We start from the raw sequence: 72,089 nt of genomic DNA, 5'->3' as shown, positions 1-72,089 counted from the left end.
GAAAGAGGAGTTTGTTGTACAAACGTAACGTGAAGAATAAGAGAGGGCATTTTAAAAAATGTTCAGCTTCTTTCACTAATAAAATGGTAGGAATATTCTCTTAGCGAAAAGTTTCCCATTTTCGTAACGTACGAATGAAGGTGAATGCCATTTCAACTTCCAATTAAATATGAGTAGCTTGCAGCACATTGTTTGAGATTTAAACTGGTGAAACCTCCTGTTAATTGTCTCTTCACTATATCAACTGTTAATCATCATCAAATACACTATCTGACTATGTAAATGACTGTGTTGAGTCCAAATCGATTACGGCGCAATTTAGTTTTCGTTCCGTAATCTGTCCGACATAATACTGTAGAGATAAAGCGGAATTGATACCGATGCCTGATGACATTTACAACAAAGTTGAAATGCAATCACTATGATTATACCGGAACGAGGTGTGATGAGATTTTAATTGGTGCTCGTGTCTAACTACTCTTTTATTTTCATATCGTTGGTCCAGTTGAAATCATAGAAGAAGGATGGAGAGAAAATCCAAGAGAGAAGAACAAAGAGAGAAGAGCAAAGAGGAAATAGACAATAGTAGCCAATCTGGTTTAACCATATTTAGTGAAACACTGTTATCACCAAACAGGTCAACAGTGCACTGAGATAAAAAAAAAAAAATTTAAAAAAATAAAAATAATTAAGCAAATGCTTTCAAAGAATCATCAATTCATCGATGCTATTGCCGCGGGCTGCAATAGCCATGGCATTATAAGTAATTTAAAATAGAGGGATAAAAAGATAGATAGATACAGATCGGTATATAGATAGATACATAAAAATACAGAGAGGGAGTTACACAAACACGCATATATATATATATATATATATATATATATATATATATATATATATATATATATATACTAGCATTCAGCCCGGCGTTGCTCGGGTGTTTGGATGTGTATGTTGAACAAAAAAAAAAAAGTGGTAGTAGGAAGGCAGGCTCGAACCCGTACCGCAAAGGAGGAAAGAACGGGGTAAAACCTAACGTTTATGCTGTTACGACCACCGCCAACCCGGAAGTGACATTTTTTAAAATTAAGGCTAGACAATCTAAAGGAGAGGATAACTTTCAAAAATATCGGCCAAAAAAGTGACCCTCCCCCCCTGTAGAACAGTGCCTAGTTGAAGGGGAACATATTAATGTTTTTAGCCAATTTTTCGATATTTGTCGTATGAAAGGTCGGACTTTAAAACGATACTGATCTTGATAAAATCCGTCGCCGCTATTGAAAGTTTAAGGCAGACATGCAAACAGACATACATACATACATTTATATATTTGTAACTAAAAATTTTCGATCCAAACTGATGAAAAAGCTTGCCTTATCTCTGAATACCCTTTATACAAAATTTCAAATATTTAGACCAGAAATTGTCTGAGTAATTTAGAAGAGACCGCAGAGGTCAATTTTTTTTTAACTTTGACCCCTATTATGACCTCTTAAAATTTATTGTTTTGGGTTCAAATCAAGTTATTAAGTTAGATCCATGTCCAAGGGCCCTATATCTAAAATTTCAAGTGCATAGACCCAAAATTGTCGGAGGAGTTTGGTAGAGTTTTCAAAGGTCAAATCGTTGAACTTTGCCTCCTTAATCGCCAAATTTCTGGCCAAAAACCGATCACATCGATTTTTCCAAATCTCAGTACCCTGTATATCAAATTTCGAGTCTGTAGACTAACAATTGACAGAGTTATTGCGTAGTGAAATCTACACAGATACACAGATACACAGATACGTTCACTTTTATATATATATATATATATATATATATATATATATATATATATATATATATATATATATATAGTAATGTTTTGGATTACTGATGAGGGTAGATATTTGTTTGCTTCCCACCTCAGCAAAGTGTGACACAAGGCCGGAAGGTGTGAAAAGGCAAACTCCTCTAAAGGAGCGGCACTCTTGCATTTACAAAAATTGTCTGGGCGTCCTCGACGGCATTCTCCGGTTAGAGTGCCTAAGCAATAAACTTAGCTTACCCAAAAGCCGGCTGGCAAGGCCTGGTGGGGTGGACCTCCTGAGTGATACCCAGACGGTGTACCTCAGTCCGACAAGTACTAGGTCAGTTCCCGGCTCCGTACCTGTCGGGCTGAGTGTCAAGAATGGATCCTTAACGAGTACTCTACCCAGTCTAAGCAGCAAAGAGACTCATCCCTAGTCATTACTGTTACCCCACTGAGTCTGACGATCTTACTTATAACTTACAGTTAGAACAATCAACCTGTTAGAAGCTTTCAAATTTATTATAAAAATATCGAATTTTGGATTCAGTTCGCTTTCAACCTCTGTCTTGAAATGACTGAATCGTGACTGCAGTGATTCTTCGCCGCCATCTTTGTTACTAAGACTTACTCAACACTCGACCTAACTGCATTGATTCTTCGCCGCCATCTTAGTTACTAAGAATTACTCAATACTTGAAATCGTTAGTACATTGATTCTTCACCGCCATCTTCGTTACTAAGAATTACTCAATACACGAGATCGTGACTGCATTGATTCTTCGCCGATTGGATCTACTACCGCTATTTTTGTTCAACATAATGTCTCAACACTTAACATTTATATACATATATATATATATATATATATATATATACATATATATATATATATATATATATATATATATATATAATTTTAAGGTGAGTAGAACAACAGCCTAAAGAGAAGAGTTTATTTTAATGTATTAGTAAATGCATTAATACAATTAAAAGAAAACAGTATTCGTTGTAATGTAGATATATAATAAGCTCGATAGGCATAGATATTCGAGAGCTATTCTAATATTGTCAACATTTAATACTATCAATCATTTTGATATATATATATATATATATATATATATATATATATATATATATGAGCAAACAGTTGATAAAATATCTTAAAAAACACTTTGAAATGAGTTAAAAACATATTTAATCTGAAAAGGAAACACTAGATAAATGGATAGTCCTTAATCCGGGATTAAGGACTATCCATTTATCCGCAGATTAAGTACTATCCATTTATCTAATGTTTCCTTTTCAGATTAAATATGTTTTTAACTCATTTCAAAGTGTTTTTTAACATATTTTATTAACTGTCTGCTCATATTATAAGCTCTATTTCCTATTTCGTTTTATCGACCTTTTATATCTGGCTGAGATAATTTTATAAATATTAATTCTTTAATATTTATAATTTACTTTAATTTTACCATCTTGGATCATTTTGGTAAATTCAATTGTAATTTTCATTATATATATATATATATATATATATATATTTATATATATACATATTTATATATATAAATATATATATATATATATTTATATATATACATATTTATATATATATATATATATATATATATATATATATATATATATATATATACCAAGTTACAGGTATGCAGGAGATAAAACCCATGAATTAAAACGAGGTTATTAACAGTGCTCAATAAAAAGAGCAAAATGTAATATTTTTTATTAATATAAACAAATATTACATAGTCGCTACACTGAATATGCTAATGTTTCAGAGCAATTGATTTATTTAAAAAGAAAGTTCGTCGTCAGGTGTTGAAAATAAAGTTTATCTGCAATTCAAAGCATCTGGTTCTTAAATGAAAGAAGTGAAACATATAAAAATAAAATATTAAATCGTTAACTTGAAGCGGAAGGGGTGATATTAAGTGATACTTTAGATTTAAAAATAGAAGGCTATGTGGGAAAAGGGGATGTTAAAGCTTAATAAGAAAAAAGAAAAGGGTAGAAAGAGATAATAACGAAAAAGGAAGTTTAGCAAAACAGAAGAAAAAGGCGAAAAGAAGAAAGAAAAAAGAAAAGAAAAAGAGAAAACGAAAACAGATAAGAACCGAAAGACGAAAGGGGCCAGTATAGTTACATTACTTTACTATAAGAAAGGGGAGGAGTGAAAACAATATGCCAAGTTTACAAGCGTTTAAAATAACATGTCACCTAAAGATGACGTAAAGGAAGCCGATAATGACAAGTTAGTAAAAAGGGTTTGCATTAAGGCTTCCACACAAAAATTTATATGCATGTCACAAACCTAACAGGGCAAATACACATATATATGCGCACGCGAACACAAACACACACACACACACACACAGTTAAAAGGAGCAACTAAAATAAAATATAAAAGATAAGGAATAAAATTGTATGGGAACTTCATTACATCATCATACATCGAAGAGAAATGAAATAATTGATCAACACTCTTTAAGCCATGTCATTTCAAAGCTAAATGCGTCATATCAGAAGAGAATAAAAAGCCGGCATTATAAAAAGTGAAAGTCAAAAGGTAACACCGATGATAGGGATAAGCATTTACCTTCGAAATGCCATGGTCTAAAAAGAGGTTTCTTTCTCTATTTCCTTTTTCTGTAATTTTTCTTTACCTAATCATGTAAAAAAAAGTCTATATAACGTTACTCCTCATCTTTTTTTTATTTCATATATATATATATATATATATATATAGTGGAAATGGTAATTAATAAAAACTGAAGAAAGTGCTCAATATTGTTGTAGAGCAAATATGCGTTTTATTTTTATTACCGTATCTTTCTGTTAAGTTACATTATTGTTTCAGCTACTCCGCCGTTTTTTTGCCGTCTGTAGCTTCCTCAGACTTTTACAGAAATGTTTCTGTAAAAGTCTGAGGAAGCTACAGACGGCCAAAAAAACGGGCGAGTAGCTGAAACAATAATGTAATTTAACAGAAAGATACGGTAATAAAAATAAAATACATATATATATATATATAAGCAATCAGTAAAAATTAAGTTAAGAAAAGGAAAAGTTCTGTTTTTCAGTTATCAATTAATCTCACTTTTACCGGCAATGGGAGTAGTTACGCCGATTAAATTTTCTTAAGAGAAAAAATCTTTAACAGATTTAAATAATATTTACTCCTTGACTGAAATACCTGTTATATAAATTTCCCGAGAGTCGTCTGCAATTAAGAAAATGCCATCCGAGGCTTTTAGAGTGATAAAAGATGATCAATATGATGAAGTACCGACAGTTTCTCTTTTTATTTATGCATTCACTTTCTTTTGTCGAATAAAAATAACGTAACGGAGCTCATAACTGGAGACTTCTTATCCTTTCTTTGGAAGGAATCTTCTGTTCAGCTTTTGGCAGACAAAACAAGATCCCCAGATGAATGAAGGTAATGTCTTCCTGTTTTGCAAGATATAATTCCCCAGATGTTTTGTTCCTTTTGAAGTAAGGAAAATGTTTGTTGATAAATTGTCATATGCCCCGTTTGTGGTACTATTGTTGAAGGTAAATATATCTTTTTATAATGTGTTAAAAATGTACACACACACGCAACGATCATTACATAGACGACTATATTAGGGTGGTGTAAAAACAATATCGTTTTCTCACATATATTACTTTTATATAAGATTCCTGAATTAATCAATTGATATATATATATATATATATATATATATATATATATATAGTCATATTATATATCATTTTAAAACGCATTTTTTGTTCTGTCGAATCGTGTTATCTGTTACTGTTATCAATCTCTTCATTCATTTTTTGCAGGCTTTTCGACAGCATGGACAAAATTCAAAGCCGAACGATTTTCTTGTTACAATTCAAACTAGGCCGAAAAGCTGCCGAGACAGTTCGCAATATCAATGATGCGTTTGGTCCAAGAACCACTAACGAACGTGTGGCACAACGGTGGTTCAAGAAATTTCGCAATTGTGACGAGAGCCTCGAAGATGAAGATGCTCGTGTCCGGCCGACTGCGGTTTAAAACGAAAATTTGAAAGCTTTAATTGAAGCCAATATTCACAAAATCACGCGAGAAGTTTTTTGTTGAACTCGATGTCGACCAATCAACAGGTGTTCGACATTTAAAACAAATAGTGAAGTCAAAAAAGTTGGATAAATAGGTACCGCATGAATTGAATGATAATCAAAAAAGTCGTCGTTTGGAGGTGTCTTCTACGTTCCTTATGAGCTACAAAAACGACCCATTTCTCGAGCGGATTGTGACCGGTGATGAGAAATGGATTCTCTACAACAACCCGTGACGTTCGACACAGTGGTTGGATGGCGGAGAAGCTCCACATTACTTCCCGAGGCCAAAATTCACAAAAAAAAGGTTATGTTGACTTTTTTGTGGTCTGCGGCCGGTCTCATCCATCACAGCTTCTTGAATCCGGTCGAAAAGATTACGGCGGAATGCACCAGAAGCTCCAACGTATGTGCCCGAAATTGGTCAATATGGAGAGACTAATTCTCGTCTATGACAACGCTCGCCCGCATGTTGCTAAACTGACCCTGCAGAAGCTGAACGAATTGGGCTACGAGACTCTGCCTTATTCACCGTATTCACCGGATCTCTCGCTCTGATTATCACTTTTTGAAGCATCTCGACAACTTCCTGCGCGAAAAATCCCTCAAAAGCTGAAATGATGCCGAATCGGCATTCAATAATTTCATCGATTCAGAAGTTCTGATTTCTATGCTAATGGGATGGATAAACTTGTTTCTCGTTGACAAAAATGTATCGATTCTAATGGTTCTTATTTTGATGAATAAAGTTTTTTTTTATGAAAGACTTATGATCTTTTGAAGTTGAACGTCAAAAAACGACATTATTTTTGCACCAACCTAATATAACATATACACGGTTGGGTCCCCTCGTTTACACATACCTGTTTTATATACACTCGCGATACACCACTCCAAATTATAAGAACCCGGCAATATAACAGAAATACGTATATATAAATTTTCAAGTTCAATATATACACAACAGGTCACTGCCTTTTACAGTCATAGAAAAGAAATATAATGGCTTTGTGTTTAGTTTCATTTATCAAATTATTACTTCTCATCCCAAGGGAATCTTCAGTTAAAATTTTTGTTCACACTGTTTGACAGTTCTGTCCGTTGATAAACAGCTCATTACTTATTTATATTTCCCTATATTTATTTCCGTTTTTTGTTTTTTGTTTTTTGTAAACATTCATTTATATTATTTGTTTTCTTTTTATTCTTGTTGACAAATCACGTTGTCCATTTAGAATTGGGCTTTCTTTGTTTTAAAGTTTCGTTTAACTATTTTCGCCAATATCCTTTGCAACAATCTTTTACGTTATTTTATAGACTTTTTATATCATTTAAAAATCTATCGTTTTCTTTTATTTTCATTGTTCTGATTCTTCATTTTAATTGAGTCTGTATTTGCAGAAAGATTGAATTCTCTTTGCAGTTTTAGTATTCATTTTATTTTCAAAGTTTACTAATACTTACTAGTTTATATCTGATGACGAAGTACACTCTTAAACAATGAGTTGGAACAGATTCATTGAGGACATTGCCAAGGCTGCTGCAAAGAAGCTGGACTCTCTCTCTCTCTCTCTCTCTCTCTCTCTCTCTCTCTCTCTCTCTCTCTCTCTCTCTCTCTCTACCGTACTAGAAAGTTACTTACGCTTAAGAGTATCCTGTATCTCTACAACGCCACCATTCGCCCATGTATGGAATATGGTTGCCAACCTAATAGGTCCCGCACTATCAGCTAGACTTCAACCTCTGTCCCATCGACGAAATGTTGCATCTCTCTACCTGTTTTACAAGTATTTTAATGATAGGAGCTCCGACGAACTAGAAGCCCTTGTCTTCCCTCGATATAGATACCTTCGACAAATCCAACAAGTACCAAAATCCCACCCCTACACAGTAGGAATCCCTAGATGTAAGAAACCCTTCTACGGTAATAGTTTATTCTCTAGGACTGCTAGACTTTGGAATTCCCTTTCGGGTTCCTGCTTTCCAAACTGTACTGATATGCAGAAGTTCAAGTGTAATGTAAACATACATCTTGCTACTCAACTCCCTACATAGTATCCCTGTATAGTGCCCCTGAAAAGTATGTCCCAGATAGTAGCCACCTTCATCAAAATGGCACTGTGCCTTGTTTGGGGTGAGAATGCAAAAAAAATCAGTAACACGAAGGTGACGGTGGTTAACGACACAGGCTGATAACCTAGACATGTCATGTTCGAATCCAGTTCGTTCGACAGAAACACTTTTATTTAAGGGTGTTGGCAACATTAACGAGGCCTCTCCCGTCAATACCCGATATCCTTTCAGAAAGAATTCTACACGGAAAGATATCAGGAAATAAATGTCTACAAAACTATAAGGATACTCAAACAAGAACAACACGGACATGATAGTGATGAATTGGTTAATGGAGCGAAGTGGCAACCTGGGTGTACCAAAAGTCAGTTTCATTATGTGATTTTGTGGGACGTTTTTGAAGATTTGCAAAACTATACATTTTTGGAAACGTTATTTTCTAATGAATCAGAAAATCAATGTTTGCATGTTAAGTTTTTACCCATATTTTTTAATTCAATTTTCACCCCAAACAAGGCACAGTGCCACTTTGAAGCAGGAGGCTACTATCAGGGACTTAATTAGCGGGGTCATTATGAAGGGAGATGAGTAGAAAGATGTTTGTTAACATTACACTTGAACTTCTGCATATCATTGCAGTTGGGAAAGCAGAATCCCGGAAGGGAGTTCCAAAGACCCGCAGTTCTGGGGAAGAAACTATTGGAGTAAAAGGCTTTCTTGCACCTAGGGATCTCTACTGTAAAGGGATGAGACTTAGTAGCTTGTCGGGTTTGTCGGGGGTAGTTACGTCGGGGAGGTACAAGTGTTTGCAGTTCGTCAGAGTATTCACCATTAAAGTATTTGTAGAACAGGCAGAGGGATGCAACATCTCGTCGATGGGACAGAGGCTGAAGCCTAGATGAGTGTTCAGGACCTATCATGTTGGCGACTCTCTTTTGAACCCTGTCCAGGAGCGAGAGACAAGCAGCAGATGCACCAGCCCAGATGTGACAACAGTACTCCATATATGGTTGATTAATTAATTTCAATGGGATGTTACAAAAGATGGAACGATAACTTTGACCATTAGATTCCTTGACGCTGAAAATGTAGGTTTAATCAGTGTTCCAGCTTATGTAGAGACCGAGATATTACAAAACGTACATTTTACGGCCGTCATTTTGTAAATTCCAAGATGGGCGCCATATACATATTTGGCAAATGCAAACATTGATTTTCTGATTCCTTAGACAATAACCTTTCCAAAAATTTATTGTTTTGCAAATCTTCAAAAAATTCCTGCAAATGTTAAAATCGAGACATAAGAAACCTGACTACAAGTTTAAATCCAGTTTGTTTCACATAAACACTTTCAGTTATAACAATCTTCGTATAGCCTATTCTGTGAATATGTTTAGGTTTTATGCGTGAGTGCACAAACCCCCTAATAAAATATTAATAAACACAAAAGCACAGAACGATTAAACAACACTTTTTCTAACAAAACAACGAAAAGGTTTATTTGGAAATAAGAAGGATTGTGTTCGATGTAAAAGAAAGAAAACACAGAAAGCTCTCAGAAGTTCTCGTGTCAGGAAGCAGAAACTTGAAGTGTCCCACGGTTGTCCAGTGGAGGTCTTCAGTGAAGTAGTCGCAGCCTGTGCTGGGGGGATTCAGTGGACAGAAAGTGAGAGGAGAAAGGTCTGTCTTCTTTGGTGGTCTGAGCTCCTGTGATTGCTGATGGCTAGTTTCTAACATGGGTAATTAGTTCCTTAAGGGACATATAGGATTAATACGCCCTACTAACAGACTGGTCAGTGTGTGGCCGCATCAGTCAGCAAGGGGGCATTAATCCACAAGAAAAAATAGTTTGTAAGAGTGACAGCTACATATTTGATTGTTGTCATCGAGCACGAAATGTTAAGAACATGAAACGAACGATAGTAATAACACAAGCAATGTCCACTTATTATCTATATATTAATAGGATAGAGTGTGTGTTATTTTGTGTGTGACGTTTGCATCCGAGTGACTCTCGTTTAATTGTTATGGACTTCCATTATTTGTAATAAATAATTTTGCCAAGAATTCTTCATGAGTTTGGATTTCGGTTTCGATTATAGCTGATGGCATTTAAGTCATCTATTTGTTTTTCTAAATAATTTTACCAGGAATTCTTCAAACGTTTTGGTTTCGGTTTCGATGATAGCTGATGCCACTACAGTACTACAGTAATCTATTTTTTTATAAATAATTTTATCAGGAATTCTTCATAAGTTTTGGATTCGGTTTCAATTATAGCTGAAGGAACTCAAGTTATATATAAATCTGAAACCACCGTCAATAATTTTCCCCACTCCCTATCTATGCCTAAATCAAAACGTAGATACCATGAACAAAGCTTCTTTCTTAGAACTGCACGCCTGTGAAACTCTGTTCCGCTTGCCTGTTTCCCTCCCGACTTCAACCTGAATGTCTTAAGTCCAACACAAACAAATTCCTGATGAACCGACCCCCCCCCAAGTAATGACACCTCACAATTTCTCCAATAGTATTGCTACACTATCCCTTTGATTACTGTACACACAATAACCCTTATCCCTGAGTGGCCATTGGGCCTTGATAAGTGGTGAACTCCATGTAAATATATATATATATATATATACTTAATTTACTCACATAAAATTAGTATACGAAAGTATAAATTTATGCGTAAAACTTTAAGTATTTACTTCAAAAGTGCTCAATACGTAGGTAGAGCTAGTTAGTAAGTTATAAAATATATATGGCGATTTAGCTACACTGGATATTCCGCGTTTCATCCACTCTAGGACTCTTCAGGCTTATGCGTCCTAGAGTGGATGAAACGCAGAATATTCAGTGTAGCTTAATCGCCATATATATTTTATAACTTACTATATATATATATATATATATATATATATATATATATATATATATATATATATATATGTATGTATATATATATATATATATATATATATATATATATATATATATATGGCAAGTGCTCGTCTGAACTCCTATCTATCGTCAGTGCTCACACGAGCACTTGCCATGAAAATAACGATGAAGCATAGACAGGTTAGCAACATCACTTCTTTCGAAAAGAGGTTGCAGGGAAAAGATACGAAGTCTATACGAAGTCTATTTTGAACTCTGAATTTTCTTGTGTTTAATAGATTTATTTATAAAAGTTTAAACAATCTAGCATGATATAGATAATATTGTATATACTTCACGTTTTATCAACTGAAACATTGTGAGCTATATCGGCAATTTGGTTTCTCCAATTTTCTCGTATTTAGAAATGTTTCTGGAATTTTCTTGTACGTTTATGTTTATATACTCTATATTTTCTATCATAGGTTGCTGTAGAAATGCTATATATTTGGAATAGTCTTCATTTTGAGGAAGAGAGAGAGAAAGAGAGAGAGAGCGGGTGGAAGCTTCACTGTTACTATTTACGGACAACTTGAACAACAGAATCTTAATTCTAAAGTGAAAAAGATATGGTGTAATTAATCCACTAAATGCAAAAGTTAATTAATTCAATTAAATTATTACTATATTACTAATGGAAATTCCACATGGGAACTCTTTCATATGTCAAATATTGATGTTGGCATTCTGTGTTTGTTCAGCGTAAAAAAAAAGTTACTTTAGAGAGCTGAATTCACCCACATTAAAATCCGAACGCTGTGTTCGTTGGGAACGTAGTAAATATGGACGTTCGTTTTAAATTATGCAATAGAACAATTATGATGATGACTAAGTGACTAACGATATTCGATGTGCCATGTTCAAATCAGTGAGGTGCAGAGAACCTTTTAAGGGCCCGTGATCAAGTGCAAAAAAAAATGTCTCGTGGGATACAGGCCTATAATACATTCCTCTGAAAAGGGTACTTTTAAAACAGGAATAAAACGGTCAGGTGCTTGGGCACCCCTAGTAACTCCCTCTGTGCGCTCTGTCCCTCCTCTAAATACACGATACGTTTCTAGAAAGAATTTTGCCTAGAAGGTATTGGAGAAACCAACGCTAACAATACAATCATTGGCTTCATACAAAATAAATGCAATAGTATTGTTGATTGGATTCTAACATCCTACCAAGATAGCTTTTGTATGTCTTTTTAATATTATGTTGATGAGAAGGTTTTTGCGTAATTTTTAATTTTGATTTCAAATGCTGTATTTGCAAATAAGTTTTCGTTATAATACCTTTACTTTATATATAACTTTAAAGAGCGTTTTTCGTTCTAGCTAATCGTTTAAATTACAATCGTTTTAAAACAATTATGTCTTCTTTTAAGAATGTTGAATGCAAGATGGAAAAAAAGCAAATTCGCATAATTTTCTTATTTTAATTCAAGCTAGGCCAAAAAGCTGCTGAAACAGTTCATGCTATCAATGGAGCTTTTGGTCAAGGAACCACTACGGAATGCACAACACAATGGTGGTTTAACAAATTTCGTGGCGGCGACGAGAGTCGAAGATGATGAGTGTTGTAGTCGGCCACCGGATGTTGGCAACGATCAATTAAGATCCTTAGTTGAAGTCTATCCACGCACAACTGGTCGAGACTTGCTTCTGAATTAGACGAAATGTATACGACGATTTCCAACCACTTGAGAGAGGTTGGAAAGATTTTTTTAAAAAACTTGATAAATTGGTGCCTCACGAATTGGATGACCGCCAAAAGAAACGCTGTTATGATGTTTCACCTTTCTCTCTTTTACGCAACTAGAGTGACCGATTTCTGGACCATGTTGTGACTTGCGAGTAAAAGTGGGTTCTTTACGATAACCGACGACGCTCAGCTCCGTGGTTAGACGCCGACGAAGCTCCACGACACTTCCTGAAGTCAGAGTTGCACCAAAAGAAGGTCATAATGACTGTTTGGTGGTCTGCGACTGATCTCATCCGTTACAGTTTTTTTTAATGCAGGCAAAACCATTACGACGGAGGAATACTGTCAACCAATGAATGAAATGCATCAGAAACTTCGACAACAACACCCACTATTAGTCAACAGAAAAGTCCCAATTCTCCTTCACGACAATGCCCGACTGCACGTTGCTAAATTGACCTTGCAGAAGTTTAACGAATTGGACTACGAAACTCTGTCTCATCTGCTATACTCATCAAACCTCTCGCCCACCGACTACCACTTTTTCAAGCATCTCGACAACTTTCTGCGTGAGAAATTCTTCAAAAAGCTTAGCGATATAAAAAACTCCTTCAGCGACTTCATAGCTTCCAAAACACAAGTTGTTTTTGTTTTGTTTTGTTTTTTTAGTTTTTTGTTTTGTTTTTTATGTTATTGGCATAAATACACTTGTTTCGCGTGGGTAAACGTTAGTTGATTCTGATGGTGCCTACTTCGAGCAATAACTTTTTGTTTGAGCCGAGATATTTTCATCCTAATTTAAAAGTCAAAACCGCAATAACTTTCTTGTCAACCGATCAGTTATTTCCTAACTTAAACAGGATGCAAAAAAAAAGTCAACTTTTAAATCCAAAGAAGTCAACTTTTAAATTCCGTTAGCGGAGAAAACGTTTTCATTTTATTTTCTGTCCAAGGGAGATAACTCTTTCCTTTTATTTTCAATCCAAGAAAGACAACCTTTGTAATAAAAAAAGTATTATCTTATTTTTTAGCCATAAAACATCTTTCAAATCCATGTGTTTCTGTTAGTTTTTTTTAGTTTTTTTATAACGGGGTTTTCACATACCAAGTTCCGGAGGCCACTCGAGGATAAGGTTAAAGTATGCATTATAGTCATTGGGATAGTAGTGTAGTAATCGTTTGTAGTGCAAGTTTTTTTATAATCAGATTATTTACGAAGGCAATTCAATAAGAACTTGTTTACGTTGGATATGAAGACAATATGGTAGTCAGCTGGAAAGCAACCAGTAGAACAAAGTTCCACTGACGAAAAGTTCTAGGAAAGAAGCTTTGTTAGTGGAATCCAGGTTTAGGTTTACACACGGATAAGAGAGTGGGAGAATTTATTGATATTGTTTTTGGCAAGACGAGTATTTTTTCTTTCTTTTTTTTCTTTTTTGTTTTTGTTTTGTTTTGTGAAAGATTGGGGGGGGTCATAGGTCACAGTCGAACTTCTCTTTTAGCGTAGGTAAAAAATAAATGTTTGTTTATTTTCTATGATAAAAAAATTTGAAAAAACCAAAGGAATGGAGTGATCTAAATATATACAACAAATGTCGTTTTTTTTTTTTTTGCTTTTTTTTTGCTTTTTTTTTGCTTTTTTTTAATGAAAACATTCTTGTTTTACTTTAAATGAAATACTTCATCGTTATTAAACGTGTCACGTATGTTTAATCTGAACGTGCTTATTCCGAGTGATTGCCTCTAATTTATTTTATGTTGTTGCCTCTAATTTATTTTATGTTGTTGCCTCTTATTTATTTTATGTTGTTGTCTCTAATTTATTTTATGTTGTTGCCTCTAATTTATTTTATGTTGTTGTCTCTAATTTATTTTATGTTGTTGTCTCTAATTTATTTAATGTTGTTGCCTCTAATTTATTTTATGTTGTTGTCTCTTATTTATTTAATGTTGTTGCCTCTAATTTATTTAATGTTGTTGCCTCTAATTTATTTTATGTTGTTGTCTCTAATTTATTTAATGTTGTTGTCTCTAATTTATTTAATGTTGTTGCCTCTAATTTATTTAATGTTGTTGCCTCTAATTTATTTTATGTTGTTGTCTCTAATTTATTTAATGTTGTTGCCTCTAATTTATTTAATGTTGTTGTCTCTAATTTATTTAATGTTGTTGTCTCTAATTTATTTTATGTTGTTGTCTCTAATTTATTTAATGTTGTTGTCTCTAATTTATTTAATGTTGTTGCCTCTAATTTATTTAATGTTGTTGCCTCTAATTTATTTAATGTTGTTGCCTCTAATTTATTTTATGTTGTTGTCTCTAATTTATTTAATGTTGTTGTCTCTAATTTATTGAATGTTGTTGCCTCTAATTTATTTAATGTTGTTGCCTCTAATTTATTTTATGTTGTTGCCTCTAATTTATTTTATGTTGTTGTCTCTAATTTATTTTATGTTGTTGTCTCTAATTTATTTAATGTTGTTGCCTCTAATTTATTTTATGTTGTTGTCTCTTATTTATTTAATGTTGTTGCCTCTAATTTATTTAATGTTGTTGCCTCTAATTTATTTTATGTTGTTGTCTCTAATTTATTTTATGTTGTTGTCTCTAATTTATTTAATGTTGTTGCCTCTAATTTATTTTATGTTGTTGTCTCTAATTTATTTAATGTTGTTGCCTCTAATTTATTTAATGTTGTTGCCTCTAATTTATTTTATGTTGTTGCCTCTAATTTATTTTATGTTGTTGTCTCTTATTTATTTTATGTTGTTGTCTCTTATTTATTTTATGTTGTTGTCTCTTATTTATTTTATGTTGTTGTCTCTTATTTATTTTATGTTGTTGTCTCTTATTATTTTATGTTGTTGCCTCTAATTTATTTTATGTTGTTGTCTCTAATTTATTTTATGTTATTGTCTCTAATTTATTTTATGTTGTTGTCTCTAATTTATTTTATGTTGTTGTCTCTAATTTATTTTATGTTGTTGTCTCTTAAGTATTTTATGTTGTTGCCTCTAATTTTTTTTGTTGTTGTCTTTTATTTATTTTATGTTGTTGCCTCTAATTTATTTTATGTTGTTGTCTCTAATTTATTTTATGTTGTTGTCTCTAATTTATTTTATGTTGTTGTCTCTTATTTATTTTATGTTGTTGCCTCTTAATTATTTGATGTGGTTGTCTCTTATTTATTTTAGTTTGTTGCCTCTAATTTATTTTATGTTGTTGTCTCTAATTTATTTTATGTTGTTGTCTCTAATTTATTTTATGTTGTTGCCTCTTAATTATTTTATGTTGTTGTCTCTTATTTATTTTAGTTTGTTGCCTCTAATTTATTTTATGTTGTTGTCTCTAATTTATTTTATGTTATTGTCTCTAATTTATTTTATGTTGTTGTCTCTGATTTATTTTATGTTGTTGTCTCTAATTTATTTTATGTTGTTGTCTCTTATTTATTTTATGTTGTTGTCTCTTAAGTATTTTATGTTGTTGCCTCTAATTTTTTTTTATGTTGTTGTCTCTAATTTATTTTGTTGTTCTCTCAAATTTATTTTATGTTATTCTCTCTAATTTATTTTATGTTGTTGTCTCTAATTTATTTTATGTTGTTGCCCCTTATTTATTTTATGTTGTTGCCTCTTATTTATTTTATGTTGTTGTCCTAATTTATTTTATGTTGTTGTCTCTAATTTATTTTATGTTGTTGTCCTAATTTATTTTATGTTGTTGTCTCTAATTTATTTTATGTTGTTGTCTCTAATTTATTTTATGTTATTGTCTCTAATTAATTTTATGTTATTGTCTCTTAATTATTGTATGTTGTTGTCTCTTAATTATTTTATGTTGTTGCCTTTAATGTATTTTATGTTGTTGTCTCTTAATTATTTTATGTTGTTGCCTCTAATTTATTTTATGTTGTTGTCTCTAATGTATTTTATGTTGTTGTCTCTTATTTATTTTATGTTGTTGTCTCTAATTTATTTTATGTTATTGTCTCTTAATTATTTTATGTTGTTGCCTCTAATTAATTTTATGTTGTTGCCTCTAATTTATTTTATGTTGTTGCCTCTTATTTATTTTATGTTGTTGTCTCTAGTTTATTTTATGTTTTTTCTCTTATTTATTTTATGTTGTTGTCTCTTAATTATTTTATGTTGTTGCCTCTTATAAATTTTATGTTGTTGTCTCTTATTTATTTTATGTTGTTGTCTCTTATTTATTTTATGTTATTTTCTCTAATTTATTTTATGTTGTTGTCTCTTAATTATTTTATGTTGTTGTCTCTAATTTATTTTATGTTGTTTTCACTAATTTATTTTATGTTGTTGTCTCTTATTTATTTTATGTTGTTGTCTCTTAATTATTTTATGTTGTTGTCTCTAATTAATTTTATGTTGTTGTCTCTAATTTATTTTATGTTATTGTCTCTCATTTATTTTAAGTTATTGTCTCTTATTTATTTTATGTTGTTGTCTCTAATTTATTTTATGTTGTTTTCTCTTATTTATTTTATGTTGTTGTCTCTATTTATTTTATGTTATTGCCTCTAAGTTATTTTATGTTGTTGTCTCTATTTATTTTATGTTATTGCCTCTAATTTTTTTTATGTTGTTGTCTCTAATTTATTTTATGTTGTTGTCTCTATATTTATTTTATGTTGTTGTCTTTTATTTATTTTATGTTATTGCCTCTAAGTTATTTTATGTTGTTGTCTCTAATTTATTTTATGTTATTGCCTCTAAGTTATTTTATGTTGTTGTCTCTATTTATTTTATGTTATTGTCTCTAATTTTTTTTATGTTGTTGTCTCTAATTTATTTTATGTTGTTGTCTCTATATTTATTTTATGTTGTTGTCTTCAATTTATTTGATGTTGTTGTCTCTTATTTATTTTATGTTGTTTTCTCTTATTTATTTTATGTTATTGTCTCTAATTTATTTTATGTTGTTGTCTCTTATTTATTTTATGTTGTTGTCTCTAATTTATTTTATGTTGTTGTCTCTAATTTATTTTATGTTGTTGTCTCTAATTTATTTTATGTTGTTGTCTCTTATTTATTTTATGTTGTTGTCTCTAATTTATTTAATGTTGTTGTCTCTAATTTATTTTATGTTGTTGTCTCTTATTTATTTTATGTTGTTGTCTCTAATTTATTTTATGTTATTGTCTCTTATTTATTTTATGTTGTTGTCTCTTATTTATTTTATGTTATTGTCTCTTATTTATTTTATGTTGTTGTCTCTAATTTATTTTATGTTGTTTTCTCTTATTTATTTTATGTTGTTGTCTCTAATTTATTTTATGTTGTTTTCTCTTATTTATTTTATGTTATTGTCTCTTATTTATTTTATGTTATTGTCTCTTATTTATTTTATGTTGTTGTCTCTAATTTATTTTATGTTGTTGTCTCTAATTTATTTTATGTTGTTGTTTCTAATTTATTTTATGTTGTTGTCTCTAATTTATTTTATGTTATTGTTTCTTAATTATTTTATGTTGTTGTCTCTAATTTATTTTATGTTATTGTCTCTTATTTATTTTATGTTGTTGTCTCTTATTTATTTTATGTTGTTTTCTCTTATTTATTTTATGTTATTGTCTCTAATTTATTTTATGTTGTTGTCTCCTATTTATTTTATGTTGTTGTCTCTTATTTATTTTATGTTGTTGTCTCTAATTTATTTTATGTTGTTGTCTCTAATTTATTTTATGTTGTTGTCTCTTATTTATTTAATGTTGTTGCCTCTAATTTATTTAATGTTGTTGCCTCTAATTTATTTTATGTTGTTGTCTCTAATTTATTTTATGTTGTTGTCTCTAATTTATTTAATGTTGTTGCCTCTAATTTATTTTATGTTGTTGTCTCAAATTTATTTAATGTTGTTGCCTCTAATTTATTTAATGTTGTTGCCTCTAATTTATTTTATGTTGTTGCCTCTAATTTATTTTATGTTGTTGTCTCTTATTGATTTTATGTTGTTGTCTCTTATTTATTTTATGTTGTTGTCTCTTATTTATTTTATGTTGTTGTCTCTTATTTATTTTATGTTGTTGTCTCTTATTATTTTATGTTGTTGCCTCTAATTTATTTTATGTTGTTGTCTCTAATTTATTTTATGTTATTGTCTCTAATTTATTTTATGTTGTTGTCTCTAATTTATTTTATGTTGTTGTCTCTAATTTATTTTATGTTGTTGTCTCTTAAGTATTTTATGTTGTTGCCTCTAATTTTTTTTGTTGTTGTCTTTTATTTATTTTATGTTGTTGCCTCTAATTTATTTTATGTTGTTGTCTCTAATTTATTTTATGTTGTTGTCTCTAATTTATTTTATGTTGTTGTCTCTTATTTATTTTATGTTGTTGCCTCTTAATTATTTGATGTGGTTGTCTCTTATTTATTTTTGTTTGTTGCCTCTAATTTATTTTATGTTGTTGTCTCTAATTTATTTTATGTTGTTGTCTCTAATTTATTTTATGTTGTTGCCTCTTAATTATTTTATGTTGTTGTCTCTTATTTATTTTAGTTTGTTGCCTCTAATTTATTTTATGTTGTTGTCTCTAATTTATTTTATGTTATTGTCTCTAATTTATTTTATGTTGTTGTCTCTGATTTATTTTATGTTGTTGTCTCTAATTTATTTTATGTTGTTGTCTCTTATTTATTTTATGTTGTTGTCTCTTAAGTATTTTATGTTGTTGCCTCTAATTTTTTTTTATGTTGTTGTCTCTAATTTATTTTGTTGTTCTCTCAAATTTATTTTATGTTATTCTCTCTAATTTATTTTATGTTGTTGTCTCTAATTTATTTTATGTTGTTGCCCCTTATTTATTTTATGTTGTTGCCTCTTATTTATTTTATGTTGTTGTCCTAATTTATTTTATGTTGTTGTCTCTAATTTATTTTATGTTGTTGTCCTAATTTATTTTATGTTGTTGTCTCTAATTTATTTTATGTTGTTGTCTCTAATTTATTTTATGTTGTTGTCTCTAATTTATTTTATGTTATTGTCTCTAATTAATTTTATGTTATTGTCTCTTAATTATTGTATGTTGTTGTCTCTTAATTATTTTATGTTGTTGCCTTTAATGTATTTTATGTTGTTGTCTCTTAATTATTTTATGTTGTTGCCTCTAATTTATTTTATGTTGTTGTCTCTAATGTATTTTATGTTGTTGTCTCTTATTTATTTTATGTTGTTGTCTCTAATTTATTTTATGTTATTGTCTCTTAATTATTTTATGTTGTTGCCTCTAATTAATTTTATGTTGTTGCCTCTAATTTATTTTATGTTGTTGCCTCTTATTTATTTTATGTTGTTGTCTCTAGTTTATTTTATGTTTTTTCTCTTATTTATTTTATGTTGTTGTCTCTTAATTATTTTATGTTGTTGCCTCTTATTAATTTTATGTTGTTGTCTCTTATTTATTTTATGTTGTTGTCTCTTATTTATTTTATGTTATTTTCTCTAATTTATTTTATGTTGTTGTCTCTTAATTATTTTATGTAGTTGTCTCTAATTTATTTTATGTTGTTTTCACTAATTTATTTTATGTTGTTGTCTCTTATTTATTTTATGTTGTTTTCTCTTAATTATTTTATGTTGTTGTCTCTAATTTATTTTATGTTGTTGTCTGTAATTTATTTTATGTTATTGTCTCTCATTTATTTTAAGTTATTGTCTCTTATTTATTTTATGTTGTTGTCTCTAATTTATTTTATGTTGTTGTCTCTTATTTATTTTATGTTGTTGTCTCTATTTATTTTATGTTATTGCCTCTAAGTTATTTTATGTTGTTGTCTCTATTTATTTTATGTTATTGCCTCTAATTTTTTTTATGTTGTTGTCTCTAATTTATTTTATGTTGTTGTCTCTATATTTATTTTATGTTGTTGTCTTTTATTTATTTTATGTTATTGCCTCTAAGTTATTTTATGTTGTTGTCTCTAATTTATTTTATGTTATTGCCTCTAAGTTATTTTATGTTGTTGTCTCTATTTATTTTATGTTATTGTCTCTAATTTTTTTTATGTTGTTGTCTCTAATTTATTTTATGTTGTTGTCTCTATATTTATTTTATGTTGTTGTCTTCAATTTATTTGATGTTGTTGTCTCTTATTTATTTTATGTTGTTTTCTCTTATTTATTTTATGTTATTGTCTCTAATTTATTTTATGTTGTTGTCTCTTATTTATTTTATGTTGTTGTCTCTAATTTATTTTATGTTGTTGTCTCTAATTTATTTTATGTTGTTGTCTCTAATTTATTTTATGTTGTTGTCTCTTATTTATTTTATGTTGTTGTCTCTAATTTATTTAATGTTGTTGTCTCTAATTTATTTTATGTTGTTGTCTCTTATTTATTTTATGTTGTTGTCTCTAATTTATTTTATGTTATTGTCTCTTATTTATTTTATGTTGTTGTCTCTTATTTATTTTATGTTATTGTCTCTTATTTATTTTATGTTGTTGTCTCTAATTTATTTTATGTTGTTTTCTCTTATTTATTTTATGTTGTTGTCTCTAATTTATTTAATGTTGGTTTCTCTTATTTATTTTATGTTATTGTCTCTTATTTATTTTATGTTATTGTCTCTTATTTATTTTATGTTGTTGTCTCTAATTTATTTTATGTTGTTGTCTCTAATTTATTTTATGTTGTTGTCTCTAATTTATTTTATGTTGTTGTCTCTAATTTATTTTATGTTATTGTTTCTTAATTATTTTATGTTGTTGTCTCTAATTTATTTTATGTTATTGTCTCTTATTTATTTTATGTTGTTGTCTCTTATTTATTTTATGTTGTTTTCTCTTATTTATTTTATGTTATTGTCTCTAATTTATTTTATGTTGTTGTCTCCTATTCATTTTATGTTGTTGTCTCTTATTTATTTTATGTTGTTGTCTCTAATTTATTTTATGTTGTTGTCTCTAATTTATTTTATGTTGTTGTCTGTAATTTATTTTATGTTGTTGTCTCTTATTTATTTTATGTTGTTGTCTCTAATTTATTTTATGTTGTTGTCTCTAATTTTTTTATGTTGTTGTCTCTAATTTATTTTATGTTGTTGTCTCTAATTTATTTTATGTTATTGTCTCTTAATTATTTTATGTTGTTGTCTCTAATTTATTTTATGTTGTTGTCTCTAATTTATTTTATGTTGTTGTCTCTTATTTATTTTATGTTGTTGTCTCTAATTTATTTTATGTTGTTGTCTCTAATTTATTTTATGTTATTATCTCCTATTTATTTTATGTGGTTGTCTCTAATTTATTTTATGTTGTTGTCTCTTATTTATTTTATGTTATTATCTCCTATTTATTTTATGTGGTTGTCTCTAATTTATTTTATGTTATTGTCTCTAATTTATTTTATGTTGTTGTCTCTAATTTATTTTATGTTATTGTCTCTAATTTATTTTTTGTTATTATCTCCTATTTATTTTATGTTGTTGTCTCTAATTTATTTTATGTTGTTTTCTCTAATTTTTTTATGTAATTATCTCCTATTTATTTTATGTGGTTGTCTCTAATTAATTTTATGTTATTATCTCTAATTTATTTTATGTTATTTTCTCTAATTTATTTTATGTTGTTGTCTCTAATTTTGTTTATGTTGTTGTCTCTAATTTATTTTATGTTATTGTCTCTAATTATTTTTATGTTGTTGTCTCTTATTTATTTTATGTTGTTTTCTCTTAAGTATTTTATGTTGTTGCCTCTTAATTATTTTATGTTGTTGTCTCTTATTTATTTTAGTTTGTTGTCTCTAATTTTTTTTATGTTGTTGTCTCTAATTTATTTTATGTTATTGTCTCTAATTTATTTTATGTTGTTGTCTCTAATTTATTTTATGTTGTTGTCTCTAATTTATTTTATGTTGTTGTCTCTTATTTATTTTATGTTGTTGTCTCTTAATTATTTTATGTTGTTGCCTCTAATTTATTTGCTTTTGCTGCCTCTAATTTATTTTATGTTGTTGCCTCTTAATTATTTTATGTTGTTGCCTCTAATTTATTTTATGTTGTTGTCTCAATTTAATTTATGTTGTTGCCCCTTATTTATTTTATGTTGTTGCCTCTTATTTATTTTATGTTGTTGTCCTAAATTATTTTATGTTGTTGTCTCTAATTTATTTTATGTTGTTGCCCTAATTTATTTTATGTTGTTGTCTCTAATTTATTTTATGTTGTTGTCTCTAATTTATTTTATGTTGTTGTCTCTTTTTTATTTTATGTTATTGTCTCTAATTAATTTTATATTATTGTCTCTTAATTATTGTATGTTGTTGTCTCTTAATTATTTTATGTTGTCGCCTCTAATTTATTTTATGTTGTTGTCTCTAATTTATTTTATGTTATTGTCTCTTATTTATTTTATGTTGTTGCCTCTAATTTATTTTATGTTGTTGCCTCTTAATTATTTTATGTTGTTGCCTCTAATTTATTTTATGTTGTTGTCTCTAATTTATTTTATGTTGTTGCCCCTTATTTATTTTATGTTGTTGCCTCTTATTTATTTTATGTTGTTGTCCTAATTTATTTTATGTTGTTGTCTCTAATTTATTTTATGTTGTTGCCCTAATTTATTTTATGTTGTTGTCTCTAATTTATTTTATGTTGTTGTCTCTAATTTATTTTATGTTGTTGTCTCTTATTTATTTTATGTTATTGTCTCTAATTAATTTTATATTATTGTCTCTTAATTATTGTATGTTGTTGTCTCTTAATTATTTTATGTTGTCGCCTCTAATTTATTTTATGTTGTTGTCTCTAATTTATTTTATGTTATTGTCTCTTAATTATTTTATGTTGTTGCCTCTAATTTATTTTATGTTGTTGCCTCTAATTTATTTTATGTTATTGTCTCTTAATTATTTTATGTTGTCGCCTCTAATTTATTTTATGTTATTGTCTCTTAATTATTTTATGTTGTTGCCTCTAATTTATTTTATGTTGTTGCCTCTAATTTATTTTATGTTATTGTCTCTTAATTATTTTATGTTGTTGCCTCTTATTAATTTTATGTTGTTGTCTCTAATTTATTTTATGTTATTGTCTCTTATTTATTTAATGTTGTTGCCTCTAATTTATTTTATGTTGTTGCCTCTTAATTATTTTATGTTGTTGCCTCTAATTTATTTTATGTTGTTGTCTCTAATTTATTTTATGTTGTTGCCCCTTATTTATTTTATGTTGTTGCCTCTTATTTATTTTATGTTGTTGTCCTAATTTATTTTATGTTGTTGTCTCTAATTTATTTTATGTTGTTGCCCTAATTTATTTTATGTTGTTGTCTCTAATTTATTTTATGTTGTTGCCTCTTATTAATTTTATGTTGTTGCCTCTAATTTATTTTATGTTATTGCCTCTAATTTATTTTATGTTGTTGTCTCTAATTTATTTTATGTTATTGTCTCTTAATTATTTTATGTTGTTGCCTCTAATTAATTTTATGTTGTTGCCTCTAATTTATTTTATGTTGTTGCCTCTTATTAATTTTATGTTGTTGTCTCTAATTTATTTTGTGTTGTTGCCTCTAATTTATTTTATGTTGTTGCCTCTTAATTATTTTATGGTGTTGCCTCTAATTTATTTTATGTTGTTGTCTCTAATTTATTTTATGTTGTTGCCCCTTATTTATTTTATGTTGTTGCCTCTTATTTATTTTATGTTGTTGTCCTAATTTATTTTATGTTGTTGTCTCTAATTTATTTTATGTTGTTGCCCTAATTTATTTTATGTTGTTGTCTCTAATTTATTTTATGTTGTTGTCTCTAATTTATTTTATGTTGTTGTCTCTTATTTATTTTATGTTATTGTCTCTAATTAATTTTATATTATTGTCTCTTAATTATTGTATGTTGTTGTCTCTTAATTATTTTATGTTGTCGCCTCTAATTTATTTTATGTTGTTGTCTCTAATTTATTTTATGTTATTGTCTCTTATTTATTTTATGTTGTTGCCTCTAATTTATTTTATGTTGTTGCCTCTTAATTATTTTATGTTGTTGCCTCTAATTTACTTTATGTTGTTGTCTCTAATTTATTTTATGTTGTTGCCCCTTATTTATTTTATGTTGTTGCCTCTTATTTATTTTATTTTGTTGTCCTAATTTATTTTATGTTGTTGTCTCTAATTTATTTTATGTTGTTGCCCTAATTTATTTTATGTTGTTGTCTCTAATTTATTTTATGTTGTTGTCTCTAATTTATTTTATGTTGTTGTCTCTTATTTATTTTATGTTATTGTCTCTAATTAATTTTATATTATTGTCTCTTAATTATTGTATGTTGTTGTCTCTTAATTATTTTATGTTGTCGCCTCTAATTTATTTTATGTTGTTGTCTCTAATTTATTTTATGTTATTGTCTCTTAATTATTTTATGTTGTTGCCTCTAATTAATTTTATGTTGTTGCCTCTAATTTATTTTATGTTGTTGCCTCTTATTAATTTTATGTTGTTGTCTCTAATTTATTTTATGTTGTTGTCTCTTATTTATTTTATGTTATTTTCTCTAATTTGTTTTATGTTGTTGTCTCTTAATTATTTTATGTTGTCTCTTATTTATTTTATGTTGTTGTCTCTAATTTATTTTATGTTATTGTCTCTAATTTATTTTAAGTTATTGTCTCTTATTTATTTTATGTTGTTGTCTGTTATTTATTTTATGTTGTTGCCTCTAATTTATTTTATGTTGTTGTCACTAATTTATTTTATGTTGTTGTCTCTAATTTATTTTATGTTGTTGTCTCTAATTTATTTTATGTTATTGTCTCTTATTTATTTTATGTTGTTGTCTGTTATTTATTTTATGTTGTTGTCTCTAATTTATTTTAAGTTATTGTCTCTTATTTATTTTATGTTGTTGTCTGTTATTTATTTTATGTTGTTGCCTCTAATTTATTTTATGTTGTTGTCTCTAATTTATTTTATGTTATTGTCTCTAATTTATTTTATGTTGTTGCCTCTAATTTATTTTATGTTATTGTCTCTAATTTATTTTATGTTATTTTCTCTTATTTATTTTATGTTGTTGTCTCTTAATTATTTTATGTTGTCGTCTCTAATTTATTTTATGTTGTTGTCTCTAATTTATTTTATGTTATTGTCTCTTATTTATTTTATGTTGTTGTCTCTTATTTTTTTATGTTGTTGTCTCTAATTTATTTTATGTTATTGTCTCTAATTTATTTTATGTTATTGTCTCTAATTTATTTTATGTTGTTGTCTCTTATTTTTTTATGTTGTTGTCTCTAATTTATTTTATTTTATTGTCTCTAATTTATTTTATGTTATTGTCTCTAATTTATTTTATGTTGTTGTCTCTTATTTTTTTATGTTGTTGTCTCTAATTTATTTTATGTTATTGTCTCTAATTTATTTTATGTTATTGTCTCGAATTTATTTTATGTTGTTGTCTCTAATTTATTTTATGTTATTGTCTCTAATTTATTTTATGTTTTTGACTCTAATTTTTTTATGTTGTTGTCTCTAATTTATTTTATGTTGTTGTCTCTTATTTATTTTATGTTGTTGTCTCTAATTTATTTTATGTTGTTGTCTCTAATTTATTTTCTGTTGTTGTCTCTTAATTATTTTATGTTGTTGTCTCTTTTTTTTATGTTGTTGTCTTTTATTTATTTTATGTTGTTGTCTTTAATTTATTTTATGTTATTGCCTCTAAGTTATTGTATGTTGTGGTCTCTCTTTATTTTATGTTATTGTCTCTAATTTATTTTATGTTGTTGTCTCTAATTTATTTTATGTTGTTGCCTCTAATTTATTTTATGTGGTTGTCTCTAATTTATTTTATGTTGTTGTCTCTTTTTTATTTTATGTTGTTGTCTCTTATTTATTTTATGTTGTTGTCTTTAATTTATTTTATGTTGTTGTCTCTAATTTATTTTATGTTGTTGTCTCTAATTTATTTTATGTTGTTGTCTCTTAATTATTTTATGTTGTTGTCTCTTATTTATTTTATGTGGTTGTCTCTAATTTATTTGATGTTGTTGTCTCTAATTTATTTTATGTTGTTGTCTCTTATTTATTTTATGTTGTTGTCTCTTATTTATTTGATGTGGTTGTCTTTAATTTATTTTATGTTGTTGTCTCTAATTTTTTTCATGTTGTTGTCTCTAATTTATTTTATGTTGTTGTCTCTTATTTATTTTATGTTGTTGTCCTTTGTTTATTTTATGTTGTTGTCTCTTATTTATTTTATGTTGTTGTCTCTAATTTATTTTCTGTTGTTGTCTCTAATTTATTTTATGTTGTTGTCTCTAATTTATGTATGTTGTTGTCTCTTAATTATTTTATGTTGTTTTCTCTAATTTATTTTATGTTGTTGTCTCAAATTTATTTTATGTTATTGTCTCTAATTTGTTTTATGTTGTTGTCTCTAATTAATTTTATGTTGTTGTCCCTAATTTATTTTATGTTATTGTCTTTAATTTATTTTATGTTGTTGTCTCTTAATTATTTTATGTTGTAGTCTCTAATTTATTTTTTGTTATTGTCTCTAATTTATTTTATGTTGTTGTCTCTAATTTGTTTGATGTTGGTGTCTCTAAATTATTTTATGTTATTGTCTCTAATTTATTTTGTGTTGTTGTCTCTTATTTATTTTATGTTTTTGTCCTTCATTTATTTTATGTTGTTGTCTCTTAAATATTTTATGTTGTTGTATTCAATTTTTTTATGTTGTTGTCTCTAATTTATTTAATGTTGTTGTCTCTTATTTATTTTATGTTGTTTCTCTAATTTATTTTATTTTGTTGTCTCTAATTTATTGTATATTGTTGTCTCTAATTTATTTTATGTTGTTGTCTCCTATTTATTTTATGTTGTTGTCTCTGATTTATTTTATGTTGTTGCCTCTAATTTATTTTATGTTGTTGTCTCTTTATTATTTTATGTTGGTATCTCTAATTTATTTTATGTTATTCTCTCTTAATAATTTTATGTTTTTGTCTCTTATGTATTTTATGTTATTGTCTCTTATTTATTTTATGTTATTGTCTCTAATTTATTTTATGTTATTGTCTCTAATTTATTTTATGTTGTTGTCTCTAATTTATTTTATGTTATTCTCTCTTAATAAATTTATGTTTTTGTCTCTTATGTATTTTATGTTGTTGTCTCTTAATTTTTTTATGTTGTTGTCTCTAATTTATTTTATGTTGTTGTCTCTTAATTATTTTATGTTGTTGTCTCTAATTTATTTTATGTTGTTGTCTCTTAATTATTTTATGTTGTTGTCTCTTATTTACTTTATGTTGTTTTCTTTTTATTATGTTATGTTGTTGCCTCTAATTTATTTTATGTTGTTGTCTCTTGATAATTTTATGTTGTTGTCTCTAATTTATTTTATGTTGTTGCCTCCTATTTATTTTATGTTGTTGTCTCTAATTTTTTTATGTTGTTGTCTCTAATTTATTTTATGTTGTTTTCTCTTATTTATTTTATGTTGTTGTCCCTAATTTATTTTATGTTGTTGTCTCTAATTTATTTTATGTTGTTGTCTCGACTTTATTTTATGTTGTTGTCTCTTATTTATTTTATGTTGTTGCCTCTAATTTATTTTATGTTGTTGTTTCTAATTTTTTTTATGTTGTTGTCTTTAATTTATTTTATGTTGTTGTCTCTTATTTATTTTATGTTGTTGTCTCTAATTTATTTTATGTTGTTGTCTCTAATTTATTTTATGTTGTTGTCTCTAATTTTTTTTATTTTGTTGTTTCTAATTTTTTTATGTTGTTGTCTTTTATTTATTCTATGATGTTGTCCCTAATTTATTTTATGTTATTGTCTCTAATTTATTTTATGTTGTTGTCTCTAATTTATTTTATGTTGTTGTCTCTTTTTTATTTTATGTTGTTGTCTCTTATTTATTTTATGTTGTTGTCTCTAATTTATTTTATGTTGTTGTCTCTAATTTGTTTCATGTTGTTGTCTCTAATTTATTTTATGTTGTTGTCTCTAATTTATTTTATGTTGTTGTCTCTAATGTATTTAATTTGTTGTCTCTTCATAATTTAATGTTGTTGTCTCTTATTTATTTTATGTTGTTGTCTCTAATTTATTTTATGTTGTTGTCTCTAATTTATTTTATGTTATTGTCTCTTAGTTGTTTTTTTTGTTGTTGTCTCTAATTTATTTTATGTTGTTGTCTCTTATTTATTTTATGTTGTTGTCTCTAATTTATTTTATGTTATTGTCTCTTAGTTGTTTTTTTGTTGTTGTCTCTAATTTATTTTATGTTGTTGTCTCTAATTTAATTTATGTTATTGTCTTTAATTTATTTTATGTTGTTGTTTCTAATTTATTTTATGTTGTTTTCTCTTAATAATTCAATGTTGTTGTCTCTTATTTATTTTATGTTGTTGTCTCTTAAATATTTTATGTTGTTGTCTCTAATTTATTTTATGTTGTTGTCTCTAATTTATTTTATGTTGTTGTCCCTAATTTATTTTATGTTGTTGTCCCTAATTTATTCAATGTTATTGTCTCTAATTTATTTTATGTTGTTGTCTCTTATTTATTTTATGTTGTTGCCTCTAATTTTTTTTTGTTGTTGTCTCTAATTTATTTTATGTTATTGTCGCTAATTTATTTTATGTTGTTGTCTCTTAATTATTTTATGTTGTTGTCTCTTAATTATTTTATGTTGTTGTCTCTAATTTTTTTATGTTTTGGTCTCTAATTTATTTTATGTTTTCGTCTCTTTATTATTGTATGTTGTTGTCTCTAATGTATTTTATGTTGTTGTCTCTTAATTTTTTATGTTAATGTCTCTAATTTATTTTATGTTGTTGTCTCTGTATTATTTTGTGTTGTTGCCTCTAATTTTTTTTATGTTGTTGTCTCTTAATTATTTTATGTTGTTGTCTCTTATGTATTTTATGTTGTTGTCTCTTAATTATTTTATATTGTTGTCTCTAATTTATATTTTGTTGTTGTTTCTTATTATTTTATGTTGTTGTCTCTTATTTATTTAATGTTATTGTCTCCTGTTTATTTTATGTTGTTGTCTCTTATTTATTTTATGTTGTTGTCTCTAATTTATTTTATGGTGTTGTCTCTAATTTTTTTATGTTGTTGTCTCTAATTTTTTTATGTTGTTGCCTCTTATTTATTTTATGTTGTTGTCTCTAATTTATTTTATGTTGTTGTCTCTAATTTTTTATGTTGTTGTCTCTAATTTATTTTATGTTATTGTCTCAAATTTGTTTTATGTTGTTGTCTCTTAATTATGTTATGTTGTTGTCTCTTATTTATTTTATGTTGTTGTCTCTAATTTTTTTATGTTGTTGTCTCTAATTTATTTTATGTTATTGTCTCAAATGTTTTTTTGTTGTTGTCTCTTAATTATTGTATGTTGTTGTCTCTTATTTATTTTATGTTGGTGTCTGTAATTTATTTTATGTTGTTGTCTCTAATTTATTTTATGTTGTTGTCTTTTATTTATTTTATGTTGTTGTCTCTAATTTGTTTTATGTTGTTGTCTTTTATTTATTTTATGTTGTTGTCTCTAATTTATTTTATGTTGTTGTCTTTTATTTATTTTATGTCGTTGTCTCTGATTTATTTTATGTTGTTGTCTCTAATTTATTTTATGTTTTTGTCTCTTAATTTTTTTATGTTGTTGTCTCTTATTTATTTCATGTTGTTGTCTCTTATTTATTTTATGTTGTTGTCTCTAATTTATTGTATGTTTTTGTCTCTTAATTTTTTTATGTTGTTGTCTCTTATTTATTTCATGTTGTTGTCTCTAATTTATTTTATGTTGTTGCCTCTAATTTTTTTATGTTGTTGTCTCTAATTTATTTTATGTTGTTGTCTCTTAATTATTTTATGTTGTTGTCTCTAATTAATTTTATGTGATTGTCTCTTAATTATTTTATGTTGTTGTCTCTTATTTATTTGATGTGGTTGTCTCTTAATTATTTTATGTTGTTTTCTCTAATTTATTTTATATTGTTGTCTCTTAGTTATTTTATGTTGTTGTCTCTAATTTATTTTATGTTGTTGTCTCTTAATTATTTTATGTTTTTGTCTCTAATGTATTGTATGTTGTTGGCTTCTTATTATTTTATGTTGTTGTCTCTTATTTATTTTATGTTGTTGTCTCTTAATTATTTTATGTTGTTGCCTCTAATTTATTTTATATTGTTGTCTCTTAATAATTTTATGTTGTTGTCTCTTATTTATTTTATGTTATTGTCTCTAAATTATTTTATGTTGTTGTCTCTAATTTATTTTATGTGGTTGTCTCCTATTTATTTTATGTTGTTGTCTCTAATTTATTTTATGTTGTTGTCTCTAATTTATTCTTTGTTATTGTCTCAAATTTATTTTATGTTGTTGTCTCTAATTTGTTTTATGTTGTTGTCTCTAATTTATTTTATGTTGTTGTCTCTTAATTATTTTATGTTGTTGCCTCTAATTTATTTTATGTTATTGTCTCTAATTCATTTTATGTTGTTGTCTCTTATTTATTTTATGTTGTTGTCTCTTAATTATTTTATGTTGTTGCCTCTAATTTATTTTATGTTATTGTCTCTAATTTATTTTATGTTGTTGTCTCTTATTTATTTTATGTTGTTGTCTCTTAATTATTTTATGTTGTTGCCTCTAATTTATTTTATGTTATTGTCTCTAATTTATTTTATGTTGTTGTCTCTAATTTATATTATGTTATTGTCTCTAATTTATATTATGTTGTTTTCTCTAATTTGTTTTATGTTGTTGTCTCTAATTTATATTATGTTGTTGTCTCTTATTTATTTTATGTTGTTGTCTCTAATTTATTTTATGTTGTTGTCTCTTATTTATTTTATGTTGTTGTCTCTTAATTATTTTATGTTGTTGCCTCTAATTTATTTTATGTTATTGTCTCTAATTCATTTTATGTTGTTGTCTCTTATTTATTTTATGTTGTTGTCTCTTAATTATTTTATGTTGTTGCCTCTAATTTATTTTATGTTATTGTCTCTTATTTATTTTATGTTGTTGTCTCTAATTTATATTATGTTATTGTCTCTTAATTATTGTATGTTGTTGTCTCTAATTTATTTTATGTTGTTGCCTCTAATTTTTTTATGTTGTTGTCTCTAATTTATATTATGTTATTGTCTCTTAATTATTGTATGTTGTTGTCTCTAATTTATTTTATGTTGTTGCCTCTAATTTTTTTATGTTGTTGTCTCTAATTTATTTTATGTTGTTGTCTCTTAATTATTTTATGTTGTTGTCTCTAATTAATTTTATGTTATTGTCTCTTAATTATTTTATGTTGTTGTCTCTAATTTATTTTATGTGGTTGTCTCTTAATTATTTTATGTTGTTTTCTCTAATTTATTTTATGTTGTTGTCTCTTAGTTATTTTATGTTGTTGTCTCTAATTTATTTTATGTTGTTGTCTCTTGATTATTTTATGTTGTTGTCTCTAATGTATTGTATGTTGTTGGCTTCTTATTATTTTATGTTGTTGTCTCTTATTTATTTTATGTTGTTGTCTCTTAATTATTTTATGTTGTTGCCTCTAATTTATTTTATGTTGTTGTCTCTTAATAATTTTATGTTGTTGTCTCTTATTTATTTTATGTTTTTGTCTCTAAATTATTTTATGTTGTTGTCTCTAATTTATTTTATGTGGTTGTCTCTAATTTATTTTATGTTGTTGTCTCTTAGTTATTTTATGTTGTTGTCTCTAATTTATTTTATGTTGTTGTCTCTTGATTATTTTATGTTGTTGTCTCTAATGTATTGCATGTTGTTGGCTTCTTATTATTTTATGTTGTTGTCTCTTATTTATTTTATGTTGTTGTCTCTTAATTATTTTATGTTGTTGCCTCTAATTTATTTTATGTTGTTGTCTCTTAATAATTTTATGTTGTTGTCTCTTATTTATTTTATGTTATTGTCTCTAAATTATTTTATGTTGTTGTCTCTAATTTATTTAATGTGGTTGTCTCTAATTTATTTTATGTTGTTGTCTCTAATTTATTTTATGTTGTTGTCTCTAATTTATTCTTTGTTATTGTCTCTAATTTATTTTATGTTGTTGTCTCTAATTTGTTTTATGTTGTTGTCTCTAATTTATTTTATGTTGTTGTCTCTTAATTATTTTATGTTGTTGCCTCTAATTTATTTTATGTTATTGTCTCTAATTTATTTTATGTTGTTGTCTCTTATTTATTTTATGTTGTTGTCTCTTAATTATTTTATGTTGTGGCCTTCAATGTATTTTATGTTATTGTCTCTAATTTATTTTATGTTGTTGTCTCTTATTTGTATTATGTTGTTGTCTCTTAATTATTTTATGTTGTTGCCTCTAATTTATTTTATGTTGTTGTCTCTTATTTGTTTTATGGTTTTGTCTCTTATTTTTTTTATGTTGTTGTCTCTAATTTATTTTATGTTGTTGTCTCTAATTTATTTTATGGTTTTGTCTCTTATTTATTTTATGTTGTTGTCTCTAATTTATTTTATGTTATTGTCTCTAATTTTTTTTATGTTGTTGTCTCTTTTTTATTTTATGTTGTTGCCTCTAATTTTTTTTATGTTGTTGTCTCTTATTTATTTTATGTTGTTGCCTCTTGTTTATTTTATGTTATTGTCTCTAATTTATTTTATGTTGTTGTCTCTAATTTATTTTATGTGGTTGTCTCTAATTTATTTTATGTTGTTGTCTCTAATTTATTTTATTTTATTGTCTCTAATTTATTTTATGTTGTTGTCTCTTATTTATTTTATGTTGTTGTCTCTAATTTATTTTATGTTATGGTCTCTAATTTATTTTATGTTGTTGTCTCTAATTTATTTTATTTTATTGTCTCTAATTTATTTTATGTTGTTGTCTCTAATTTATTTTATGTTATTGTCTCTAATTTATTTTATGTTGTTTCCTCTTATTTATGTTATGTGGTTGATAAATAAAGTGAACAATAAAGTTTCAGATGTAATTTTGATCCAACTTCAAAACATTGTTCAAGCATCGATGCATATTTATATATTTACAAAATTACAATCTATGAACGTTGGTCATTATTGAAGAGACTTGCCAAAACGGTTTGTTTTTTGTTTTGTTTTTTTTTTTTGTTGTTTTTATTTTTTTGTTTAAATGGACAAATCCACTCCAACATTTCCTACACTGATGCCATTGCTCTTGTTAATGAATGCACACATAAACTTAAAGTTTTTGTCGATCTTCTAATAAAGCATGCAAAGGAGATAGGATTAGAAATAAACCTAAAGAAAACAGAGCGTATGTTCACAGCTAAATCACAGTGTAACCAGGGCCACCGAGAGTAAGAAGAAGGCCTGTTAACTGAAAAATTACTGCAGGCAATGCAGGTAAGATTTGTCAGACAGTCAGACTTTCAGTACTATATGAGGGTCATTTGTAAAAGAGCAATAAAACATTTTTAAAAAGAAAAAGGAACACAGTTGGATTAATATTTAAACTGAACTTTATTCAATATAAAATATAAATATTATCTATATAAAATTAAGTAATTTTAAAGCAATATACAATTTAATACTGATAAAACTGAATTATGAATTTAGGGAACAAACAATTAAAGAAACATTAAACACAAATATGTTTTGGCCTTCGGAACAAGATCACAGTGTAGTATCTGTTTTGATGTTACAATTTACCTTTTCTGTCCTCGGTCGGTGAAGGAGAAATCTTTCATGACTGAGAGTATTTTTGTTTCTATCCAGAGTGCCCCTTATTGGGAGGCTGGATTTTGCGCACAAGATTATATGTTGAAATATTTAAATAACTATTACTTTAAATACAGAAATTATATTTAAAGTTTTTGTCTTCTATGTCCATTTTTCCCCCATGTTTTTCATCAAAATGTGTAGCGTATTAGTTGTCTCACAGGCCATCATCTGTCATCGCTCACTGGCAGTAACCTGCGGTGTTCCCTGGAGACCAAGTGACAACAAATCTCCCCAGATTTCCAGTGTTCTCCACTTCTTGACCACTTGTGCAGATGATTGCATGTTATCGCAGCAGCCGTTGTCACTGATTTCTCATTGGCATCGGCCATTGGCGTTTCCTGGGGTTTGGGTGACAAAATATCTTCCCAAGGTACCAGATTTGAACTGCACACTTCTAGTGGAGATTTGGTTAGTACTCTCCCACCTCGGTCTTTCCATCCTCCCTGACCCTTCACAACAAGTTGGTGTGGTGCCAGTCGATGTCATCTACACCAGTTTTTTTATTATTATTACTATTATTATGATGATAATAAGAGTGCTTGTGCAGTGTATGCACGTGTATTTTAAATAGGATGTTCAAGTTAAATTAAATTTGGGGTTTGTATTACTATACACAACAATTCGAAAAAGGTGTCAAAAATCAACTATATATATCAAATAAATGTTATCAAAAGCAAGATAAGTTACTCTTCTACCTATCTGGAAAGGTTTTTAGTGGTTTTACTCACTTTAAAACATGTAATCGCTTCAAAAATCGTACAGTGTTTATCGATATATTTTAAAAACAAAAATGTTGGTATGCTCGCTATTGAACTCGGTAAGTTTGAGAAAATGAGTTCAAACAAAAAAATTATACAAAATACTGTTAGAAACTCACCGAATATATGTCCGCTATGGTAACATATATTGTGTGAGTTTCTAACAGTATTTTGTATAATTTTTTTGTTTAAACTCGTTTTCCCAAATAAGCATGCCGCCATTTGCATTTTTCAAATACATCAGTAAACACTGTATGGTTTTCGAGCCGAATAAACACTTTACATTAAATAAAAACACTAAAAATTTATCCAGTTTGGTAGAAAAATAACTTATCTTGCCTTTGATAACATTTATTTGTTATTCATTTGTTTTTTGACAACTTTCTCGAATCTATGTATATAGTAAAACAAACACGTCATGTAAATTATTTACAGTTAAAATGTTATAAAAGAAGTTTTAAATATAGAAATAGATTACGCCCGGTGATAAAATATTGAAAATTCACCGATCGTAAAAAAAATACCAAAAAAACTGCCGTGAAAAATGCTGACTTTAAAATATTTGGAAATGCTCAGTGAAAAGTTTTATTTATTATTAAAAGAACGGACTGGAAAATATTATATAAAAATTGTTTGTTTTGCAGTAAAAAAAAATAAATAAATAAAATGAAATATTCGACTTTCTCCGATAAAAATTAAAGTTCAAAAACGAGTTCACTTACTATAGTTTGTTAGATTAAAATTATCCTAATGTGCAGTTATAATAATTATTATCCAAATGGAGAATTGTTCTTTCTCTTTGGAACATACATAGACGATCGTTAACACAGCCATATTTTTTATGCCTGTTAGTGTGACCGCGTGGTTGAATGTTGGAAACTATCTGTACCTACAAATTGATCAGGAAGTGACGTTACGCTGTCATGTTCACTGGCCTACTCTCTCGGTGGTGGTAGTTTAACCTAAACATGACTATCTACTTTAAACCCATCAAACAGGTCACCAATTCATTTATTTAGGGCATAAACTGACTTTCTCCAGAGACGGTACTGAAACACAGAATCGGGTTGGGTTGGGTGGCTTTCCAAAAACACTGCACAATTATAAATAAAAAAAGGTGCCGACAACTGTTAAAGTAAAAGTTTATTTAACATATGTCCGTCCAGTAGTTTTATACGGCCTTGATTGTAAGCCAATCGTATTGAAGTGTTTCAAAATCATGAAATGCGTTTCATTACGGGACATCGTCTGATCGAAAAAAAATATATTCACCCTCCGCCAAACTATTCCCCACATCTCTGCTTGATAAAATCAAAAGTAAAACGCTTTAATTTTTTGGCCATGTCAAACGATCAACCACTGGCCTATCAATGTTATGCTTTGAAGGTATGTTAGAAGGCAAAAAAAAAATATCAGAGGAAAGCCAAGGAGAAGGTGGAGAGAAAATATTTTTGTTTGGACATCTCTTAACAGTTGGGCGTCCATCAACCAACTTTCCTTGGATCGGAAGGAACGGCACGTGGATTCGCAATCCTTACCAATCCGAAGATGCGTCTCATGGTGGTCGTCATTGTAGCATTAAATTTAATGCTAATTCACACAAAAAGTAAAATGGATTTCCACCTTATTAAGAAATTATTATTAACAATTTGAAAAACATAAATAAAAATGTATTTTTAACATACGTGTTTACTTGAATGCTTCAGGCTACTGTTCTCGTGTTAGTCATTTTAACCCGAAAGGCACCCTTGGGGGGGGGCAATAACAGTTTTCCGGAAAATCAGTTCTGTTACTTTTTGTGTTTAATGTTTGTGCAAAATTTTAAAAAATACTAAGGCGTAGTTATTGAAAAAAGTGCGGACAGACAAACAGACGAACGGACAAGGGTGAATTTACAGCTCCATCCTCCTTTTGTCGGGGACAAGCAATTATTATATTCAACTTATAATTATTTGGTTTAAATTAAAGTTTAATTATTGTTAAATACACTACCCGATTACCATACATTACTTTGTTCTAATTTATTAAATAGATATGTACCCTTACAACTAAGGATTCATTGGCCAGCATTCTATTGTTACATTTGGTTTATTTGGATTTTCTTACTCTATATTTCAAGTTCTACACTAAACGTTTTCTTAATCAACTCTCAATCATCATTAACAATTTGAAAAACATAAATAAAAATACATTTTTAAAAATGCGTTTTATTTGGATTTTTCGGGCTACTATTCTCATATTGAGTGTTATTTTTAAAACGAAACCATTTACTTAACCAACGAGATTATCATACTCTCATTTCTCAGCGAGTACCAAGTAATTTGCAATCCTATTTTTAGTGTCACCCGTACTTAGGATTAAACCGTCAACCTCCATGAGAGTGTAACTGACAACGAATATGACATATACTTTATCCATTACGCTACGTGTCCTTGCGGGAAATGTAAAACTATCTACCAGTTTGTTTGTTTATTTTTTACTCACGTTCATCCTAACAAGACATCTCGCCACTTGGACATAAGGGGCTACTATTTGGGGTCATACCTAGGAAAGATTAACAAGATATTGGTTTACGTTACATTTAAACTTCTGCATATCAGTACAGTCAGAAAAGCAGGAAGTGAATTCCAAAGTCTAGCTGCTAGAGAGAAGAAACTATTAGAGTATAAAGTTGTCTGGCATTTAGAGACCTCTACAGTGAAAGGGTGAGATTTTGTTGTTAAGCGGGTTTGTCGGGAATATTTACGTCGAGGGGGAGGGAACAAGTGCAATGAGTTCATCAAAGTACATTCCATAAAAATATTTGTCAACCGTGAACATATTCTTGGCTCGACAGCTAGACAATAGTGAGTATTAGTTGGATTCGAAAGTCTTTTGATCTACGTCGATGAGGAGCATGTTTAAATCGAAACCCATTGAATAAAATTAAATGCAGACGTATTGCCTGATTACTTGGTTCCATAGAGATTAATTTTTCAGATATAGTTATCTAATATTTGCTTAATTATCGGGGTGAGCGCGTACGCAGACCCCCACACTTTAAAATAATGTTTCCGAATCAGCCACATTTGGGATGATCGCAAAGGTCAACCTAACCGTAGTGCAATGGAAGGGTCTCACTTTGGGAGAACGGCCTAGATGATCACCGTTTTATATATATTTTATTGCAAACAAAATTACAAATCAAACAATAATGATATTGAATAAAAGGTCAAATTAATCACAGCAAAATTAGGCACAAGGCCCTATAAGATGTTGAGGAGGGGAAGGGTACAGGGTCTTTGTGACTAAAGTAAAGAATGTAAGTAATGAAGACTTTGGAGTCTTACTCTTGACTTTTTACCATAATACCTCATTCACTCTATGGATCCTAATCTAACTAATGAATCCCCAAGCGTTAAGAATAAAAAAGCATATGTACAATTTGTAAAAACTTGTCTGTATGTTTGTGTATGCATTTTTTTAAATACAGATTTAGTGTGTGTGTGTGTGTGTGTGTGTGTGTGTGTGTGTGCATGTGTGAGATAATAAAAAGTTCAATTTCATTTGAAAAAATAAAGTTTTGAATTAAGAATGTAAAAAAAACGGCTTAGATGATCACCGTTTACTCCTAAACCAGGTAAGTATAACTTTTTTTTATGTAAAAATGCCCAGTTTTATATTTCATAATTAAAACCACTAAACAAACGGGGTCACATGAATAAAAATACCATTGAAATAAAATGAACCTTTTTTGTCAAATATTTTACATTTGTTATTAACAAAAAATATAGTTAAACAAATTTGCTTTCATTTGACTATAATTAATGTATTTATCAAATCATTATATCTTTAAAATCATTTCATTTTAAACAAATATGTGATGTCAACGTCGTTTAATACTGGGCGCCAAATAAATGTCAAGGTCGTTTATTTAAATCAAAGAAGGTGAACAAAACCGGTATTTCCTTAAATTTTATACCTTTTTATATAACTAAAAATACATGTGATCTTTTTTATTTCGTTTTGTTTTGTTTTCGCTCTGAAAATATGAAGTTATATTGAAAATAATGTTGAACACGAACGAATAATCACCTTTGAAAATTTATTTTTATTACGTGATCAATAAGATTTTTTAATAAATCATTAATTTATTGTCTTTGGTATATTTCTATTTTCATGAATAATAATTTTTTTGCTTTGCTTTTTACTAGCAAATAACTTAAATTTATTTATAACTAGCACGGGTGCCCGGCGTTGCCCGGGTGTTTGGAGGTCTATGCTGAGCAAAAAAAACGGTCAATTTTTTTTAACTTTGCCCCCTATTATGACCTCTTAACATTTATCGTTTTGGGCTAAAATCATATTATTAAGTTAGATCCATATAGGAATCTATATCTAAAATTTCAAGTGCTTAGATCCAAAATTGTCGGAGGAGTTTGGTAGAGTTCTCAAAGATTAAATCGCTGAACTTTGACCCCTTAATCGCCAAATTTCTGGCCGAAAACCGATCACATCGATTTTCCCAAGTCTCAGTACCTAGTATATCAAATTTCGAGTCTGTAGACTTAAAATTGAAAGAGTTATTGCGTAGAGAAATGTACACAGACACACACACACAGACACGTTCACTTTTATATATATATATATATATATATATATATATATATATATATAATTTATATGTGTGTTTGAAGTATTGCAAATATTTTCGCACATTTTTTGTCAGCATGTTAATATGAAAAAGGTTATATTTATTCTAAAATCGATAATTCACAATTTAATTGACTTATTCTTTAAATATTTGACACTGGTGCATTTTAGTTGGGGTGATGCGTTTTTTTGTTTTGTTTTGTTTTTTTTTTTTTGTTTTTTTTTTTTTTTGTTTTTTTTTGTTTTTTTTGTATTTTTTTTTTAATTTTGAAAAATTTCTACACTGAAAAAAAGGAGTCAATTAAAAAAGTTTCTCTATAAATGTTAGTTTCGTGTAACTTTTTGATAGAGGCAAAACAAACACACGAAATGTATACAGTAGCCATAGTGAAACGTTAATTATCGGAACATTTATTGAATTAAAATTATTATTTAGGTTTTGTAAAATAATTAGAAATTTGAACGAAATTACAACAGTCATATTTTGTATTTTTCCCGGAACCAGTTAAGGTGGTCAATATTAGAAACTGTATAACTTTTTTTGTTTTCAATATAAATTCTTCCATGCTTTATACTCAAGCAGAAATTTTCCTATCCAAAGGAGTGCTTTTATTTTATACATACATATTTTTAGGCATTGGTAATTTTATGTCAAAAGATCTTTTTTTAATATTATTAACATAATAAAAATACATTGAAAGAACATTAATTGAAATATGACTTTCTTTGTTTTTTTAGTGATTGCATTTTTGCTTTGAGGTGTAGATAAACTCTGAATAAAAAGAATCAATTTAAGGCTATTGATAGAGAAATAAGTTCATTACACTTTTTGACTACTTTTTCATGTTTCTGGTCTTAGTCAGTCATCTGAAAAAAAGAAAAAGCTCTACTGCGATAAATTAGCTGAACTCAGTAGTTGCTAAATATGTATGCATACTCTAGATAAAGCAAATCTATATATCTTTTAAAGTGAACGTGTCTGTGTTTGTGTGTGTCTGTGTGTCTGTGTACATTTCCCTATGCAATAACTTTGTCAATTTTAAGTCTACAGACTCGAAATTTGATATACAGGGTACTGAGATTTGGGAAAATATATGTGATTGGTTTTCGGTCAGAAATTTCGCTGTTAAGGGGTCAACGTTCAACGATTTGACCTTTGAGAACTCTACCAAACTCCGACAATTTTAGGTCTAAACACTTGAAATTTTAGATAAAGATTCATTGGACATGGATCTAACTTAATAATATGATTTTAGCCAAAAACAATAAATTTTAAGGGGTTATAATAGGGGTCAAACTTTTTAAAAAATTGACGGTTTTTTTTTTTTTTGTTTTTTGTTTTTTTGCTCAGCATACACCTTCAAACACCCGGGCAACGCCGGGCACCCATGCTAGTATGTTATAATTTAATGATATAGAAACTTATTTATACGCTATGTACAACAATATAAGCATTGTTAAGTGGTTTAGGCAAAATCGGTTGTTGCTTATTACTTAAAATACAACAATTTTGTAGAAACTCAGAGCAGATTGATTTCTAACATTTTTTCTCAATCAATAAAAACAACAAAGACTAATTAAGGAGATAAAATCGATACAACTTTTAATGTAAATATGTTACAGACAATTTCACCTTTTTTATTTTGTTTATTATGATCTCGGGAAACGCCGGATATCCCTGCTAAACTTCCATAAGACCTCTGTTTCGAGTGGAAAATTGCAAAAAAAACGGAAACAAACAAATCGTCGTAAAAATGTAAAATACACAAGAGCCGATAGTTTCTGATACGATGTTCTTTTTTTATTTTCAAATAATTTCATCATTCATTCATTCAAGTGGTGTTTTGTCTAGTATAGGCTATGTCTATCCATTAATTACTCTCCCAAGAGGCATTCATGAATTCATTGTTGCTCATCACTTTTGATGTCGTTTCATAACATACACAGGTTGATATTTATCTTTTAATATAAATGTTATCTAAACTTAAGGTCTGGTGGGTATATGATGTAATGTCTTTATATACGCATGTATATATTTAGTCAGTAGAGTTTAGTTTCCTAGAAGTACACCCAATGAAACAAAATGTGTCTACCAAAGAGTGCTCAATGAGTGAACAGAGCAGCTATATTAAATTTATTTATACAAACATTGATGGCTACATATGGACATACATGTTTCTGTAATCATCCGCGTTGGGGGATTACGTCTTCAGGCCAAGAATTATCGTCGAAACCTGATATTTCAAACAAAACATTTTCTTATTTCGCTTAATAAGTTAGAATGTAACATGGGTGGGGGTTATGAGCGGGGAGAGGATAAGTAAGGTCTTTGAAAATAATAAACCTCTTCTTTTTTACTTCCCTTTTGTATATTTATTTTTTAAGTTTATCTATCCCATCTTTTGGTTTTTACGGTATAAGGTACTTGAGAATTTAGTATTTTTGTCTTGCGGTCAATAATTAAAAACATTCCTCATGGCTATTGAGTGCTGACTGGTGTATTTCAATTCACACACACACACACACACACTCTAGAAGCAAACATACGCATATATCTATACTCAGGAGTGGATATATACCGCTCGCTGTATATTACTCCCACACACATGCACTGAAAACAGACAATAGCTTTAAAGATACACAAGAATAAAATTAAAATAAATTAAATAAATAAATAAATAAATAAAATAAAAATAAAATAAAAAATAAAATAAAAATAAATAAACATAAGCCCCGAAAGTTATCAACCTCCTCATGCATACATATATATAAATACACGTATAAACACCCGTGTATGTATACACACATATACACATACATAGATACATAATACTCACATACAGTTATAACATGTTTATATTTATACTCACATACGCAGTTATATCAATGCATGGACCCTCAAACACAGACATCCATGTACACACCCGCATATTATATATTATGACTGTTACTATGCCAAAACTAATAATATTAATCCTACTAACAATCCTAGTAATAATAATTTTTATAATATTAATAATATTAATAACACAAACAATATCAATAATAATAATAATAATAATAATAATAATAATAATAATAATAAGACTGTCGATTGGGAACTTTAAAAAAACCTGTGGACCCCAACCGGATACACGTCTCAATAATCGGCACGACGGTTCTAGGTTCAATCCTTGGCTTGGGAAAGATGCTAGTTTAGCGGCACTGATGAGTTGTGATACAACGAAACAGGACTGTATGTCGATGACTACAAATATATATATATATATATATATATATACGCATACTAGCATACACACAATATATACACACACAGTCAGACTATCCGAAGGCGCAGACACATATCCCCATCCATACGTGTCCCCAAATGCCCACAGATATATACGAGACACATAGACATATAGATATCAATATAGACTCGTGTATATACTTACATATATATACACACATGGACACACAGATGCCCGCTCACCCACAACGCATAAATACACAGCAATACATGCACAAATACAAAACAAAATGTATAGTCTTATTTGTAGTATTCCGAATTTTATTGGCCTTATATAATTAAGTAATCGTTCATATAGCAATAAATTTTAAGCAAAAAAGAAATTACTTAAACTGTAAGCTACAAAATTATCATAACAATAAGTGTATTTCATTGTTAGTTACAATTGTTTCAAGACTATTTGGACAAATTCAAACATTATGGCGTTTAAAAATTTTCAGATGAACAGCCTTTCTTCAGACTTATTGAATAAAAAACACTTTAACAATAGAACATTATGGAAAACATTTCACTGAAAAGGAAAAGAAAACAAACGAAACTATTTTACCTCTGTCACATCCTTGCAAGGTATTTTTGTTTTTGCTTTATATATGTATATATATATATATATATATATATATATATATATATATATGAACAAATGATTAATAAAACATGTTAAAAAAACATCTTGAAAAAGAGTTAAAACATATTTAATTTTAAAAAGGAAGCACAAAATAAATGGATAGTCCTTAATCTGCGGAGTTTCGAAGAAATACATACACACACACACACACACACACACACACATATATATATATATATATATATATATATATATATATATATATATATATATATAAAGTCTTTTGTCATTTATTCATTATATTGCTCTGTAATTACATATAATGTTTATTTATACAAGCACGATTATCTACAAAATTGCATACATATTTCTGTAGCTTAGTCTTTTCAGAGATCCAACGTGGTCAGGCTATAACGAAAGGTCATTTCGCAAAGCTCAGACCAAGATAAATAATATTTTATATAAAACGAATGTTCGTGGTCTGAGCCTGATGATGTGGAGTCTGTGAAAAGAGTTTGCTACAGAAACATGTATGCACATATGTAATGTAGCTGATAAATTTTGTATAAATAAACATATTATCAACACAAGCTCTGCTCATTTATCGAGCACTTTACTGAACACATGCGTTTCAGTGGATTAACATCTAGAAAGCATACAGCTATTATATATATATGATAGCTTCCTTTAGTCTTGACCGATTATAATACCCATTGTAATCTTTTATCTTTTCCGCCCTGGCTCATCCGAAGGATAGAAACTCATTTTAAAAGAAAATAAAAGGAATATGGTCATTATTGCATAAAAACGAAAATATCCTAAGTTGCAATTGTATTTTTGTGGTTTTATGCCATCTTTTATTTTAATGTAGGATCATTAACGCCATACCAGCGTATTAATATGATGTAATAATACTATTATAATTAATACTAACATATATTATACGATACGTTTTTGCATTTATTATTTATAAAACGGCCCACTCTAAAATAAAAAAGCATAAAAAAGAAAAAGTTACAGCTGAATATGAGAGCGAATAAAAAGAAATAGTTCGTCAAATTTATTTTTAAGAGAGAGAATAACGCTGTAAGAAATAATGCATGAAGATTTTTAGAGGTTGATAGAATGATAGAGTAAGAGAGTAGCTGACAGACTAGGCGCAGAATAAATTGTGGTCAATCGGTAAACTTTTAATGGTGGTTCTGTGTAAATGTATGCAGGCGAAAATAAAATAAACACTCTACATGTGATGACGGTGTCAATTATATATGAGTGTAAAATTTGGCGTAACGCTTGTCTTGTAGACGCCATGTTTTGCGTAATACGTTCGTTTTTTTTGTGTAAGATGTTAATTCTGGAATGAGAGAATTAAATATGACATCCAATAAGAAAGGGTTGAATTTGTGAAGGGAGTAATCATTATTTTTTAAATCTGCTCGTTGGAAGTTCACGCTATGTCTATGAGATTATGATTCAGTTTATTAGAGTGAAGGGGCAATATAAGGCTACTGTGTGTCGTTTTGCGCGGTGTATAGCGGTAGCGGTGAGAGCAGTTATGAATTAGAGGAAAAATAGGAACTATTTTCTTCTTATGCTAATGGCGATAGTGATAATGTCACTCCTATGATTAAATCTAGAGTTTTAATATGACGAATGAAAGTGTCAAAATGTTGTTCTACGGTCTTTTGGTGCAGAGGGGAAAACTGCACCGCTTTTATTATATTTAGGGATAAATTATTTTTATTCATTTTCTCAAATAAGATTAACAATGGTTGAGTCTAGACTGCATGTATTTAGGAATTATTTTGTACGAAACTAATTTTTAATTTATTAAATTTGTTTACGCTATTTCAGCTATTTGTTTATATATAAATATTTGCCTGGCTATAAGCTAATTATTACGTGAATAAACATTTTATTGTACATATTTTTACGTTTAAACATACTTCTACTGCTGTCATTTAGTTAGAATTAATTAACCATTTATTTGCATCATTATGAGAGATTTCGCTACATGTGTTTTTCCTTTTCGTTCAAGGGACGCCATTCTACATTAGAAGTATACTGTATTATCTCCTTTACACATTATAATCGTTTTACTTTGGTATTTTGGACGGTTTAACTGTACTAATTAAATGTGATTATCTATAATTTTATTTTATTTTTATTTTACTTCATTTATTTATTTTTTAAAAATGTATTTAATATATTGTTCATTTAATCCGGTATATTTTAAATCAATTTCTATGTAAAGTAATTCATATTTATATACATGTTATATCGATTTCTAGTATAATTAAACTATTTACTATATTCAAATCTATAATTACCTAATATATCTATGAATCAATTAATAAGGGTTTTATTACTCAATGAGGAACCCCTCCCTGGACTTTAACCATCTATCTCTGTCACGAGCTATCCGCTGCCATGTGGGACCTGTGTGTTGTATCAGGTTGTCCCTCCATCTTGTTCTCGGTCTTCGCTCTTATGTTCACGAGGTGTCCATTCTGTTGTCCTAATGGATCATCTGTTGTCATGTTATCTAGCTACGTGCCCTGCCCATCTGTGTTTTAATGGCAGTAACCCTTGTTTGTTGGCAGATCCAGATGTTTATCTTTCTGTATTGTAGAGTGACGCCTAACATTGTCCTCTCCATCTTTTTTTCTGCCACTGCCAAGAGTTTACTTCGGCGAGTTGTCGGGGTCTATATTTCACTACTGTAGATCATCACATATAGTATATATTCATTGAAGATCGTCCCTTTGATTGACATACTTGATTTGCCGTTCGCATGATATTACCTAATATATCGATTAAATTAAGAAGTTGCAATTTACTTCAAATAAATGTATTTTTCTTAATCTAATCTATTGCACGCGACTATACCTATATGTATTTTTAATATTCAATTTACGTCAATAAATTTACTTATTAAAATATGTTTTCTGAATGCATACTGTTATAACTAATATTCAATACCAATTATGCTATAATTATATAGGAATTATTTAATTTTGATCTTATTAACATATATCTCAACTCACCCCATCATACTCATATTTATTTATTTTATTTCATTTTTCTTTATTGTTCTTCGAAAAATTAAATATTAAGCCTAATTCAATGTTTGTTATTATATATTTATATCCATATGTATTATATAATTTACTTCATTTATTTATTTATTTTCTTTATTAATTATTTTAAGCTAACCCTTAAATTTATCATTTTCAACCTGTAATTATTAGCTATAAATATTTTTTAATATATATATATATATATATATATATATATATATATATTTGTGTGTGTGTGTAGTCATCGACATACAGTGCTGTTTCGTTGTATCAGAACTCATCAGTGCCGCTAGACTAGTACCTCTCCCAAGCCAAGGATTGACCCTAGTACCGTCGTGTTGACAGTCGGCGGTTCTCCCACTCGACCACGGAAGCGATGCCCGCAAATAACCTCTCCGAATGTATATTCAAACAAACATCCGTCCACCACATTATAGTGCCCCAACCGCTTATTTGTAAACAAACAAACAGCGAGCTTCGCATTTTTCAGCCAATTAAGTAACGAGTAAGATTATTTACGACAGTGCTCTACCCAAAGAGGGGGGCTTAAAATATATTTGTAGCCATCGACAGCATATATATATATATATATATATATATATATATATAATTAGTGTTAAACAAGTATAAATTGGTTATTACAATTTACTCCACTTAAATAAATCAAATGTAACCCAACTTTTTAGAGAAGAGTAAATGGCAACATTAAAAGAGTGAAATTGTTACCGGATTGAAGCTTTATTAGATAAGTTCTCCCGGACAATAACGGATGACCTAATGCGTTTCTAATACAATAAAAACAGAAACGACTTGGAGTTGGATATAATAACAAATAATTTGCTGAATGCAGGTGCAGAAATCGAGAAAAACAATACCAGTTATGTTTTGTCTACCGGGGTTTTGAACCTGACTTGAGGGTCAAGGATAAAGTCCTAGAGTGCGTGAGACGAGATCCATGGGAAGTCGTTGTCAGTGGAAATTGCCTAATCTTGATGTGAGGGGGAGGTGGCCAAGTATCCAATCAAAAGGAGCCAAGGTGTGCCGGATTGGATAATGATTGGCTGCCTGGGGCATCTAGGATGGAATCTACCAGCCCCAACCATCCATATTTAAGACCGTGCAGAAGCAAGAAAGGGCAGCTGAAGTTGAGTTTCAGTTTTTAGCTAATGTTTCTGAAATCCACTCGAGAGGGAGGATAGCCCCCCACCCCCACTTCTCTCTTCCTCTGCCTCTCACCCGCCGCCACCCGTTAACTATAGAGGTTAGAATCTGAGAGACACTTGAAACGAATTATCAAATCTTGTAAAAAGAAATTGTATATATATATATATATATATATATATATATATATATATATATATATATATATATATATATATATATATATATATTTTCTTTGGACTGAATATTTCGTATAGAAATTTTTTTGTGTGAACTGAATTGTCTTTTGCCGCAGGATGGGGTCTGTTGTAGTTACTGTTTTTCAGCGTACGATCGACCTGCAGAATGAACGGCATATCAAGTCTTGATTGAAGGAGGACTGAGAAACACCCGACCAAGACTGAAGACTGATCGGGTGTGACCAGGGTAGCGATCCGACTGGGTCCTGCTACATGAGAAGGTCACACAAATTCTTACTTGTGTTTATTTTTAAATACATTTATCATTTCCTATTAATTTCTTATTTTAATTAAGTAATGTACATGTTAATGAAACATAATGAACATAAAAATATATAGTAATGTATATATGAATAAATAGTTATGTATATATAAATAAATAGTAATATATATATAAATAGTAATGCATATATAAATAAATAGTAATATATATATAAATAAATAGTAATGTATATATAAATATATGGTAATAATATAAATAAATAGTAATGTATATATGAATAAATAACAATAAATATATAAATAAATAGAAACATATAGTAATGTATATATAAATATATAGTAATGTATATATAAATATATAGTAATGTATATATAAATATATAGTAATGCATATATAAATAAATAGTAATACATAGAAAAATAAATACTAATGTATATATAAATAAATACTAATGTATATATAAATAAATAGTAATGTATATATAAATAAATAGCAATGTGGATATACATATATAGCCTCGTAGGAGATGTCCTTTTCTCTTCCTTGCAACCTCTATCTCACAGAAGAGATGTTGCGAGTTTGTCTCTGATGTATCGTTATGTTCATGGAAAGTGTTCGACTGAGCTTCAATCTATGGTCCCCCTCGCAAAACTTTCACAAGAAACACTCGTCTAGCTGTAAACACTATCAATAATTCCCCCCACTCTTTATCTGTGCCTAAACCTAAACGTAGATTCCATGAACAAAGCTTTTTTTATTAGAACTGCACGCCTGTGGAATTGTCTTCCGTTTTCCTGCTTTCCGGCTGACTACAATATGGTTGTCTTCAAGTCTAACGTAAATAAGTTCTTGATGAGCCGTTCCATATAAGTTATCAAATTTACCAAATTTTCATTACTAATGATTATTATATTGTCCAATTTCTACTGTACACTCTTTAACCCTTATCCTTGAGTGGCCTCTTGGCCTTGATGATGAGTTGATCCCTATGAAAAAAAAAAGAAAAAGTCCAATGTGAACAAGTTCTAATTGAATCGTCCCCCTAAGTAATCCAAGTTTCAAAATTCCCACTGTTTACTATGCTAAAATCACAATGACTAATGTATACCTATTAACCCTTATCCTCGAGTGGCCTCTGGGCCTTGATAAGTGGTGACACCCTTGTAAAAAATATATATATAAATAAATAGTAATGAGTAAAAAAATAGTAATGTATATATAAATAAATAGTAATGTATATATGTCCATGTGGTAGGGACATCTCCAGAGAAGATCCTAACTTATCCTATATGTGCTTCCGGGTTGCACTAGCTCACAGTACTGCATTTATGTTTACTCTCTATCGCCCCCACAACAGCGAAATTACTATCTTTAAAAGCATATCTGAGAAAATTGACCAAGTCCTATCTGCTTATCCTTAAGCTAACATTCACGTATGTGGAGACTTCAATGTTCACAACGTGGAATGGTTGGCCCACTCAAACAACACCGATGATGAGGAGAGGTTCTGTTATGATTTCTCCATTGCTTATGACCTTACTTAGATTGTTCACGAACCCACCTGTGTGCCCGACAATGACGGCCAGTATGCTAGTATACTAGACCTTTTTCTCACAACTTGCCCTGAACTATGTTCCGTTTCTGTTCTGTCTCCTCTTGGATATCCGACCACTCTGTTGCATCAATTAAGATAAAAATGAAATGTAATAAGTCCCCAGACGTACCTCTTCATCGTACAGTATATCGATACACTATGTCTGACTAGGATAGCTTCCGTACATTTATATCGGATCTACCTCTGTGTTCCATGTTTAAAAAGGGTGTGTCCTCTATAGTATCAGACCTGACAGAATGGTTAATTGTAGGTATAGACCGTTTCATACCTTCGAAAATGTTCCAGCAAAAACCTAACAGCCAGCCATTGTTCTCTCCAGAATGTGCTGGTGCCATTGTGCAAAGAAATCACTTTTTCCACTGCTTCCAACGTAATAGATGTATGGAAACTAAAGCCGCTTTCAGGATTGCCAGCAACCATTGTAAGAAAGTAATAAAGGACGCAATAGAGTTGTATGCTCAGTCCATAAAGTCCAAAGTAGCTGAGCAGCGGCTTGGTTCCCACCAGTTTTTGCAAATAGCAAACAGAATCCTGACCAGAAGCGTGTGCTCTATCCCAACTATCATCAATGGACCTGAGGTAATCTCGTCAGCATCAGACAAAGCCAAACTCTTTGCCAAGAATTTTGCAGCTAATTCTACCCTTTGTGACCAAGGCCGCCAACCCCCAATATTTCCTCCTGTATCAGAAAACACGCTATTTGATATACATATATCTGTACGTGATGTTGCCAAGCTAATCAAAAACCTTGATTCCAGTAAAGCAACTGGCCCTGACGGTATTCCAATTATAGTACTCAAAAAACTTCAACCGGAACTAGCGCCCATACTTACAAAACTGTTTTAACGTTGTCTTAAGGAGAATTGCTTCCCATCAACCTGGAAAATCTCATCAGTATGCCCTGTATTTAAGAATTCAGGTAATCGCTCATATTCCTCTCAGTACAGGCCAATAAGTCTCCTGTGCGTCATGAGTAAGTTGCTGGAATCTGTGTTAAATACAGAAGTAATAAACCATCTCAGCAAAAATAACATTTTTAGTAACACACAATATGGTTTCCGTTCTGCTAGATCTACAGCAGATGTGCTTACAGTTATATCTCATAGGATTAGCGAATCTCTCGACTTTATAGGACAATTGCCCTTGACATATCTAAGGCCTTTGATAGGGTATGGCCTAAAGGTTTACTTCACAAGATCTCTAACTATGGTATAGCTGGAAATGTCTTCTCAATTATTAAATCATTTCTTTCTGATAGGTTCATAAGAGTAGTAGTTGATGGGCAAAAGAAGCCCACAGTATTAATGCTGGAGTCCCTCAGGGGTCCATCCTTGGCCCAACTCTTTTCCTAATCTACATTAATGATCTTCCAAATCACATCCTTACATAATTTGTAGACATTTATGCTGATGGCACTACCATCTACGGTAGCACATCTAAAACAGTAAATGACCAAGTTCTCTGCGATTCTCTCTCCTCTGATCTTGAGCATGTAGTACAATGGGGAAAGGAGTGGCTGGTTACTTTTAATGCATCTAAAACCAAGCTTCTATCTTTACATCATCAACGTTCTAATCCCTAATTGAAATGAATGGCTCTCGTCTTGTGGAGGCCTCAAGTTTGACAAGCTTCTGGGCTTGACCTTTACTCCTGATCTTACATGGAATACGTACATCAAATCTGTTGCCAAGGCCGCTGGAAAAATGGTGGGATCTTTCTATCGATCCAGTAGATATCTCATTGCTGATGCAATTCTCTATCTATATAAGAGCCAGGTACGTCCAAGAATTGAAGACTGTTGACACATCTGGGCAGGAGCTGCTAGAAAGGACTTGTCCTGCCTTGATAAAGCTCAAAATAGACTTCGTAGCCTCGTAGGAGATGTCCTTTTCTCTTCCCTGCAACCTCTATCTCACAGAAGAGATGTTGTGAGTTTGTCTCTGCTGTATCGTTATTTTCATGGAAAGTGTTCGACTGACCTTCAGTCTATGGTCCCCCCCTCGCCAAACTTTTACAAGAAACACTCGTCCAGCTGAAAAAACTATCAATAATTCCCCCCACACTTTATCTGTGCCTAAACCTAAACGTAGATTCGGTGAACAAAGCTTATTTCTTCGAACTGCACGCCTGTGGAATTGTCTTCCGTTTTGCTGCTTTCCAGCTGACTACAATATGGTTGTCTTCAAGTCTAACGTAAACAAGTTCTTGATGTGCAGTTCCACTTGTTAACAAATTTACCGAATTTCCATTACTAACAATTATTATAGTGTCCAATTTCTACTGTACACTCTTTAACCATTATCCTCGAGTAGTCTCTTGGCTTTCATAAGTGGTGATGCCTATGTAAAAAAATAGTAATGAATATATAAATAAATAATAATGTATATATAAATATTAATAAATATATAAATAAATATTAATGTACATATAAATAAATAGTAATGAATATGTAAAGAAATAGTAATAAATAAATAAATATTAATGCACATATATAAAAATAGTAATGTACATATATAAAAATAGTAATGTACATATAAATTAATCGTAATAAATATATAAATATAGGGTAATTTATATATAAATAAATAATAATATATATAAATAAATAGTAATATATATATATATATAGTAATGCATATATAAATAAATAGTAATGAATATATAAAAAATAGTAATGTATATATAAATTAATCGTAATAAATATATAAATATATATATATATATATATATATATATAAATATTTAATGCCAATCATGCTACTATTATGTTAGAGTCATTCTAACTTAATATTTCACCATGCCTTTGTATATAAGTTTAAAATTTATGATTTTTCATACATAATTATTAGGTCTTATTACTACAATATTTCTATTTAATGCATTACTCGTTTACTGTAACTTACTGCAATTTATTAAAACGATTCATACCATTGCAATTAAAACTTCAATTCCAAACTTATTATATTTGGCTTATTTAATTGGGTCATCCTAACTTAATATTTCAACCCTAACCCAGCGTTCATTTTATTAATTATTTATTAATGTATTTTATTCAACATTAAAAGACGTGTAAAACAGGCAGATGGATGCAATATTTCGTTGTTATAAAGAATCGGTATCGGAATCGGTAATTGTATCGGAATCGTGAAAAATACTGGAATCGTCCTATCACTAGTACATACACATACACAACGAACTATACATTAGACGATCACAACGCTAAATGGTCATAGAAAAACACACGTATATACACACGTCATATAGATGACAGTGATATGTATATGCAAACGTGTATATACTCTGTATACACACATTCATTAGAAGAACATTTTATACAACTAAACGATACATGAATATAGAGAAGTATATATAAATAATAAACACTCGTTTATATATACCTTCGGCAATATAGTGATTGTAACTTACTATTGTATGAATATAATGGAACATACATGTTTATCTGTTTCTATTGTGCCTTCGTATCATAGTGTCAATTTTAATTATTTAAGATCGGCGTGTAGCTTCGATTCAAACGTGATCGACTGTTAGTTATTTACAGAATAGGGGTGTCATTTTTATTGAATTTTCACCCCAAACAAGGCACAGTGCCACTTTGATGTAAGGGGATACTATCTAGAACATAAGTTGCAGGGATACTACGTAGGGAGTTGAGCAGCAAGATGTCTGTTTACATTACACTTGAACTTCTGCATGGCAGTGCAGTAAGGAAAGCAAGGAACCTGGAAGGGAATTTCAAAGAAACTATTAGAGTAGAAGGCTTTCTTACATTTGGGGGGTCTCTACTGTGTAGGGGTGGGATTTTGCTGATTGTCGGGTTTATCTGACGTGTTTATGTCGAGGGTTTACAAGGGTTTGTAGTTCGTTGCAGCACTTACTATTAAAATACTTGTAAAACGGGCAGAGGAATGCAACATTTCGTCGATGTGGCAGAGGTTGAAGCCTAACTGACAGGTTGGCGACTCTCTTTTGAACCCTGTCTAAGAGTGAGAGACTAGTAGCAGATGTACGCGCCTATATATGACAACAATACTCCATACATGGGCAAATGGTGGCCTAGTAGAAGTAGAAGATATTCTCAGACGTAAATAGCTTTCTAACATCTAGATTCAGCATTTACATAAAAAAAAGAAAAGATTTCTGGAATTATAGTTTTTGTTGTTATACAACACACAATTGTAGATGACAACTTGACCCGGGTAAATCAAAATTTAGTTTTCAAAATATTGAAGAGCATAATTAGTAGGGCTGTGACAACAGCAAACTCTTTTGACTCTCAAGTATATATCCGTTGATATCTGATATCTTTTTATATAAGGTGATGTGGCTCTCGGTTGATGAACTGTGTATAACTGTGTTGGATATATACTCGAGAGTCAAAACAATAAAAAGAATATGTTGTTGTCACAGCCTTAATAATTAGTATATATCTAAACACTCAATCCAATGATTTCGGATAAAAATATTAATATGTTAAAGATATCTTGTTTTTTTGTTGTTGTTTTTTTTTTGTTTTTGTTTTTTTGTTGTTTTTTTACAGAGTCACCAATTCCACTAATCAAGACCCGGGGGTCACTGGAAGATAAGGGTTAATGAGTGTATACAATAGTCAATGGGACATATCGTAGTAAACCTTAGCAGTGGAAATTTGGTAAATTGGATTACTCAAGGAAATGGCTCATCAAGAACTTGTTCATGTTGGACTTGAAGACGATCATATTGTAGTCGGCTGGAAAGTAGGGAAACGGAAGAGAATTCCACTGGCGTTCAGTTCTAAGAAAAGAAGCTTTGTTCATGAAATTTAGGTTTTAGGTTTTGGCACAGATAAAGAGTGTGGGAAATTATTGATAGTGGTTTCAACTAGACGAGTGTTTTTCGTGAAAGGTTGGGGGGACATAGATTGGAGCTCGGAAAAACACGTGCCATGGAAATAAGAATAAAGCAAAGACAGGCTCGCAACGTTTCTTCTGTGGAAAAGATGCTGCAGGGAAGAGCAAAAAGCATCCCCTACTAGGCTAAGAAGTCTATTTTGAACTCTATCAAAGCAGGATAAGTTGCTTCTAGCAGCTCCTGCCCAGATGTGGTAACAGTACTCCATCCTACGACGTACTTGGCTCTTATACAAACAGAGAATTGCGTTTCGGATAAAAATATTTATACGTTGAGGTTATCTTGTTTTAATAAATAACTCATTCAAGATAAAATATCTCATGCCATATCTTTATTCATTTGCCTCCATTCTTCTATAGAAATCGGTGTCTGAAAAGAAAAGAAAAATAGGTTATTTGATTCGTATGTATATATATATATATATATATATATATATATATATATATATATATGACAAAGTCTATATTCCAAATTCAAGATGCTGATTATCTTACCGTTTATTTCTATAAGTACTTTAACGTGCATGATTCATTTGTGAACATACTTGAAGAAATAAACAGTAAACATAACCAGCATGGGCGAACATCTTTGCATTTACTAACTCGTATAAACCAGCACGTTCCATCTAAAATCAGAGAGGGGAGGGGAGGATCTGGTAGTCTTCCTCCTTCCGTAGCCTTGGACTCTTCCATTGGCCAGCATTTGGTTGACAATCCATGCTGTGCTGATAAATATAAAATAGAGTGGTTCGAGGTGTTACACACAGCAGACTCCAGTGTTAAGACGTCTTTTATGTAGCTCGCCGCGTGGAGAATTATCAGGCCACGTGGAGTTATTCATTTATTGAAAAGTAAGCCTTTCTTTTGAAGTCGCCGTCGTTATTGCTTTTATGCGTTGTTGTTGTTGTTGTTGTTGTTGTTGTTTTATGTATTGACTGTTATTTATTGAGATTGTCGGACTAACTTCCTCATCTTGGTTGTTATAGTCACAACGTTTCGGCCGTTTTGCCTCCCGCCTGTCCTAGTGACATATGGCCGAGTGGTCCTAGACGTTGTATCAAAGTTTACAGTTACCCAAAGGTGCCGAGTTCAACCCTGAACGAAGGCAGTGAAAAGTAACATTCAAAACAGAGAATCAGCAATTATGTCCCAGAGCCTAGCTGGAGTCCGAACACGGTACCCCCGTAATAATAATAAAGGGTTGGGTTCGAGACTCCTAACAAACGGTTCCCCAGTTCGATAAAAAGCACTTGATGAAGGCTGGAAGGCAAAAAGGCCGAAACGTTGTGACTATTACAACCAAGATGAGGAAGTCAGTCCGACAATCTCAATAAATGAAAACACCTCATCTCAAAAATACAGACAATTACTATTGACTGTTATTGTTAAAAATTTCATTTATTATTATTACCGTTTTTAACGGGCTTCGGCTATGGCCGTGGGTGAAACAGGGGCGGAAGTTTCTCCTCCCACCCCTACAAATTTGGAATGGAACAAGCCGCCGAAAGTAACAATGTCACTGAATTCGTCGAAAAGGCTAAAGGATACGAGCACCTTGTTGTTAACAATGGTTTACTCGTGGACTTACCAAAGTTGGAGATTATTAGAAAGAAAAGCCTTGTCGTCTTCGAGGTCGACAGGAAGACTAAAAAAGTGATTAGAGCAAGCTCGGAAATTGTCTTCAAGCTACTGGCGACAGTGAGGCATAGACTCCAACGTATCATAAAATGTAAAGGTCACAATATTTGGAATACCCTTTTTTCTACGGAAGACGATTGCGTTAAAATCTCCCAAACAGAGATTATCATACCAGAATACGTTTTACGCACTGAATACATGGGGAAAAGAAGGACAACAGTCTCTGTTTTCAATGTACCGTTTCATGTGGAGGGTGAGCACCTTGGCGCATTCCTCCTTAAATTTGGTGATATAGTGGCAGTAACAAATGAGGAGTACCAAGGAATTTGGACGTTTGAGATTTAACTGGACAAAGAAGGGTTTACCAAAATCCCTTACCACTTGGATGTGGGGGACAAGAAACTCCCCATCATCGTTGCGGGCAGGCGGTCGCTTTGTTGGACGTGTGGTGAGATAGGACACATCACCATAGAGTGTCCCCAAAGGAGACCGCAACCAAACCCAAAGACTAGAGTGGGATAACATTTAGGAGTTTCCATGTCTGTGAGGGATCCGCGCCCTCTTCCCCAAGAAATTGCAAAAGAAGGCGCTACCCCGGAGGATCTTGATCGTGAGCCCTAGCAAATTGTATCCGGGAAGAAGCCCCCTGGCCGCCTTACTCTAGACCAAATGCGGGAAGGGGCCATGTTAATAAATGACCCGTGTAGGGATGAATATGTCGAGGTTGTTAACCTCAAAAATAAATTGGATGCCTTAAGAATGGACACTCCTGAATCCCCCATCAATCCACAATCACCTCTCCCCTCCAAAATTCCACAATTCCTTCTCCCCTGCAAAATTCCACAAACTCCATTGAAACCGTCGACATCCAAAGACTGTACCCAGTCCCCTACAAAACCAAAACTTTGTTCACCTACTGTTACGACCCCCATACCGCAGAAGCTCCCCAAATTAATCTCCCTTAGTCCTGTCAAAAGAATAAAATCAGCCCCCTCCACTGTTCCGGATATTTCCATGGCTCCGTTGAATACTCCGCATGCATCCCCCGCCAAGTCCCTGCCAGTGGCGCAGACCTTTAGGAACACTGAAAAGCCCACCCCTTCTCAGAAAAGAGCGCGGAGAAAAGAGCACTTTACCTTCCCGGTATAAACATTTGTTCGGTCAGCGAGCCGCAGATTAACAACGTGCATTACTTTAAAAATGTTGATCGGATGAAACTAATCGATTTCAGGGAAGTGGCTGGAATACCAGTCGAAGACCCCTGCAGTTCTATCAGCGGCTGGTTTTGGCCCGCTGTTTTCCTCGTGGGTTCACCTCCTTTATGCTAATCCCGCGGTTCTGGTAGAAGTGAATGGAAGGAGATCGAAGCCTTTCAGTTTATTCTTATCCATTCGTCAGGGCTGTCCATTATCACCATTGCTCTATGTGCTTGCGTTAGAGCCTTTCCTGCGTAGGCTAAGGGTGAATCCAGCCATACACGTTATAACTTTGCCGAGCGCTTCTGCCATGGTAAAGTACTCTGCCTATGCTGATGATGTAACAGTGTTTGTGACAAACAATGCTGAGATTAGTGTTGTCGGCGCAGAAATCAGATTATACGACAGTCGCAGAGGCCAAAATTAACTGTGACAAGTCCTGTGGCTTGCGAATTGGTGCCTTCAATGGCCCTTCAGCTAGAGTGACGTGCCTTGCAAGATACTCCGCATCTGGTTCAGCCCAGATCTTCAGCTGGAGAAGAATTGGTCAGAAGTCTTGAAAGCTGTGCGCGCTGACGCTTGTCGGTGGATCTGCAGAAATCTTTCGTTAAAGGGAAAAGCAGAAGTGTGTGCTTCGCACTTATATCCAATATTCAGAAACCGTCTTTCAGTCCTTCCACTCCCGTCAGATACACTACTCTATTTGCAACGGGCTGTGTTTAAGTTCTTATGGCTTGGAAAGACCCATATGGTCCGTCGTGAGTTTTGTTTTCTCCATCGTTCTGAGGGCGGTCTGGGTGTTCCAAACGTGAAGATTCGTCAACTCACACGTTGTCTGTACTTCCTTGATCGAACGTGTATGCAAGTTGATGAAAATGGTGGCTTCTGGAAGGAAGACGCCCAGAAAGCCTTCCCGACGTTGAGAAGTGTGCACTCGAGTGGGGGGGGGGATGTCACAGATTACCTCGAGGTGAATCTTCCTTCTATCGAGATTGTCGCCGTGCTTTGAAGTTCCTTCTACGGATAAAAGAACACCTTTCTGACACCCTGCTGTTATCCCGAAAGGCATTATATCAAGTATTTATAAGGGAATTCGTTGGGGAGGATACAATTGAGGGGCTCACTTTGACGAGGGGGAAGCGTAGCTCTATCTGGCCTTGGGCGCCTGGGTCGGGGTGTCTCACTAACGACAAGGCATCTTTGGTCTGGCTGGTAATTCGAAATGTTATCTGGTTCAGTAAGAGACTTCACTCAGCTGGCTTGGCAAGCTCGCCTATTTGTAAACGGTGTGGTGACGAGGACGAGACTTTAAATCATGTCTTCTGCTATTGTTGCATCATTGTGCCGCTGAGTGAGTTTGTTGCTGGGCTCATGGTTCGCATCCTGAACTACCGTCTTTCAACCTGGAACCTATTAATGTTTGTAGCAACTGGGTTCGGACAACTGATCGGCTTAGAAGACAAATATGTCTGACCTTGCTAGCAGTAATGAGAAGTGTGGTATGGAGGACTCGCATGAAAGTTGTTTATGGAGCTGAGAACTTTGCTCCTCTCGACCTTGTTCGAATTTTTCGTTTTTATTTGAAGGTTCGTATTAGGGCCGAGAGGGTTAGATTCTCTTGGGTGTCTGTTGCGCATGTCTGTCGCATAAGGAGTGCAAGATTTGAGTGGTATTTGGGCGTGCCTTAGGCTTGAGGATTTTGGGTCCCAAAAACAAACGCCAACCTTGACTCTGTTCTCAAAGTCAATTATATAGTTTAGCTTAAGTTCTATTTTAAGACACTTCAAGTTCAAACCCCAAGTAGGTAACAGACCATGCGATTTGCCAGAGATGCGGGTTCCCTTGCGATATTTTCGTAAGAGTTGTTAGTAATAAAGCGATCGGACCCGCATCACCTTTTTCGACTGGCAAATCCATGTATCTGCCACAGTTTCGTAAGGGGGGGGGTCTTATTACTAACACCGTTTCCTTTCTTTTCGTTGTAAATTTAACTTTTAATTTCTTTATTCAATTCCAGTCCCCGTTTTTACATATTGTATTACATTGGGTTTAAGTAGGTTAGTCATAGCATGAGGTTTTGGTGATTGAAGAAGGGTGTATATGCTGATGGCTATATAGTATAAATGAGGGATTGTGCTGAAAGTAGAGTGAAAGTGGGATCTAGTTAAGTTAGCTTAGGCAGCATTAGTTAGTCAAGACCGACCTTTCCCCCATTCCCCAATTTTTCGGCTTTTTGCCAAATTTTTATTTAAAAATCTTGTATTTGTATTGGAAATAAATAACCACAGAGCAGACTCCAAAAAACATTTAGAGATTTGGTAGTCTATCTCAATTGCGGTTCGAAAACCTTTATGCCGGCAAAAAGAGACAACGAAAACTTTATTTCTCTTTGGGGAACTTTGACCCGTTTTTCCTCCGTCCCCCCCTCGTTGTGCCAAGTTTTAGTTCTAGTCGCTTTTAAACGCAGTATTTCAGATTAAATCTTTCTTTTACTCGTTTTTTTTTTCTTATTTCTAGCATATTCAAATTCCTCCGCAGCGCTTTTTAATTTCGCCAGTAATATTGTTTTGTATGCCATCGATTTTCTCCTGACGAGATGATAGCCGAAAGAGCTCTCGAAAAACTTCCGTACATTGTATTTAAATCATTATATAAATTGTGTACCTCTAAACATATATATATATATATATATATATATATATATATATATATATATATATATATATATATATATATATATATAATATGTTTAGTTTCCTTCAATAAAACTCAGTTTATAAAATGAATATGCTCGGACAAATTGACCGCAATATCTTCGTTCAGTTTTTATAATGCGTTCGTGTCCTTAGTTTTACTAGCATATTGACCTGCTTATCATAAAACTAATTTTATAAATGAATAAATGTTAGTTATTTTCGTTTATCACACCGATATAAAAACGTAAAACATACCCCTTATAAAAATTATTCTTTTTTATCTATAAGAGAAGAAAGACTATTTTTATAAGATCGTCAAGCCCAAATATCATCTGGCGTGATAATATAAATAAACTCAGACGGAATTTGATGAACGACATTATCATTATTATTTTTTATTTATTCATTCATTCATTCATTTTTTTCATTTTTATTTTATTTATTTATTTATTTATTATTTATTTTTTTTTTTTTTTTTTTTTTTTGCGAATTAGTTCACCGGGCAAATTATTCCTCGTAATATATAATATTCAATAGATGATAGATTCTATAAAAGTACATATGCAATTTGCATAAATTAAAATATCACATTTAAGCGTATTGTACGACCGGGCAACGACAGACGTCCCGCTAGTGCTAAATATATGGTTTCTGCAATTTAACCTGTAATCACTTCTACTCGGTCAGTCGGTGCAGATTATATAAGGCAAGCCACTGTTTACAACTGTGCATAGTTCAGAATAACTATTGCGGATTATTTAAGTCAATTCAATAGAGTAACGTTAGTTCTTTTAAAATGATTACATTGGGTTATTGCAAAAATATCGTGTTTTCACGTTCAACTTCCTGTCAAAAAACGACATTATTTTTGCACCAACTTAATATAAAAAGAAAACATATCATTTATTGTATTAAACTGCGTTGTTTAACTAGCGAAATAATTTTATGAAGTCATGTTTACTTGGAACCTTTACAAAATCTTCCTTGCCAATAAAATTTCCTATGTGAACAGAAATATTTCAAACAGTACATTTCACATTTTAAAATTCTTCGTAATAAATTTTATACCATTGTACTAAATAATATTCTAATCGTACCAAACCTTAGTTTATTAAAAATAAAACTTACCTAGCATTTTCCAAAATGTCTTATTGACATGTTTTCAAGACCATCCTCACAAAGGGCTCTATGGAAGTAGCACCTATTTAAACAAAAACAAAATTATCTTTAAAATCTGTACTTTAATTATTTCTGTCTGTTTACGGGTAAGCAGCTGAAATCTGTGCCACAACAATCAAGGACGACCTAGCGATACTATCGGACCCACAAGTAGTTGGTCTCCGACGCTGGAATTAAGAATGGTTCGTCATTTTCTGCGGCTGGACCCAGGATCGTCGAGACTGGTCTGCGATGGTTAGAGATGCAGTTCATTCTCAGGAGGCAGTCGGTTCAATCCGATCAGGATAACAGCCATACAAGTGCAAGTAAGTACTATTAGGACAAAATTTCAGAAAATCCTAATACTGAATTTCACATGAAAACAATACTATCTACGTATTCCTCGTTTTTTTAGCATGATTATATCAAAAGTTACGAAAATCAATAAAGTAGAAAAGTATTTATTGAAGAAAATAAAAAATAGAATTTGATGAAAACGATCGTAAGACACAGGAGTGTTTTAAAAGTAGGTAATTTTCTGTTTCGATTTAAACAAGATGGCCGCAATTTTTCACCTGCTAACACGATTAAAGTTGTTTTCCTTATAATTCATTAATATTCAGGTAATTTCGACTGCATAATTTGGAAGCTACATTGTAACTTATTAGAATTGGCAAAAGAAAATAAATATAACCCTTTGTTTTTTTATCTAAAAACTCCATTTATCGACTACAAAATTTTGTCCTAATAGTGTAGAAGTGCCGTAAGTATATTCCAAGTTGAAATTTAATCAGTATTTCTCAGGCTATCAAGCATCTCCCCTTTCATCACCAACGCTCGGATCCCTGTTTTGCCCATTATTTCAATAAGCTCATAGAATTGACTGTCACTTCGGATCTTGAATGAAAGATGTATATCGAGTCTCTTGTTAAGGTTAATGGAAAAATAGTTGAATTATTCTAGCGATGCATTTATCTAACCATATAAGAGTTAAATAGGTCATAAGATGGGGTACTCTTGCCCCATGTAGGGAGGTGTTGAGCAGAGCACTTAATATGTCTTCGACAAGGTACAACAACTACTTTTAAACCTAGTGGGGGACATCTCTTCTTTTCTCAAGAAACTTTTTTCACAAAAGAAACGTTGCTAGTCTCTATCTTTATTTCGATGACAGACGCTCGACTGAGTTACAATATTTGATTCCTCCTTATAAGACATTCAGAGCAAGAACCTGTTACGACAATAGAAAGTGACTTGTCTTTTTCCATTAAAGTTTCTAGCATCCGGCGGAATTTCTATTAACTTCTGTGTAAAGTCTTCCCGTCCGTGGAACACATTACCAAAAGACTGCTTCCCTGTTGATGGTAATTTTATCGTCATCGAATCTGAAGTCGACAGATTTAAGATGTTGGATATAGTTTGGTGGTAAAGAAAAATGTACCACACTCTTATCAAAAAGCTTCTTTATTTATTATTTGTACGAAAGTAAAGTTATTGTGTATAAAATCAGTGATTTTTTCAAAATGTGAGGGATTATATAATTATTTCCACAAAAACCGTCGCAGGTCACAAGAGACATGACGGCCAACAAACGGGAAGTCCAAGGCTCGAGTTCGAATATGCCTAAATGAAGGCGAAACTTCAGTTTTCGTCAAGGTTGTCTGTCAAGGTTTTTGTGCGCTACGACATTGTTGGACTGTGGAAATAATTTTAGTGATTTTTATGTTGGAACCTGACTGAAGGTATTACAATATAATGTTGAGCCTCCACAGACAGGGTCCCCATAGAAAGCATACTATACCCTAGTTCCCGTCACAGGGAGAATATGCTGTGCATATGTAAACCTACCTCTGATGAATATAATAATTTCACTGATACCCTAGTTTTCTTACCTACTTTCATGTTGAGGAGTAAAGTTATGTAACGGTTATAGGCTGTTTTACGAATCACACTGACATCGTTCTGTTACATCTGTCTTCTGCGGTTTTCTTTTTTGAGTGACTTTTATTTCTTATTTAATAGTGTACTCCCTTACAGGAGTGGAGTTTTTTTTTTGTTTGTTTGTTTTTTGTTTTATTTTTTAGTTTTGTGTTTCTTATTAGCTGTTCGTTACTCAAATTACGAAGTTCATTTTTTTTTTTTTTTTTTACTTTTAATACAGGGCAGAACGATCAAATTGTTGCCCTAGAAAAGACGACATGATTCCATTTCCTTTTGTTGCAAACCATCTACTAGTTGGTCAATTGTGTACAAATTCCAATAGCGATAGGAGTCTTCTATCCTGTGTGAAAGTGACACAATGTTCAACGACCGATATCGAAAATGCGACGCTGTACAACTCATGCTCCATAATGATTCAAGTTATGACAACAGAACTATTGTCAGCATCCTCAAAATGCAAATCTGGACGGTTCAACGCTTGAGGGCACAGCCCAACGAAGTTTCCAGCCATGGTTATAGCCTTTGGTGTGGTTTCAAGTGAGGGCAACATCATGCCACCTCACATCTTTGAAGTCGGTTTGAAAACCAACACCAAAGCTTACCTGGATGTGCTGAAAGGTGTGGTGATCCCCTAGTGCAATCAAGTGGCCGCTGGCAGACCCTGGATGTGGCAGTAGGACTTGGAGCCGGTCTACAAGCCCAAAGAGACTTAGGCTTGGCTTCAGAAGGAGTTCTATGACTTTCTACTCTTCTCTCACTGACCTGAACCCGCTGGACTACTTCGTTTTGTCATACATCGAGAATATCACCAACATGACCTCCGGCAACACCAAAGCCAGCCTGGACGCCGCCATCCGTCGAGTATTCGCCGAACTTCAGCCGGCACTTGTGGAAAAGGCATGCTCCCAGTTCCGGACCCATATCAAAGTGGTGATTGGGGCTGAAATCGGCTACATTGAATAGATGTCAGCTCTACTTTATAAGGAAGTTACCGAAATTGATTTTTTCAATAAAAGTTTGAAAATGAAGCTGTGGTTTTGTTTTCTTTACAAATTTATCGTTCCACCCTGTATATGATTAATGATTTTTTTTTCTAAACGTCTTCAAGTTGATGAATAAAGTAATACAACAGACTGGTATAGAATGTTTGTTGAATCACACACACAATGTTTTGTTGCATCTGTCTTCTTCCATTTTCTTTTTGCATTCCTTTAATTTTTATTAGTGTATTCCTGTGCGGGTGACTTTTGTATTTCTCATCAGCTATGCATTCATCAAATTATGAAGTTCATTTTTTCTTTACTTTCCCACCGAAACATCAACGTACTCTAGCACAATACTATTCGATAATTTACAAACTTACCTTTATTTATATAGTTATTAAAAGTAGAGAGCAAATTGAAATAAACAAAATAGAAACATTTATAAGAGAGAGATATCCCTGAAATATTGTGATATTCCAGCTTTACACCAGTAAAAAAAAATGAAGTAAAATGATTGCATTTCTTCTCATAAGCTGGTATAAGATGAGGAAGTCAGTCCGACAATCTCAATCAATGAAAACACCTACAAATACAGACAATTACTAAGCTGGTATAGTTCAACATTATTATTAGTATTTGATAAATTGTCTGCAGTTATTAAAATATAACTTTTTCTGATATGTTGTGCAAAATTTAAACCCGACGTAACTAACTGGCCACTCGGCTTTTATCGGAACATGACGTCAACCGCCGGCTTTCGCCGAGCGTCACCGATTATCAACGCGTAACAACGCTACTCAAGGAAAATACTGCAGAAAACATTTAAATATAATAAAATCACAAGAAAAAATATAACGAAAATAAAAAAGAAACAACGATCTACAGTGACAATTTCTTTTCTTTTTTTCTTGTAATAACTTTTTTAAGTAAAAAAAAATAAACAAGTATTTTTTTTCAACGATTTGTTTTCTTTTGCGAAACAAAATTGAACAAAATTAATAAGATAACCAATTTTTTGTGTTTTTCATATTTTTTAACAAATTAAAAAAAATTTTCTTTCAAGAACAATTTTTTTCCTGTAGGGTGGGGCTGGGCAACCGGTATTTTATTTATTTTTTTGCATTTAATTTTTGTTATTATATTAAACTAAGACAGCCGGTATATTCCCTTATTATTAGGTAAACATTTTTACGGTTGATTAATTGTTTTTTTTTGGGGGGGGGGTATGAAACGACATCTTCCGGCATTTTTAACTGTTCATCGAAAGTGAAGATATTCATCTTCTATAAAGTTGTTAGGAACGGCTGTTTGAGGGTATCCTGTTTAGTTAATTTATTGATTTTTTTCTTCCAATATTTCCTCAAAGATCGTCTGCTCCTTTGCAGCACATTGATTGGCTGATTAGCGTCTTACGTCAGATTACAGTCAAACCCGAGCGCATGACGCCATGTTCCGAGCAAAGCCGAGCGGACGTCTGGTTCAAATTCTGCACACAAGTACTAAGTTTCTAAACGTTTACTTACATATTCTGGTAAGTCTCTCCGTTGGTTGCACACACCACTCTTGAAAAATGGCTCGAACTACAGTCAGCTTCATTGAAGAAGTCACACATCGTGCGAAAGCGTTCCGATTTTGGATCTATTCCTGATGCGGCTATGAATATAAAAGATAATAGAACAGAATTAGAATTTAAAGATGAGAATTTTTTTGTTGATGCTCATTTTGAGATCGGATTTCTTTATAGTGTAATGTATATTTATGTCGTGACAAACACGTATGTATAAAAATCAAAAAGTACAGTGTCCAAAAAGTGACTAAAAGGTTGAAAATCTTTGTCATTTTTCAATTAATTATTTTTTTCTCTCTCTTTCTCAACAATTATCAACAATTTTACAGATAATATTTTTGAAATTAATTATGGATAAGTATAGCATTAAACAACGTACGCAAGTTGTGAAATTGTTTTACTAAAATCAGAGGTCAATTGTTTTGGTTCAAAGAGCTTATCGGCGGCATTTTCATGTAAGAGATAACCCAAGTCAGAACACAATTCGAGACATTTTACTTGTGGAGATATCTTAAAAAAGAGTCAATGTAAACAAGCCCCACACCCTGCAAGGATTGAAAGAAAACTTCAGGAACCAAATAAGGGAATTAAATCGTAATCCAGAGATTCTGCAATCATGAATAATGTTTTGGAAAAAAAGCACAAATATGCGAAGCAACATTTAAAGGGCATTAGTTTTCATAAATAAAGATTGTTTGAATTTTGTATTTGATTCTTTAAATTCCACAATGTCTTAGTCAAATTGTGTTAAAATCACAGAAAGATATCATTAAAAGTAAAGAATCTATTAATGTTCGGAATCCTACAGTTACTTTTTGGACAGTCTGTATAATGCGAATGTTCCTTTCAAGGGTTGCTCTCTAAAATTTACTAGCCAACAGTTTTCTGCTGATCCCAATGTGGGTTAGTTAATTGTTGTCGGGGAACCACCATCTGAATGGGATCAACCATCGTCCATATATACCGAAACTCTTAACGATCGGAGAGAGGGCTCTAGTTTTGGAGATAACCTCGCTTACTCGGTGGAACGCAAAACACTCTTTTTCTTCTGTAACCCTTTGTTTGCCTTTTATTAATACACGTTTTGTCTTACACTGTTGTTCTGTTTTTAGTGTGGCTAATTCAGAGCCATAACATTAATATAACACTTTTGGACATTCATTCATCCATAACTGTAATAGTTATGTTGGACTATTCACAGTCAACGTTCAATATAGCTACGTCCCATATACGATGAGACTTCCGTCTATTTATTCAATAACATAACTAAGCAAAAATTGTCAACAGTTGATGAACAAATTGATCTATTCTATCTCATTGTGAAAACAAGTCGTAGAATTATGCCGACCCAATTTTTTTTTTTTTTTTTACTTTCGGAAAGAAAATAATTTTATCAACCGAAAACATAATTCATTTCCTATCATCATGAACTATATGTTAACTATCAAACATAAACGCTAAACTTAGAACTGAAGGTGGCCATATTGGATTGGTGATATTCGCATGTATCGACGAAATTTGATATTGAAATAAAAAAAAAAACTTTAAACGTGATTTAAAAATTTAAAAAAATATGCAGGTCGGTGAATAATAAAGTTTTCTTATGTTTGGTAAAACTTATTTGTTGCATATATTGTCTGTTATTGTCTCGTGGGTGTTAACTATACTGCATGAATTTGTAAGTTCGACATGAATAATGAAAGACAATAAAAATGAAATTACTTACTTAAAACTACAAACGCAAGGAAGACTATTGCGCACTTCATCATGGTTGCTTAACTACGAGTAACGTACGTATGTCTATTGTATTGTATATTGAAAACGATGAGAATGAGCAGGTGTTATTATTTTGTCTATTTATTAAAATCGTTTATCAATTGGAAATATCAAGGATATGACGAGATAACGTTTGTAGTTAGCGCATTTAGAATATTTTTTTATATTTATAAGGAAGAACTACTGTTATTTTTTATTAATAAAACAATTGCTTCAATATATATATATATATATATATATATAGAGAGAGAGAGAGAGAGAGAGAGATACTATAATATAAAAGTCACTTTGTGTGTGTGTGAGTGTGTGAGTTCCTTCCTCTTAGGTTCCGAAACGGCTGAGCCTATCGTTTGCAAATTCCACACAAAGGTAATTTATATGTTTGGCAGTGTTCTTAGATATTTTTTTTACATAAATTCATCCAATATGTATCGAAAATGGGAAAAAAATCCAATCTTAAAAATAGTCTTTCTTCTCTTATACATAAAAAAGAAATTTTACGTTACCTTTGTAACGTAAAATATTCTCTTGTAAAATTTCTTTTTTATCTATAGAATATAGATAAATCTGTTCAGTATTGTTCCGTGTTGCGACTAATAAGATTGAAAAATTATGTTATTGCTGCATAATTTTGCAGACTTATTAGTCGCAATCCAAAACAATATTGTAATGGATATATTTTTAAATGTATTAAATGACCAACCGATAAAACTGATAAAACTTGATATTTGGAACTTTGAGAATTATTATATTACACTAATGTATATATATATATGTGTGTGTGTGTGTGTGTGTGTGTGTGTGTGTGTGTGTGTGTGTGTGTAACTTCGTGAGAAGACCCGGCCTCCCCCAGCTAAGAGATAACATGAGGAAGACCGAGGTGTCCACCGGTTACAAGTGTATTCCTAGGTGGTTCTGATTCGAATACTCACATAATCCAATGGCACGGTCCCAACCGCTTCTATAATGACAGGGTTGATATTACGCTGCGGGCCGAATGCTGGATGCAGTAGGTTGGCGATCCTCTCACTTGCTGGCTGTTCGCTGAAAAAATGTATTGCTTCATTTGGTATCACTCATCAGCAGTTAATTCACGAGTTGACAAACGATGAATAATCGACTCGGACGCTGGTTTTGGTTTTCGTTGTAAGGATTAATTATTTACAATTCTGAGTACAAAGAAACAATGGTAATTATAAGTGATGGGACGATGAAAATATATTTCCCAATTCCGATACAATTACTGATTCTGCAACTAAATTCCTGATTCCAATACAATTACCGATTCCGATTCTTCATAAATCTCTAAACATTTTACTATAAATTTGATATTTTCCACGATTACGATAAAAGCACGTGTTAAATGTGCACATATAATTTCAAACGTAAAAATACAACTGGGAGCGGGGTAATCTATAGATTTTAACGTTACTGTTAGTTTAAAATCAATAAATATTTATGATTTTATTATTATTATCAATAGTTAAAGATTTTGTTTTAAACAAAATAAAAAAAAACAGATAATTAAAGAATCATTTTGGCATCGGAAAATATGAACACATTTTTCCAAATCCGATACTGATTCCGATGCCCCCAAATTTCTGATTTTTCTGATTCCCGATTCCGATTAATCGTCCCAACACTAGTAATTATGTACAATTATCAACAGGAAAAAATAAAATATACGTCGTATTTTTTTTTTACTAGCAGTCTCTCGATAATAATTCACACAGGACCTTTTCTTTTGTTTCAATTACCGATTTCTTCCTTGCTTATCGGTCGGTCAGTGAACAGGTTGTTTTTTTTAGGTAGAGTGGTAGTGGACGGTAATGCAGGCTCCCGACAATGACTCGTGGTCAAGAAAATTCAACAATAACTCATTTTTTTCTGTGTTGCAGGCCCTTTTAGATGTAGGGGTGGGTAGGGTTTGGCTAGTCGGGGTTTCTCATCCAACCAATTCCTATTCACTTCGCCACCCTCTGATTCGTCTTGATTGGCTAATCGGCCATTTCACCTATTAAAATCAAAAAAATTAGGTGATTTTCCATCAGCAACCCAACATTTTCATTTTCTGGTTCTCACATATCAGTCAACCTCGGCCTTGACCTTTCAGATCACTTTTAGACTAAACAAAGCAAGATACTTAAAACAATCAGATTCACAAACAATTTTGTTAAAGTTCTCAAAATTGTTTTTCATATCAGCGATCAATCCGTTTTCTCTTTTTTTATCAACTAGCAGTGTTACCTGGCAATACTCCGGGATCATCACAGAATAAAAGCTCTACTTCATCTCTCATGAGCCTCCTTCTTGGGCAATTTTCGGCATCATAGCTGGTTGGGTCATATGTTTGTGTGTGTAAATTTCCCATTTAGATGCAGCCCAGCCAGAGTATGAAAGTGTCATGCCTACAATATCGGGCGAGGACAATATGTAATAATAATGCAAAGAAAAAGAAGCATGTTTTCAACACCTGAAGAAGGTTGCAGGTTGTAGCGACCGAAACGTTGTGCTAATAACACCCAAGATGAGAATAATAATCCGATTAATCAACATAACACAAGCATTCACATATTGTATCAATAAAATACCATAAATTCTGATGTGATAGTAATTTTTATTTATCCAGTTTCACACCCAAATAAGGACATCACCACTTGGAACATAAGGGCTACTATTTGAAATAGTGTTTAACAAGGAACTAAGTGGAGTTTAATAGTGAGATGTCTGTTCACATTACATTTAAACTTTTGCATGTTAGTACAGTCGTAACAAAGTGCGTGTGAGCGCATGTAAAGTATCAACAGCAGCTAAGGATAACGAGCATGTGAAGAGTAGTAGCAGTAGCAGGAGAGCGAAGATAAGACACAAGGTCAGTATAGTAGAATTTTAAAAGCCAATGCTCTAGACCATGGTTTCCCAACGTGTGCTCCCTGGAGCCTTGGGACTCCGTGAGTGTAGCTGATAGGTTCTGGAAGCGTGTGTGTAATTTATTTTGTGTGTCACACTTACATCTGAGTGACTGTCGTTTAATTGTTATGGACTTCCATTTCTTGTAATAAATAATTTTATCAAGAATTCTTCATAAGTTTTGGCGGTTTCAATTATAGCTGAAAGAAACTCAAGTTATATACATATATATATTTATATATATATATATATATATATATATATATATATATATATATATATATATATATATTCCATAATCCAACTCCCGACTCCTTGACCCCTATGTGGAAATCTATTCTGCAGATCCATATACCAGCCTCCCACTCCTATTCAGCATGCGTTTTATAATTACTTTTGATGTATATCATTTTTTTACGTTTAACATCCACTTGTCTGATAAATATACTCACATATACACTCAATCAGCTTCATTTATTTATTTATTTTACTCACGTTAACCCCTAACAAGGTCTATCATCTCTTGGACGTAAAAGGCTACTATTTGGGACCATGTCTTCGAAAGATTAACAAGATGTTGGCTTATATTACATTTAAACTTTTGCATATCAGTACAGTCAGGGAAAGCAGGCAGCAGGAAGGGAATTCCAAAGTCTAGCTGTTCGAGGGAAGAGACCATTAGAATAGAAAGCTTTCTGGCATTTATGGACCTCAACAGTGAAGGGGTGAGAGTTTATTGCTAAGTGGGTTTGTCGGGGATATGTACAGCGAGGGGATACAAATGCAACGAGTTCATCAGAACACATTCCATTAAAATATTTGTAAAGCAGGCACAGAGATGCAATATTGTGGCGATGGGCCAGGGGCTGGAGCTTAGTTGATAAAGTGAGACCGATTAGATTGACAACTCTTTTTTGGATGCTATCCAAGAGGAAGAAGCTAGTGGTCGATCTATCAGCCCAGATGTGGCAACAATACTCCATGCATGAGCGAATAGTGGCCTTGTAGAGGTACAGAATACTCTCAGGTGTGAGTAGTCTTCTAGCTCGATAGGGGGAACCATCTTTGCAGCAGTCTTTCCAATGTCCTCTATGTATTTGTTCCAGTTCATATTGCCCGCCAATGTTAGGCCAAGGAGTTTGAAGGTAGAATTCTCATGTAAGGTGTTATTTGTCATCGATATAGGCGGTTGGAGAGGCGTCTTGTAATTGTTAAAGGAGAGCAGCTTAGTTTTACTAGCATTAAATGTTACCATCCATTTGCGTCCCTATTCCATAATGGTCTAGAGATCATTTTCTAACAATTCTTTCTTTTTTTTTATTCAATTTTCACACCAACCCAGTCACAGTGCTACTTAGAGGTAGGCAGATACTATCGGCGACATAAGTTACAGGGGTA

The 72,089-nt window shown here is 31.0% G+C and overlaps 1 protein-coding gene and 1 non-coding gene across 2 annotated transcripts; both read right to left on the bottom strand.

The window, feature by feature from the left end:
* Window positions 1–38,122: 38,122 nt before the first annotated feature.
* On the bottom strand, window positions 38,123–38,277 carry LOC145284159 (U1 spliceosomal RNA). The gene has a single exon (XR_013868799.1). It is a non-coding gene; the product is annotated as a U1 spliceosomal RNA (small nuclear RNA).
* A 16,866-nt stretch (window positions 38,278–55,143) lies between these two features.
* Window positions 55,144–67,806, bottom strand: LOC145284082 (ovomucoid-like). Its single transcript, XM_080133149.1, has 4 exons — window positions 67,732–67,806; window positions 65,962–66,091; window positions 61,485–61,557; window positions 55,144–55,196 (listed from the first exon to the last, which is right to left on the bottom strand). The coding sequence occupies exons 1-3, from the start codon at window positions 67,772–67,774 to the stop codon at window positions 61,485–61,487; spliced, it is 246 nt and encodes an 81-aa protein (XP_079989275.1). The 5' UTR covers window positions 67,775–67,806; the 3' UTR covers window positions 55,144–55,196.
* Window positions 67,807–72,089: the final 4,283 nt, after the last annotated feature.

Source organism: Euprymna scolopes, chromosome 8, assembly GCF_053919585.1.
Source record: "Euprymna scolopes isolate OS-2025 chromosome 8, ASM5391958v1, whole genome shotgun sequence".
Lineage (NCBI taxonomy): Eukaryota > Metazoa > Mollusca > Cephalopoda > Sepiida > Sepiolidae > Euprymna > Euprymna scolopes.
The sequence above is the reverse complement of the archived record's forward strand: the minus strand, read 5'-3'. Positions and strand labels throughout refer to the sequence as shown.

Bases quoted from the DNA above. Each gene is read 5' to 3' on its own strand.
- LOC145284082 (XM_080133149.1), bottom strand. From the start codon at position 67,774: ATGATGAAGTGCGCAATAGTCTTCCTTGCGTTTGTAGTTTTAA. The intron at 66,092-67,731 runs GTAAGTAATTTC...TTATATTCATAG, and splicing joins CCTTGCGTTTGTAGTTTTAA to CCGCATCAGGAATAGATCCA. The intron at 61,558-65,961 runs GTAAGTAAACGT...TTGTTTAAATAG, and splicing joins GGAGAGACTTACCAGAATAT to GTGCTACTTCCATAGAGCCC.